This window comes from Thunnus thynnus, chromosome 3 (genome assembly GCF_963924715.1).
Source record: "Thunnus thynnus chromosome 3, fThuThy2.1, whole genome shotgun sequence".
In the NCBI taxonomy this organism is placed as follows: domain Eukaryota; kingdom Metazoa; phylum Chordata; class Actinopteri; order Scombriformes; family Scombridae; genus Thunnus; species Thunnus thynnus.
In genome coordinates this window covers 10,713,888-10,785,976 of record NC_089519.1, presented here as the reverse complement: position 1 = coordinate 10,785,976, position 72,089 = coordinate 10,713,888, and the positions used below count along the sequence as shown (strand labels likewise).

At 40.4% G+C, this 72,089-nt stretch overlaps 1 protein-coding gene across 2 annotated transcripts; it reads right to left on the bottom strand.

Moving 5' to 3' along the window:
• Positions 1–30,809: 30,809 nt before the first annotated feature.
• Positions 30,810–52,362, bottom strand: LOC137179474 (protocadherin-10-like). 2 transcript variants are annotated; one of them, XM_067584152.1, is made up of 5 exons: positions 48,234–52,360; positions 46,847–46,905; positions 46,093–46,199; positions 34,517–34,900; positions 30,810–32,552 (listed from the first exon to the last, which is right to left on the bottom strand). In XM_067584152.1, the coding sequence occupies exons 1-5, from the start codon at positions 50,778–50,780 to the stop codon at positions 32,533–32,535; spliced, it is 3,117 nt and encodes a 1,038-aa protein (XP_067440253.1). In that variant the 5' UTR covers positions 50,781–52,360; the 3' UTR covers positions 30,810–32,532. The 2 variants fall into 2 exon arrangements, with proteins under 2 accessions (XP_067440253.1, XP_067440252.1); XM_067584151.1 differs by lacking the exon at positions 30,810–32,552 and having other exon boundaries at positions 32,565–34,900; positions 48,234–52,362.
• Between the last annotated feature and the right edge of the window lie 19,727 nt (positions 52,363–72,089).

Sequence of the window (72,089 nt, the reverse complement as noted above, 5' to 3'; positions counted from 1 at the left end):
TTAAGGACAAATCCACTGTGAATAATTTAGGGAGAAAAACTGCTGCAGCAATACTCCCTATAGGCTTAACATATGAAACCTTCAGCAATCCCCCAACCAGTGATGCCAGCAAGTGTTTTGCATCATATGTCAAAGGTAAAATACCTGCTGTGACATCACCAGTTGGGGTATCGACTGCAAATCTGCACCCAGAGAGAGCAGTGCAGCAGCTGGTATGATTCATTGTGGATTAAGGGAAACAAATACTGAATGTGAAAGTTGGGGAGGTTGGACACAAGCAGCACAGTGATATATTTACTGTAATTACATTCATTATATTATATTATGATACCAGCGCTATGTCCGAAATTACTCCCTCATTCACGAGTCTGTATATAATAAACACTACAAAATGTAAAATGTGCTTTATGGTGAGCATTATGAATCAGGAACTTATGAATCACTTACCTTGCATCATAACTGACAGGTGTGTCATGCAACTGTAAATATAGCATACAGTATATCAAATGCAACAAAAGTAGTGTAAATATCATGGACAATACTTTATTTATTGCATGCATTTCACACTGACATTTTAGATACTCAAATAAAATGTAAATACAATGCACAATTCAACAATAAGGTGACATTTTGGACACATCAAGATATTTTATCGCATTGAGTTTTACTCAAAAGTCATTTTTTAAATAAAAAGTAGTACTGAGCCCTAAAACCTTAAGAGAAATCAAAGTACAAATTTCACAAGATGGTTTTCATTTCCCCTAAAAATTAAAATGAGGTGTTTTAGACCAGTTTCACCATTTTCATAGCCATCTATAATGTAGTGTACAGAAAATTAGCAAGATAAACTGCACAAATGGTCTAAACATTATTCCTCTTATGGACTCCAAAATCAATTCCAATTTTCAACTTGGAACTTGGAACTTGGAACATGGTGTGCCAGTCTATGTCGTGCTAGTGTCCAAATTAGCCTAACCTTTTCAATATATATATACAGCACCAGTCAAAAGTTCGAAAAGACCCTCTCATTCATTTGAATGAGAAAGTGTGTCCAAATTTTTGACTGGTACTGTATGAATACATTTCATTACATTAATTAATTACATTACATTTTAGTTTCCTGTCAATTTTCTTGCTGTAGAATATTAGCACGAATGCTTTAAGCTTTTTATTTATGAGCCTCTCTTTAGAGGAAAAAATGCAAGTAAACAGAATTGAGAAAAGCCAAAGAAACTCAAGCAAAGCGAGGACAATATGTGTTTGCTTGTGTATGTGTGTGTGTGTGTGTGTGTGTGTGTGTGAGAGAGAGAGAGAGAGGGAGAGAGGGAAAGAGAGAGTGAGTGAGAACAATTTAAAGGTCATTGTCACAATGAGGCGTACTAAGGAGTGTGTATCGCACATGGCCTGACCCAGCATAAAACCAAGGCAATTAAAGCCCAGCCACGGACAAGGGAATCGACGCGGCACAGCAGTGGAGCGACCCAACATGGCCTCAGTCGCAAAGAGTAAACAGAGACTAAGGGAGAGGCTGAGGCGACTGGCAGTGAGAGAGGGGAATAGGTTATGCAAATGACCCTGGCCTCCGACAGAAGGGAGTCAATGGAGTTCCTCGACGCTGACGGGAGCAGAAAGTTAACTACACAAACGAGTCACTGGAGCTCTGAACCCATTCTCTCCTTCACTCCGCCTGTCTCTTTCTCCAGTCTGACTTGTTTAACTGAGCTCACTCTCTGCATCTCTCTGCTGATTGTAGAGGTTTGACCTGAATAAAAAGATATTTGGAAATCTTATAACTGCATCTTTGAATTTGAATCTAAACATACCAAACATAAATTCACCCTAATGCCTTTTCAAGTATAATTTCACCCTCATATACCACATCTTGTGTCTCCACTCACCCATCAAATTCCCCTGTATTTCATTCAACCCACCAACCCTGTTATCTTTGCTTGTAGTCTGCGGCTGACTTGAGAGAGAGCGACAGGACGGCTGGGTATATGTGGGTATATTTTCATGCCATTCTGGTGGGAGAGACTTGGCCTGGTTTTCAAAGCCTGGTGCCAGATGGTGGGAGCAACTTGCGAGGCAAAGGAGGAGAAAAAAAGAAAACAAGCTTGACTCCATAATGCCAAGACCAGATGAGAAGACGTAACCCAAATCACACACACACAGACATCCAATCTTGCATCCTGATCACTACTTCAAAAGACCATTTTAAGAGATGTTCTTTCGCAGGAGCCTAAGATACGCTACAGCATGCTATTGTTGGAATATAAACAAAACCGTCTGTTCATCCCACTTAAAGGATCACACATTTACATGAACAATATATTCGCATTACTAGCTACAACACATATACATTTTTTCTTTACATGTACAGGAAATAGCATCTGCTTCCTAAGTACCTTATGCGTTCCATGCTTCTTTTATTATACTACTATAAGTCATTTTACATTTCAGCACTAGGTTATGTAAGTATTTCACCATGAGAGCAAAAACATACAGTGTGCTGCAGTTTTCTAGTAACACATTCGTTTAGCCTCTTGTGCTTCTCCCTGAGCCTTCTTTATTAGTGGAGCATATTTCATCCACACTGGCGCTACAGAAGTTGTAGATGCTTCAATAATCTGTTGAATTTATTTAATGGGGGATTGGCCTGCAGCTTTTGTATTTGGTATAGAGAAGTTATCACAGCAACTGTTTGGCCCAGGCAGAAAGTAGCAGCATGTACTATACATTAGCTAATCTGGTAATCACATTCTTTAACTGTTTCCTCCTTAAACTGCTTCTACAGGCTGCACATAGACGAGGGCGTTGCTCAGAGATTATACTTGTATGTAGCACATTTGCCTTTGTTTTTGTCTCTGTTTCAGTTTCAATTGAGTCCAACAATCAACTTGCTTGATGCACAAATCCGCACTATGCATTGTTGATATTTGGAAGGTGTGCACATTAGCTCCTCTACGAGCCCCTGCAACTGACAGTTACCCAAAACACCCTTCTTTGCATAGGTTTAAAGAGATGTTTACATGTATCTTTGGAGAAGCCTAATTCCAGTTTCACATGACGAGGACCAGGGGTTGGGTTCTGGAAGGCTTTCAGTTGCATAATCCCAAATGTGGTTTTTTTTGGAAGTCTTAAGAATAATCAGAAAAGCATCTGTTGATCTACAACCTAGTTATGACAGTATATAAAACAAGTACAGCCAGTTGACAAATTAAAGGAAAAAAACCTGAATAGATTAGCAGAGAAACATAAAAATGCAGTTGCTTCCATAAAGGCACAGGTGGATTACTGAATGAGTATGGCAATGATTTGCATCACTGCCGTGCTCATCATGCCATTGACATACACATTACGTGTTGGGGTGGGTATTGAAACCTCAATACATTTATGTCCATAGCACCTAATTTCAAAAACTGTTGGGCACTGAAAGTTGGTTTGGAAAGTCTGGTCAGATTAGTGATCTTCACTTTTTTACTATTTAATTAACTAACTATTTTATTTAGACAAAGTTCTTGTACGGCTGCTCATGTCTGGATAACATTTAAAATGTATGACCTTAGACTTATTTTATTAAGATTTTAAAAAATAAGGTATTGGGAAAAAAATACAACTGATAACAGAACATTATTATCAGTTCTGAAACTTATACAATATGTACATATACTTCTATGCCAAGAGCCACTAAATTGCCATGATGCATTGGCCCAACACCTTACAAAGACACTTTATACTTGTTTGTCTTTTACTTTGTTGCCATGTATATGACTCAGTATGTTGCCTGGTGATGAGGTGTAATGGTTAGAGAAATGTTTGTGCTACTAAAAGATCACATACCAGATATTAGCTAATTTATGGAGTCAGAACCCTTTTTGTGCAAGGCACTTAAACTCTGTGACTCAATTCTATAAAAAGAAGAAAAAAAAGAAATATGAAATATGTTAATGCATACTGCGAGCAGATATGGTATACTGAATTTCAAAATTATAACTATGCCGAATGCAGGTCTGGATTCTGAGGCAGGGGTGAACAGGTCTTTGGTGGCAGAGGTGTTGTGTTAGCCAGCATATGGTGAGGCCAGACAGCTTAGACCCTATTTGGACCAGCAAAGCGGTACAAGTCAGGTCAGGCTGCCCAAACACGAAGATTGTGCTGACATGACCTCATGAACAGATGATCTCGACTTGTGTGTACCCCTCACACCTCAGTGCACACCCTCCTCCACACACACACACACACAAACACTGCATAAGATGATCTGTTGTATTCAACACACAGCACTGAATGTCTGTCTGTGTGTGTGCTTGGAACCTTCACCAAACACAGATACTGTAAGATTTCAAGGCCTGACATGAACTTTTGTTTCCACAGATGACTGGGATCAGACAAATCGGATGAGGCGGGCATTTTGATTTAAAGCTGTTTTAATACTGCTTTTGGATAAAACACAGTTGACATGTATGTATGTCTACCATTGTGTGCTTTTAAAGAGGTAATTGTGTTAAGTAATTGCATTACTTAATTGCAATCTACTGCAAATGTACTTAGGTTGCAACAGGATAAATTAAAGTCATTTTAATCTGCCTCTCTGTATCACAAATGAAGTAGAAAAGCAATGCAACCTGAGGCTTGCTGTACGTATTATGTGCATGTTTTAATAAGGAATACATCATGTACCATACTGCAAGAATTGCTATAATACCTCCTTGTTTACATTTACTTTAATATTCAGAATGGTAAATGTAAATTTTAGTCATTATTGCTCTCCAGTACAGAGAAATAAGAGAACACTTTTAATCACAGCAGCTCATTGACACTGGATTTTCTCTATTTATTCAGTAATTGGATTAGAACAAACAAAGATGATCACTAAACCCAGTCAATGAACTATATGCCAGATAAAGTAGCAATATGCACACTGCACGAGGCACAATAAATGACCAGCTAACATCTGAACTAAACAGAACTAATGGATTGCAGGAGATGTCACATAGTTGTCAATCATCTCAAGGCTGTGTCTGACACATTAAGACTTTAAGGACTTTTTGAGAGGAAGTGAGGCCACGAGTGTAAAGCGATCAGGGACAGAGGATAACAGTGTAACGGTATATTATATGATGACACACCAGGTGGAGGTTGTGGCTGGCCAAAGTTTAACTGACCTACATGGTTGAACCTTAAACAGAAAATGTGATGACAAACGGTTGTGATCAGTTTCATGAGATGAAATCTATACTTCAGGAATTTGATTTGAATATCCTGGTGCTGGTGAATGATAGGACCATCAATAATTAGCTGTACAAATGTGCAAATTCCTCTCAGGTCTGTCACTGTTTGGTTTGGCTGGATGAAGGTTTTTGGGGCCACTTTTAGACTGGACAATTGAAGGACCATACCAGTGTTGCTACAAATCGTCCACAATTAATTTAACAACTAACCATTTTTCAAAGCTGTTGTGAAAATTTGATACATTTCATCAGTTGCATTTATTGTCTCATCAATTGTTTTATCTGTACAATATGACAATCTACTTGCATTGATTCTTAAAATCTCATCATAATGAGCATAAATCACTATTGAAGGAATAGTTTTTTTGAGAAATATGCTTATTCACTTTATTGCAGAGTTGGATGACAAAATTGATACCAGTTTAACAAGTTGTTGTTTCACAGGGGGGTATAAGCTGAAGTCCAGCATAAACTCCAGTAAAACCGCACTTTGGTTTCTGTAAGGACTAAACTAACCAGATATAATGTTTAACAGTAATTAGTGACCTTTAGATTTGCTGGTAGGCCGATTTTATTACCTTTGGACAGATCAAGGCTTGCTGTTTTCCCCCTGGTTCCAGTCGTCATGCTAAGCTAAGCTAATTAGCAGCTGGTTGCAGCTTCATATTTACCGAACAAATACGAGAGTGGCATCAATCTTTTCATCCAGCTTTTGGAAAGAAAGAAAATAAGTATCATTTCTAAAATGTCAATCTTTTACGTAAACATTTGCTAAAGACATACTATGCAAGATTTTCCTATAAAACAATGTATAGACTCATACAAAAGTAATCCCTCTCAATTATCACTTATGACCCACTAGAAGTGTGTGGTGGTGTATTTATCTGCAGAGACTCTGCCTGTATTTTCTTATTTTTTTCTTATTTTGCTGTGTTCGGGACACTTTTGGGTGTCAACCTTTGGGAAGTGGGTGTGAAACCCCAAGCCAATAACAGTGCGCAGGGTGTGAGGTTGGGACTAGTGTAGCGACCAGGTTACATCACTGTCTCTGTCTCTCTCCTTTGCTCCACTCTGCTCTCTGTCTCTGTGTCATGGATGTATAAAGAGTGGCAGGTCTGTGTGTCTGCTTGACACACCCAACCCACAAATCCTGCATGGTATACCTTTAAAGTTTCTTATTGTTGTGTAGGGATGCAGTTGAAGCACAGGTTGATTCAAATAGTCTTCACGGTGCTACCTCACAACAGTAATATAACTTTGGCAAATATTAATGCTGACTTGATTGTTCACTGTGATAGATTACATCACTCAGGGAAGAGTCTGCTAATTTCAGTACTGTACACAAATGGAAGGCAATATAAGCCTGGCACTGTGAGACAAATACATTAAAAAAAATTAAAACTGTGTACCATGAACTTGAAAATGGTCAGCAAAAATGTTATTAAAAAAACATTATACATGATTTCTAGTGAAGGAACTGAAACTTACAGACACACTGGGGCCCTTTAAATAAGCTCTCAAATATTTGAGTGATGGGTTAAGCTGAGGTATTGGCAGACGTAATGTTAAATATGTTCATGTGTATGTCTTACAGTAATCCCATGCGGGCCGGGAACCTTTTGGTGCATGACACTTTGAAATAAATTCCCAATATGCTACAGTATACAGCAGGATCTGCTACTTAGCCTGTTTAAATATTTTCATTAGAATAAAATTGGATAAAAAGGTCTACAGCTAAGATGTTGAAGCATCTGAGACTTCAAAATTAATGTAACAAGTATCAAACTCTGCCGTGCTTGACTTGAGAAAGGTCATTACTACGTCTTACAGCGATGAATGTTGTCAAAGCGTTCACATAATTTATTATCAGTTTATAACTTTGCTATGTGAGGGTTTTGTCTTAATTTCTATTCAAAGTGCGCTTCTATGTTCAGCAGGGCAAATACAGCGGAGCTGAGAGACTCTCTCCAGCCTCTCCTCATTTAGCTCTATACGACAAAGGGAGATGAGTTGCATTTTCGGATGCATTCATTATTCCTCCTCTGTCTCTCTTTCTCCCTCTCTCACACACTCTCTGTCCTTGCTATTAAAATCTGTGGGTATTTTTGTTCCCATTAAATGAATTATACCCATTACTCTCTCTGACAACTCTGCATTGAGTGTGCGCACCCCGATTTAACATTGTTCTAATTCCTCTCACTATTATTGCAATAAAACATTCATCATAATAATTAACCATTTTGACATCTAATTTAAGCTAATTAATTTGAGAGAAAGAATGCTTGTGTTATACGGAGCTCCGTGAATTGCCATGAAACTTCTGCTAATCATGAGAACAGCAATGAGCCTTGATGAGTTTCAACATGCTTTGAGACTGCACAGAAACACACACACACACACACACACATACACACACATTCATGCACACACATGTTACATGGGTCACCTGTCCATTAAAAGTCAATGACAGTGATCCATCTTGATAATGGCCGTAATGGCCGATGCCGGAGAGGATAGCTGAGGGTGGCCATTCCTGTGTGTGCCAGCGTAATGATAGACACTTCACTAAAATGCTCTATTCTTAGATTGTTAGCACTGTAAACTATCTGGATAGAGGCAATCTAGCTTTCCAAAATCAGGCTATCGGTTTTCTCCTTATTGCTTTTCTGTTATGGATCCCTCCAGGCAGCACATTGATATACTATAATTTGCGTGTCTTTGTTCTCTGCATTTGGCCCAAAGCATCTTTCTTTTTTGTTCGAAAAGATATGCAAGCGCAAACAACAGTAGGCAGATATTGTTATTGGCATATTGTTTTCTTTATGATGAGGCAAACTCTCGCATAGAGCGCTTTTTGAATTCACATATTGATTGTGTCTTTGAAACTCCAGCCCAGAAAATATATTGTCTATTTTGCCAGCTTGTTTGTTTGCTTTTGCAACACTTGGCATTGAAACAGGTACCTAGTGCAGTAATAAAACACATCTGATGAAGACATTTTTAGATATTTATTCCTGTACCTTACCAAATGCTGTCTATCTATCTGCCTGCTTATCTATATATCTATGAGTATATTGCTCAGTAAGGAAGGACTGTACAAAGAAATTATGTACAAAGACTTACAAAGAAATTTATGTTAGCACATTGGCCTCTGATGTGTTAATAAGTGTCGAATAAATTTACTGCCACGCTGCAACAGATTTGTGAGCATTTCAAGCCAGTGAACACACCGATATGCCGCCTCCCATTGCTGTAACATTGGGAAGGATCATAGGCTGGATGCACATCTTCCACCACTGTGACACCATTAGATGATATTTAATATGAAATGTAATCAGCAGTACTCAGACAGGTATATTTATCATAGATGCTAATAGAGTGTGGAAACAGTCATTTTGTCTCACGTACTACAAGTCATTAATTAAACTCGCCTCCAAAGTGATTTGTTAGAATGCTCTACGGAAGCACACCAGTGATTAATACTTGTGTCTAAAGCAGAACAGATTATCAGACTACAAATATAAATTCCTATTAAAGGTGTATGAGAGTGAGAGCTTGGATAACTTTTTTGTCACACAGGCATATAGATTTAGATTCCATAGGTGAGAAAAGATATATAAATATTTTTTATCCAAGGGGCAGGGATTCCCCAAAGTTACACTGAGGCCTTCAGGGAGAAGTTTCTACTGTTTCTCTTCAGGGATTGGAGAGATAGTGAAGCAAGTTTTGGTGACTGAAATCCAATTATGTGGAGCTTGTCTGAATTTGAATGCTTTTCCCCCATATATCAGTCCTTCCAACTGGCCTTGTAACCAAGTTGCTTTTACACTGTACCCTTTGACTCTCACAAGTACTTCAAAAAAATGATGCTATAGCGGAAGTTTGGGGGCGCGCGAGTGGAGGTACACATTTTTAAAGTCAAAGATTTTGCGCTAATGATATGCTGGCGCAAACACACCTATAAAGTTTTGCAGCTGAGTGCAATTAACCCTTGTTTTGTGTCTGTTTGAGTGAGCGGAGCAGTTTCCAGTGTTTAAGGCTTTCCTCCACATTTCAGCACGCAGATTGGTCTATAATGAAAACTGCACAGAGCACAAAAGCCTCAAATTGCATTTCTTTAATTAGCAGAGGTGTGCACACACACAGTCCTCCACAATCACAAACCAACTTTGATGTATTTTTCTTCTTTTACTTCTCTCATATTTCACATCTATAACATAATCTACTGAAATGTCAAATGTCAAAATACAGCTATTAATGTGACTCAGGCAGGTCTGAAACGTGTTAGAATAATGTTGGTCAAGTGTCACTGAATGTATCTGGGATTTCACAGAAACATCAGTACTGATGTTCTGTTTGTTGCCCACAGCTGGCTGTGTGTCACAGCTGGCTGCAGCATCACAGAGCAGCTGAAACGATAAGTGTGTCTCCAAATTGAGAAAGAGGCTGTGCATTTACACACGCAGCACAGCAGCCGTAACTTCATTAACTCCAGATCGGTCAAGATCTGACAGTAATTAATGTTCTGTGTTCTGCTACACAGATCTGCTGTTACACACAGATTCAGGTTTATACAGTGGAATTGTTTGTAATAAAGCAGCTCTTATGGATGAATCCTGAGCTCCATCAGAGCTGTCAGGACATTTTTATTTTTAAGAAGCTGAAAGTCCGAGTTAAGCCTAAAACCCCAAAGCCACTAGATCCCCCCCAATGTCTGACTGAAGATTTCACCCTTGATATCATTCAATATCAATTCAATATCATTCAAGCCTCACAAGCCTGAAGATTTGAAAAGAGACAGAGAGAGAGAGAGAGAGAGTGATTGAGTGAGTGAGGAGTGAGTTGGTGTAGTTAATACCAACTATCTAAAGATGCTAATAACTCCACCTTAACTGCATGTGGCTATTAGCGCTGATCCTTGCGAATTACACTGTTTTTGTAACAAGGTTTATTTGCATAGAAAAGGGCCAATTTTGCATCAAATGTATGAATATTACCTAATTTACATACATGCAAATTGAACAGGCGCACCCAGATGCTATTTGCTTTGCAGTGCGGTTTGCGGTGCATTTCACCCTTTGCAGGTGCTTGATGAATTAGACGCTATCTTTTTGTTTCATTTGCACAGATCTAGTGGCTGCAAAAGCCACACAATACTTTTGTGGATTTGGCCCAAAGTATTTTGAAAATTATTCACAAAATGAAATACATTTATAAGAATATGAGAACATATTTGAGTTTAGAACTGATTGGATTACATATCTAGATTGACAGGAAATTGCAAGTTTTCTGAAAATAGTCTCCCATTCATTATCAGTACTGTATTGTATTTTTTTTTCTTCTTTTAGGTTTGTTTTTCGTTGTCCAAGTCACATGAAGCTGTGTCCTTTGTGCTTTTATTTCCTTTCCTGCTTTCTTTTTCTCTCACTTTTGGAGAACTGAGGCCTGTACTATGAAGCAGGACATGGGGTTATGACGATGGTTCACTGCATCACCATGGTAACATATGCTGAACAGCTAACCTGTTCTAGAGCAGGTTAACTTCAGAGCATCAGATCACAACCAACACCCCGACCACTGACCAATCTGATCACTGGAAAAAAAAGAGCCATCATTATTTAATCATTTGTCTTTTATCAGAAAAATAATCCACACTGTGAATTGGCTCTCGTGATTATAAATGCAACATTTGGGTCAGATAGACCTCATCAGCATTAACTACTTTCCATTTGCTTCGGTAGCAGAAACAGTCTGACATTACCTTTCAGAATGGTTTCTTCGTCCAACTAAATAGCAAAAAATACTATTTATACTTAAGTCACATATAGTAATTCCTACATGTATTTTAAGCCTTAGCCTACTTTTAATATTTGGAAATTATTTCTAGTGTTTCTACATCTTATTCTGTTGTATGATTACAGGCTGTCATTTACATTTCACTTTACATTTCACACAGGTACTTATCACTGTTTCATCTCATATCATATGGAGTACTTCAGTCATGGTTCTGATGATGTCGCTTGTAATAATCAACCCATGAATGCATTTGTAGCTAGATAGGAAAACCCAGAGTTGACTGAGCTAGTTGATAACCAGTTAGTACTGGTTATCTGGACGGCCAATGTTGGGCTCAGTGAAGCCAGCTAATGAAAGATATCCTGGGTATGTTGAACTTGCTTCATAGTACAGGCGCGCTGTCCTTCATTATCTAGATTTACTCTTGGGTTGTTTTGACACCCTCCTCCTTCCCAGATCAATTATTGGTTTTATCTCCTCTTGAGCTTTTAAATATTTGTAGAAATGTTCCTCTTGTGCTTTTAATGATGAATGATGAGGGTGTCCTTGGACCAAAACATTGGGTTTTGAATATGGTTAACAACTAAAGCTTGGCTGTTTTTTCTCTGAGATTTTGTTGTTTGTCATCTTTTCTCCATATTCCACCATTTCAAGGTGCACTCCACCAATTTTTGCATGCAAAGGTCAGCTTATTCACAATGTGAAGTGTTACTCAGCCTGTGAAAACAACTGTGTATAGACCTTTTTCAAAGCAGACATTTTGACATGTCAAAGCAGGATGCCATTAATACCATTAAATATGGCTGAATAACATTTAGTTTTTCCAAATTCATGATCCTAGTATAGTCCATGATGATTCACCAGTATGGCTTCCTTGGATGCTTGAATGTCACGGAGAGTTATTGCTTTCCCTGCTATGACATGTTCTGTTCTGCTGTCGCCTGTGGCTGTGGAAGAGCTGTCTACAGTAGGATTGAATAACCCCAATGGTGTCATAGTCAGTGTTGGGCAGTAACACGTTACTTTGCAACACGTTACAGTAATGTAATTTTTTTTTTTTCAGAAACAAAGAGTATAAGGGATCACAATTTGAAATTCAGTAATTACATTACAGTTATTAATCCCAGTAACGCTCCGTTACTTTTACACTTATCAGCGTGCTCGCTGTCTTACCAGGATTAATGGAGGGTTGATATCAATGTGGTCTCTGCGCTCAACGGACAGACTGCTCCAGAGGAGGACAAATGCAACTCGCAGTAATTCCAAAGTTGTCTTATTCATATGTTGTGTCCTCTTAGCTGGCTTGTTAGCCACAGGTACACCTACATGAATTGAAGGGGTTGTGAATCGTTCAGCTGAGGTCAGGACTCCTGGAGTGCTGTGTGCAGTCACTGAGGCTATGCTAACACTAGCTGTTGAATTAGTAAATCCTTCCAAACTGTATCCTGCCTGCTTGTTAAACCACAAATGTCTCATTTTCTATTTTTGCATATGTTAAATAGAAAGGATGCTACATGTGGGTGTGGAGGATTTTGAAGTGTTTAAAGGAAACATTGACGGAGCTGACGGCTGAGTAACAACAGTAAAGTAATGAGTAATGTAACACATTACTCTTGCTGCTAAGTAACAAGTTTAACATTTAATCACAAAATTTTATCCTTGTTTTAATTTCTTTATTTCAATTTTACCAGTCCGGTGGGCAGACTGGAGAGCATGCACTGTGTATGAATATTTTTCTCACTGTTGATTTTAATATCTTTAACATTTTTCAACACAAAACATGAAAATGTCCTTAATAACTCAAAAATATGAAAGGTTATGGCCGTCCGTTTTAATTATTTCAACATCGTTTCTGAGAAATCAAGTTTTTTGTCAGGTTTGGACGATAGCAGAAGCCATTAGTTGTGCTGACTGTCACAAAAAAAAATGGAAAAATCGCGTCCAAGTATACAAATCGATAGATTAAATTTCGTAACTATTTCACAAATTGCCATGACGCTGGGTTGTACAAAGCGTGATGAGGGGTCTATCAAAGAGATCCTATGAAGTTGCATTATGGGAAATAAAGGATTCAAGGTTTTTGAAAATTTGAGTCATACTATGGGTTAGAAGACAGGACAGTGTATATTGGCCTCTGTTGTGTTTATTTTGTCCATTCTTTTTTTCGAACTGTCTCCTCTGAGTCCCCCAAATTTATAAAATTGCAACACTAAATCACTGAAGTACCCAATAAAGGAAGTGCCTCTAATTGTTTGAGCATGATTGTGTGTGCACAAGGGATGGATGATCGCTGCCTTTTTCTCTAAGTGCCAAATTACTTTTCTAAAAATTTTCATTCACTGGGCAAATGTGTTCTCATGGGACATTTCCATGCTTCATTTGTTCCTTAAAATCACACCATAAGAGCACCTGATGTGGTTTGGTTAAGTACCCAGGAATGCTCTTCTTGTTGGCCCTCTCGTTAGTTCAAGTGCTGTTCTGGCGTGACCTTAGGGCAAAAAAAGGCACCCTAACTGTAATCCTGCACAGATAAGAGGTGCCCTTTTTTACTTTTTCCCCCTAGAGAGTCACTGGCTCCAGGCTATGAGCTGATTTCATGCATTTCCATGAATAAGTTTGAAAAATCAGACAAAATATCCCAGCTGAATTCTTGCAGTCGTGACTAAACTAAAATTCACCACACATATCTCAGGAAAAATCTCTCATCATGTCCTTTTCAATGCAGTGTCCTGTTGCCATTTCCAGACATGCTTAGCCATTAGTGCCAAGGAAATTGATAGGATGCACGCAGAGGGGGGGGGTGGGGGGCACACACAGGTACGGAACAACACAACGTTTATGGCTCCGTCTGCCAGACTTCCGTGGCTAACTGTATTAGTTCTGCCTCAGTCACAGTTGGAGACCCCACAGAGGAAGAGACGTAGCCGCAATGATCCACCCAGGAGAGAACAGGCGATCAACAGTGTTTACTTCTAAACAAAGTCTGTGTGTGTGTGTTTGGAGAAGAATCTGTGTGTACCTGTGTTCTGAATCTGTGAATACACTTACTTTTACATTATCATCGTCAATGTCTGTGTGTGTGTGTGTGTGTGTGTGTGTGTGTGTGTGTGTGTGTGTGTGTCTGTGCAGGTGTTTTCTTGGGAGGCAGGTTGGAGGTGGGGAGAGGAGTATTTCTGGAGTGGGTATGTAGGAAACAGTTTGGCACAAACATGTGCATTTGAGTGTCTCACTGTGAAAGTTTTTCAGGGAGATGATTAAGGTTTATTAGTATGGGACTGTACAGTTCTTCTACCTGATAGTCAGATGTCGCAGCGGCTGTTGCATGAAATTCATTGACTTTATAAGGAGGGCATGCTGGGTTTTGGCTAGCAGGGGGGCACCAACAGCTTTGTAAATGTTTGGGAGATAAAAGGTTGTGTGTCTGTCTGTGTGAAGAAATCCGTGCGTCTGGCTGGGGTGTAAACAATGGCTAAAGGAGTCTCAATAAAATGTCACCATGGCATTTGACCTTGTTTGACAAATTAAGGAGCAAATAAATAAATCGGTTTGGATTGCATCACCACGGGGGAGTAATGTGTAAGCACACACACAGAGCCAAAAAATAAATACAAAATGCAGAGATCTAAATTTTTAGGATGTTGTATAAGGTTGGATTCAGACAGGATTCGATTTTTGAAAGCTACAAGATTAAAGGATCTCGTATCAGATCTTATATCTGCGTTTGGTCTTTTTTATCAGCAAAGAGCAAAGTATAAAACATTCAAGCGCAGCAGACTTCTCGTTTCTAGCTGGCACTAACAGTCGCTTTAGCAGGCTGAAATGATCGAAGTTGCCAGTAGCAGAACATGTTATAGTGTAATTCAACTGCAGTGAACCTTTTGCTTGTTGTCTAATGTGCTCCTTGCAAGCTGCAAGTCTTACAAGTCTGTAGTCAGCCAAAGATAGTTTGTTAGAGAAAGAGTTCAAGTCTTCAGGAGTGAAATAATCAGTTGATTATGTCACATCAATTTCAATTATAAAAATCTTTCTTCTCAACCGCTATGCAAATCATCAACTTTGTGGTTTTGAAGTAACACTTGCATTTTTTGGACAATATAATTTTTGAAAAGTAGAGTTCGTTTTTTCAATGTGTCACATACATATTTAAGTAACACATCATGCTGCACATTTTATTTTATCACGTTGTCAACAAAAATTAAGCCACCACTCAAAACTGAAGTGTTTCTGTTTTCTCAGGCACCAAAATGCAGATCTCAGTTAGATATTTGAGTCAAGAGGTTTGGTTTGGAGTTATCGGGTGGTATTCCACAGATTTAGTATAGCACTGCCATAAAATTGGAAGGCAAGGTCAGTCAAAATCGAAGCAGCAGAGCACAAGATATTCTGACTTTTGGTTCCCAAGAATGGATCAAGTGCAAAAATGTTGGATCCTAAAATTGCCACAGTGCAACTTGATAGTATCTTTTTTTAGACCCTCTCTGCTGATGACAGCATCTGGGTTATTTTTTTTCGAACTTGGGACACTCCCTGCAGATGCACAGACGTTTTTTGAGGCTGAATGCTTTTCATCATGACAAATTGACCTAACGTGGTGTGTAAAATCAGTTCCCCTTTAAGTTATTTTCAACTTTAGTTTCTTACAAATGTTAAAAGATGAACCGAACTGGATCCGATAAGGGATTATCTGATACTGGATTCAGATTTGATAAAATGCCTCAATTTAAACCACATCCATTCAAACAGCTCAGGTACATTCTTGCTCGTAGTGTTGTTGTTCATGGTACTTACTTCCTTATAAAGCTCATGTTTGTCCAAAATCAGTAATTTGAATCACCCGACTTACAGTACCAGCTTCATCTCCTTCCTTTCTTTGCACCAAGGACAGTGGCTGTGTCTCAATTACACAGCATACTAACTGATATGCTATGAACTAATCCTAGTATGCTGTTTTTTAGCAGTTAGTACACAAGAAATCAACATACTACATTGTTTAATATAGCAGGAAATGATGCAAAAAAAGACAGCAAAACTTTTTTTATTATGTTTCTAAAAGTTCAAAATTATTTGTTGTTTTCTGGGTTGTTCCTGGAGCTGTTTCACCACCATGCACTCTTAGTTTTAATTTTGTTCAGCTGAGAGTAGCTCCTTCATTTCCTTTGTTCATTGCTTTGTGGTAGAATAGTGTCCATCAACAACACACTCAAAAATCAAGGGCTTTTGTATGCATACCAAATGTTGTGAGTACACTTAATTTTGTCACTTTTCCAGTGTGAAAACACTAAATACTCAAAACCTGTTTAGAATTAGTGTGTTTCATGGATTTGGTCCTGATTTGCCCCCCCCCCCCCCCCCCCAACCACCGTGGTCTCCACTTAAAAGTTATATTTCTTTCTTCTTGTTTTCTCCTCCAAACATTATTTTAACTTAACCTTGACTTCAACACACAGAAGACTTTCTCAATAAATGGCTTAACTTTCTCTAAGTGGAGTATTAATAAATTTCCATGCTGCGTGTAGAATATTAACATCAATACATCATTCTGAAATTAATTTTGATAGCACAGTTTAATGGCTGTGGAAAAAGTCATTACTCTGAAAACTGCTTTCTTCTTTAAGTTGTTTTCCGTCTGTTTTTTTTCCCCCATTTGTCCACATTGGAATAGAAGAGGTGTGTAGGACTAATTTAGTTTTAGTCAAAATGGCAAGAGTGCTGTCTGATTTTACTTTTAGCCTTTTAAATACACAGACAGTCCAGATGCTGTTCATTCCCACAGTGCCCAGCTTGATATGCAGCATTAATCTGTTACTGAAAAAAGAGATCCACTCTGCTATCCAGACACACTTCAGTGGGTAAACTGTCTTTGCCTGTTAGCTAAAACATTTCTTCAGCTTCAGCTGCATAGTTACCGCATAGATAAGCTGTCTGTGTAACACTTATCAGTTCAATTTTCCATATAAAAAGTCTAAAATAGACAATTGGAAAATGTAATTGAATTTTTTTTTTTTTTTTTGTTCATCAGATCAATGTATAAAGATTTTGGAATGGTTCTTTTTCTAATGCTCTATTTGTGGACTGTTCGATTTAAAAATGGGAAAATGAAAATTAGAAAATTGGACTACTTTTATTTCTATTCATGCCTTAGGTTGCCTGAGAGGGCGGGACCCACTCAACTTGCATCTGATTGGCTGGCACTGGCTCCCTCCTAAATGCACTTTGGGCAAAGGTGCCTTCTCATGAGAAAGACTGTGTGCTCATGTAAATATACAGACATATAGCATATAGCTTGATAGATAAATAGCACTCTCTGGAAATTGATTGTATTGAACTCAATTTTCAAATTTTCTATTGTTGATTTTTTTTTTATGGAAAACTAAAATGTTAAAAAACTAAATGTTACACAGACCATCAGCAGCCACAGTCTAAATCACTACTGCTGTAAGGTTCTCTGTGAGCTGTACATTCCAAGCTTTACCATCCTAAATAAAAACAACGTACATTTGTGAAATGCCAGCTTTTAGTAGGCTAAGCTTTGTAGCAATGCATTTTTCAGATAATCCAATTTTTTATTTTTTTTTTCTGGAAGTACAGTACTGTACAAAACTGAATGTTGTATAAAGTTACAATGTAATGTGTGCAGGACCTTGTTCAAATTCTACACTATACAGTAAAACAATATAATGTATCATCTATGTAATAATTTGCAACATTTTTGCAATCAGCAGCCTATACAAAAGGTTCATGTATTTATGTAAGTGTATCGATGTGTGTTGATTGATATCAAGTGCAACTTTGCAAGTGCAAGTACCAACTTAACAAATAAGTGCTAAAACAATATGATAATAATATATTTAATTTGAACAGCATTTTTCAAAATACTCACACACTTTACATGATAAATATAAAATAAAAATAATAACAATAATAATAATAATTTTTAAAAGTCATGTAAGCAAGCAACATTGCAAAACATTGAAGACATCACCTTGGGTTTTGGGAAATTTTGGTGGCCATTTGTTAGCGTGTAAAAAATAAGCCTGAATTACTTTATTTGTTTGTTTTTTGAGCTACTGCCAGATCCGTCACACCTCCATGCACACTTTTGTTCCCTTTTTTCAGCTGTCGGTAGCTGGGAGGAGACATTGTCCATCAACAAATAAGAAGGCTGCTGAATTCCAAACATTAATTTCAACTCAGCGCACGACAGTGTACCACATTCTTGCAGTGTACAATCATAATAGCATGAAGAAAGACATTTTTACAGCAAAATAACAAATGCAACTGAACTGTGCTGTCGTTGCGGTGAAGGCCAGCATCTTGATCACAAATCACACACACACTAGGGATGTGCAGAGATCCCAGTATTTGTATTTGTATCTGTATTTGTTGAGGCAGCAAAATTATTTGTATCTGTATTTGTATTCAAATAAAAGTGGAAAGAGGCTTAAAAATCCTGTTTTTGTTTTTATTACACTTTTAATTTTAGAAAATTATTATGATTACTGAGCTAAAACTTTACTCATCACCTCATTGCAGCCAGACCTATCTATTTGTACACCCATAACACAGAGACAGCACACCATGTAACATGTAGGGAGGATCTTCAAAAGCAATTATTGCTTTGCACTTTTCATTTATTGCCTATTTTTTACAACCTAACTTTGTGGAAAGGAGAAGGGGAACAACAGATTAAAGACAGTCTTTAAGAGCACTTTGCTTGTGTCAGTAGCAACTTTATCTCTGGGGAACACCCCCAACAAATAATTTTTAAAATATCTGTATGAAACAAATATTCGTATAAAACCCACTATTTGTGCTTTGCCAAATAATGTATTTGTATTCAGGCACACCCCTAATACACACACACAGATATAGCATTATAAAGAAATTATCAGCATGTACAGTTTGAGCTGATGACACTTTCAGAGTCATTCGGTAGGTGTAATTCACAGAATGTTTTTTTTTTTGTGTAATTTGTGTAATTCACAGAATGTGAATTACACAAATTTGAATGTTATACAAAAATGCTACATTTAGCTGTAAAATTGTTGTTGAAGTCATCATTGACTGCATGGGTGTAAATACTAGGCTCACTTGCAAGATGAACTAACTCACAAATAATGTACAGACAGCTAACTGCCAAACCTAAAATTAGTTTAAAATTGATTGGATGCTATAATTACTTCAGGTTCAGTACTTTAGAGAGACTTAAGATGCTTGAGTAAAACTGAGTGAAGGAGCACAGCTACCATAATTTGTACCATCTGTGGAATAGCGGCCTCTTTGAAAACTACAGTGTAAATTATGCACAATCCTCTACTCATCTTTCAAGTTCATGGAGAAATATAGACACATACACACACATACAAACCCCTTCCTCTTTCCCAGAGCTTCTCTTCCTTTATCTAATCTGTGTTTTATTGAATATGGTAATTATAATGAAAGGCCTATCTTGCACTTGGTTTAATTTGTTTTTGTGCCTTTTTTCTGCTCTCTGGCTCTCTCCCTCTGGTGTGTGTGTGTGTGTGTGAGAGAGAGAGAGAAAGAGAGAGAGACACAGCATGTGTGCTAATGAGTGTGTGTGTGTTTGTGTATGAGACAGTAGTCCCTGCTCTGACACACTGCGTTACAGTGGGACCTTTGTAATAGGGAAATAAGACATGGCCGCTGATGTCACTGGGGTTTAACTGTGGCTCGGGGGGAAGAAGATACACACACACACACACACATACACACAGACAACCCAAGACATCAACAAAATTCTTCCAGCATCAGGCCTGTGGGGGGTTCAGGGGATTAAATACAACATGTAACCTTGGAGACCTGCCTCTGGTTGGCTGCAACATTTTCGCTCTTGGTGCTCCTGTGGGGTTGTTTGTTGTTTATGCTCTTGTGTTTTGTCGATAAAACCCAGAATGCTTGATTATGCTTAAAAGGGTGAACCATGCAGTTCCAATTCTGCCACCCAGGTAAGGACACATTTGACTTACCTTGTTTTTTTATTCTCTGTCATTTGTTATTCACTCATCAGGACCGCCAGAGTGGAGTGAAATTAAATACAAAGAGGAAAAAGGGAAAAGGTTGCCGGTTTCTTTTCAACTCCGTGACAAAACAGATTCTGTGCTGACAAAAAAAAAAAAAAAAAAAAACAAAGTCACCAGAAGAAAAAAAAACAGCTCCTCAAGCCCATTTTCTCTCACTTTAACAGGAATACCAAGAGAATCAATTCCTCTTTTCTGGCCCTTATTTTTATACCAGCCCATGATTGTGATAAAACAACCTCCCTTCAAAGAGCTTCTTCGAAATCCAGACACTGCCAAGAAGGCAGCCTTCTCACCCTATTCCTGGTTGCTATATATTTTAAGTGGCAATACAGTAAGAGGACACAGCGGGAGATGTATAGTTACTGTAATGGGGAGTCTTTTGATATAATGACTCCATTTGACTGGGGTCTGGGGAGCCTTGTTTGAAAGCATTACCTTTAATGTCAAGCTGCTTCCACTCACTCCATCACCTCTGATGCTAGTCAGTGTTAATAAGTAGGAGAAAGTCTTATCATTTTTCACAGCATTTACTGTTAGTGAAAGGCACACCAAATAGCGGTGAATATGAAACCAATAAATTGTGTACTTCTGTGCGTGGGTGTGAGCACATATGTGTGTGTATGACACAGAGAGGAAGAGAGGGTGTGGGCAAAATAATATAGCAGTAGATGGCTGTAGCCTTCAGTGTGAAATTACTGGTTCTGTACCGTAGATGAAATACTGCACAATGCACTCTCTGAAGTAAACCAAGTAGCAATACACACACACACACACACACACACACACACACACACACATACACACATACACGCAGACATTCATATAGTGTCTACCTGAATAAATACTCAATTTGAGACTTCTTACAAGATGAGACCTTCGAGATGGGATTTAATCATCGTGCTTGTGCTCCAGTTTCTTTGTGCGAATGTGTGCTGCTGTGTGAATAAAAGAGCTCGCATGCTTTTGCTTTTTCTTTACATTTCTCTCATGCAGGTCATAGTGGCAGGCCTTGTGTGCATGCCTGTGTATATGAGGTAGAAAGAGTATTTAACCTTTGAACCTGCCCATCACTGCTGTCAGCAGCAGCGTTCAACTTTTACTTTGTAGATGCATTACAGATTATACACAATGATGCAACGGCATGCAACAGGTGAGCAGAACAATTGGGTTGTGAACTTTCTTTACAAGTTACACATGTGTATTTTGAGCTGTCATGTGTTGTTTGTTTCTTCTGTGTCATTTTCAGCTCACAAATGCAGCATCACTTCAGCAGCACCTGCCAACTGAGGACCGGCGCTACCTTTTCTCTCTCAGGGCAGACGTGGCTTGTTGTCTCTTGTCTCCACATGTTATGTGGGATGAAGGTGCCACAGGGGTGTCACACAAGGGATTTCCCATTGTGACTGACAGTGTTAGATTCCATTTTCTCCCTCCACTGCTACTGTCTCACTCTCTGCTTTCCTGCATATGTTTTCAGTCGATGTACCTTGCCTGAGTATACTAACATTCCACTTTTCTTCCAGAGATGGTTGTCAAAGACAAATTTATTTCCTCCCCAGCATAATCGCTAGCTAAACAAGACTTGAAATGTTTTGCTGAACAAAGACCTAGCTTTGATCTCCCACTGGCATTTGTTAACTACAATACTTGTCAGATATTTTAAAAAAAAAAAAAAAAAACATGCTCATTTGCTCCTTCCAATTTTACCCCTCTGCAAACATTCTTCCATCACAGGCCTGCTGACGACACCTCAGGAAGGAAAGAAAGAGCCCTGAACCAAAAGCCTAGGGGCCCATGAGGACTTGTACATTACTATTGAACTCTCTTGGGTGTACTGTATTTCAAGGGTTGGATGCTATTCACAGAATAGAATGACTGCAACAACCAGTAAGAAAGAAGCTAATCCCACAGATATCTTTCATTTTACTGTGTGTAAGATTTTACAGAAACCACTTGAAAAAAAATCTAATGGCATAACAAGAAAGGATTGTTGGATGAGAAAAAGATTAAGTTGTGACATACAGTATTTCTTGAAATAACATAGTGAGCTTCTGAACATTTGCAGTTCAGTCACTTATTTGCTTTCTTGCCAGTGGTTAGATAAAGACAGGGATACAGCTAGTGTAGGAATGCCCAAAGTTAAAAATACACATAGCAACACCTCTAATGCTCACTAATTGTATCTTGTCTGTTTAATCTGTGCAGAAACGGAAAAGTAAAAACAACAAATTGTGGTTTTAGTTTTGGTTTCCACTGGTTGCCTGGCATCCTCACAACAAAGTCACAGGAAGTCACTTCACTCACCTATTGTTCGCCAAAAAACTGTTATAGCACATAACATCCTGTGAAAACCACAGTTTATTGTTTTTTTGTGAACAAAACAACATGATAAAATATGTTAATTAGACAGATTTAGAGGTGCTAGTTAGTTGTTTTTTTTTTTCTTTGGACAGAAATAGGCTAGGTGGTTCCCTCTAAGCTAATCACCTCCTTGCTCAAGTTAGAATAAGTTAGAAGTTTGAAATACTAATACAAATTTGAAATACAAATTTGGGAAATATGTACATTCACCAAGAGTTAGATGAGAGGATTGATACCACTCTCATATCTGCACTCTAAATTTGAAGCTACAGCCAGCAGCTGATTAGCTTAGCTTAGCATAAAGACTGGAAACGGGGAATAGCTAGCACTGGCTTTGTCTAAAATTGAAAAAAAAAAATCCACATTCCAGCACAAAGCTCAACAATTAACATTTTTAGGAAGGATTTTAAATTGTATGTCAGCATATCTTGTTTTTTAAATCTATACAAAAGCTGAAGTGTAAAAACTATTTTGTTTTGGTTGTACAGGGGTTATGTGCAAGATGATTTCATGATCTTTACTACTGGTTGCCTGGCAATCTCACAATAAGACAAAGGCAAAACAAGGGGCTTCAATAAGCAGTATGACAGCATTTATAAGAGCAATCTCTCTGCTCTATGCCTTTCTGAAATAAACTTTAAGTCAGTTTGGACTGTGTGGGCAGCACCTTGTCTTCCTTCATCTACTTAATATATTGCTGCCATGCGGTGGCCTCACTGTATGTATGATGTTCAAAATGTGACATGATTGACAAATAACAAAACAACATGACAGTCAAATTAATAGCTAATAGAAGTGAACATAAATAACTTGGCTTATACTTTTTTAAATTGTAATGTTCCCTGTTAAGCAGCTTCAGTGATACATTACATTGTGTTAGGCGCGCACAATGACTTTGATCAGCTGCAAGGCATATATTTTGGGCTTTGGGTTACATCAGTTCTGACAGGGCCATATCATCAAATAGCGCAGGTCTGCTGATGATTGAGTAACAAGTAAGTAGTCTGGCTAATGCACAGTGACTGAACTTTCAACGCACGCAGTCTGAAAAAAAATTGCAGAACAAAGTTCACAAAGTTTTCTTTGATCTTGTCAGCATATCACACCGATAATGAAGGGGCTGTGAGCTCACTGGTTGGATATTTCTGTTTGATCTAATGAATCCCAATCTATCACTTATCAGAAAAACAGCAGTGTCATACATAGTTCATATACAGTTTACAAGCACTACACATGGCATATGTGCATTTTTGTTAGAAATTAAACTGAAAGTTATAAAGTAATAAAGCTGCATTTTATATAGCTTACTATTTAACATAAACAGTGTTTAATGCATATTTTAACTGAAATGAAACATGATATTTCATCACTTTTTTTTATTCCATCATACTGAGAAGGTGCTTGTCATTGCATCCCAATTAAGAAACTCAGGTAGCAAACTTCCCCTTATATCTGTAGGAAATTTGTTTCTCTATAATGTTTCCATAAATATGAGGTACAGTCGAGGAAGAGGGTTCACGCATACACAAAAATCAGGAGTCCTGATTGGCTGTGAAAATGACAAATGTCACTCATCTCAGCTCTTATCTTGTTATTATTCTCAGACCTTTCTGGCTTGTTAAGGTATAAACGCATGCCGTCATGCTTAATGTCAAAATATGGAGCTGTACACAGCATGTGCACCGGTTGGCAGGTGTGGACTGGTACACACAGTACATTTTTGTGTGTGAGTGTGTGTGTGTGTGTGTGTGTGTGTATGTGTGTGTGTGTGTGTGTGGTGTCTGCATATCAGCACATGTGTGTCTGGAGGCCTCCGTCCTCTCTTGCCCATCTCCCCAGGCAGAAGACCCCTGTCTCGCCTGCCATTTCTCAGTCTGACAGCTGAGAGCTAGACAGCGGAACGGGAGAGGAAAGGAGGGAGGGAAGGGGAGAGGCAGGGCTTGAATTTGAGGAAGGTGGAAAGAAATGAGAGAGATGGGCAAAGAGGTAGACATACAAGGGGGTGGCCATCACTGTATCATTCCTTCCCCTCCCCTCCTCTCCTCCTTTCCCTCTTTGGGGACCAGGTGTTCTCCTTCTGAGGGGGCATGACTGAAGACAAGAAATAAAGCCTACCCTCATGTTTCACTTGGCATCTCTGCACCTGCATCTCCAGGGTTGGGAGGTGAAGGGTAGTGGGGGTTTGGGGGTTTGGGGGGCAGAGACAGGGCGTCAGATAAGGCTGGTCTCTAGAGGCTTCTGGCTTTGTTGTTACACCAGCCTACAGCAGACCTCTCTGCCCTCACCAACACCCTCTCCTTCTGCCTGACACATCTCCTTGAAATGAATGCCAGGCTTTGAGTCAGCAACTCTTTCCTCTAACTGAACTCTCTCTATTTTTTTCCAGCTGGTCATGTATTCTCTGCTCAGCTTTTACTGTTACTGTTTTTAGCTGGATTTTTTTTTTTTTTTTTTTTTTTTACATCTGAGTGTGAGGCAGGCATTCTCTGTTGTTTTTCTATGGCCTGTATTTACCTACACTCACCGCTGTAGCTACCGCTGAAGTCCCTGAGGTAAATTTTACTAAAAGCAGCTCTCCTTTTGGTTGTTTTTGTAAATAAAATTGATTTCTGAAGCCTAAGTGACGTCATTTTAAGTGCCCCTGTGGATAGTCTGATACCAAAGATTGGGATGGTTGAAATGAAACAGGCAACTAAAACTGAGTGAATCAAGTTAAGTGTCAGATCTATCTAGATCATTCAGTAAAGATCCATCAGTATGAGTGAGGCATTCATGTAATGTCTTAGATGTGATAAATAAGGTGTTTCTGTTTCTAAGAGGATTTTCCCAGGTGTTACTTCGGCTGAAACATATTGATGTACAAAACTTTGGGAAATGAATCTGACTCACATCTCTTGCAGTATAGACTGTTAGCCAGTGTTATTTCATAAATTTAAAGAAACTGGTGTTTACTGATAAAGTCAATCTGAAAACTTTTCTGTGTAGTTTAGCTGAAGATTGGGGCAGGTATGAAGTGACTCAATGAGTAGTCGTTTTCCATAGCAACCAGCACGCCAGAGTCTGTGAACTGAGCCCCCTGTGAATGCCACAGTTTGAGACTATTTTCCAAAGATCAGACTGCGTTTGTTTGTTGATTGGGGTTTTTGAAGTCTGCCTCTGGCCAGGCAGTCAGTCAGCTCTGATTGTATCATTTGGCTGTTAGTTTCTTGCTAGTTATCCAATAATAATAAAGCAATAACTTTCATTATTTATATAGTCATCTAGTATTTGGTTTTATTATATATTTTTGAAGCAGCTGAGGGAGTGCAGCCAAAGAAAAATCATGTTATATCTGCCCAAGTGTTTAGGAATCATCTTGGACAAAGAGTATGAAGTATAGATGGAAGTGACTCCTGTGGACTGGAAGAAAGTGTAGCAATTTCTGGTGTGTTCAGTAGTCAAGTTGCAAACCTCACTGTTTCATGTTTAACCATCTTTATTTTTTCCATGAAGGCTGTTGTTTTGTTTTGTTTTGCTAGCATACCAGCATTAAACCAGCCCTCTTTTTTTGCTTTGCACACAGGCATCTATTGCTCTCAGTGATGTTTGTTCTTTTTAAAGTATAGTCATCCTGGCTCTGTGGTTATCCTGTTTGTCTCTGTCAGCCATGTTGTGTTAGCTTAGCGCTGGAGGCTGAGGTCTGTCCTCCACTGGGTTGTTCCCCCCTTGAGGTCAGGGCGTGAGTCAGAGGCCTGATTCCGTCACCCCAGGTTACCAACTCACATACTTCCTGAATATAGAATGAGTGGGGATGGTGGCTGAGGGCAAAACGTTTCAGGCCCTGTGAGTGTGTGAGCATGAGCATGTTTGTGTGTGTGTGTGTGTGGCTTTAGTGATAAAGCAGAGTAATTGTGATCCAAAAATCCTTTGTGTTTTGCTCTGGTATGACAGAGCCCAGAGGAGTGACATATCCTGTCTTTGTATTCAGAATTGTCATTTTACATATAGTATGTGAATGCACTGTCCACTGACATTTGACTTCACATCAAAATGAAACTTAGTTTTTATTGTGGCAGCATATTATTTTCAGTTACAAAGAAGAACATGTAGTGGCCTTGGACAGCCAAATCAGGAATTTCTCTTAAAACAGCAATATTTGATTGACTTGACATATCACCGTATAAAGTTAGGTTAGCAAAAAGTTGTGTATTTACACATCCAGCAGGCATGGAGCAACATTAGCATTCATTTGGAGTCGTGTCTCTGAGTCCCTGATGAATGTAGGACCAATATTGAATCTCCCTTTATCTATCTTTTTCATCTCCACCAACTCCTAAGGGAAATATATGTCTCTTAAGCTGCTAAATGCTCAACCATGTTCACCAACTAGTTGCTAACTTTGCCTGCTGTCTGCCATTTTGTGCTACATGAGCAGGTAGCATACAATAGAGATGTTGAGCTATTTTGCTGAATTTGAGAGATTGGTCAACAGCATTTAGGTGTGTTTAACATCCTCTTGTATGGGGCCATAAAACATAAAAAATTATTTATATTTGTATTAATAAATTGTATTAATATGAATAAAAGTGGAAATAGGGGTAAAAACCCACTTTTATTTTTATTACACTTTTAGTTTTAGGATATTAAAGTGTTAAAATACTGTTCATGAATAAACTATCTTATGATGGAGGTCCCCACACCGGGTCTTTAGCTCAAGTCTTTCAGATCATAGACAACTGCGCTGACTACTGAGCTAAAACCAAGTGCATCACAAATATACAGCGAGACCTCTACTTATTTGTACACCCATAACACAGAGACAGCACAGTGTGTTACAGGTAGAGAAAAACTTCAAAGGCAATTCTTACTTTGCACTTTTCATTTATTGGCTATTTTTTTACAACCTGACTTTGTGGAAAGGAGAAGTGGAACGAAAGGTTATGGAGAGTCCCTTGTGAGCACTTCACTTGTATCAGTAGCTCAGCTTTATCTCTTAGGAGTAATGTCCAAATAAGGAAATGTGTGTCATGCAGCAGGTGGATGTGACTCCCCTTGTTGAGACCTGCTGATAGACATAACAGCGGAGCAGAGGAGAGAGACTGAGATAGCGATGTAACCAACCTGTGCGCTTTGACATGGATTTTTTTTTCTTCCCAAAAACAAATAATTTTAAAAATATTTGTACAAAATAAATTTTAATTAAAAAAAACACTAACACTAAAAATACAAACTCATACTCAGATACACCCCTAATAAGGTTAGCCTTAAGGTAATGAATGCTTAACACTACAGTATACAAACACTATGTCTTAAGAGTGTCAGACGGATTTGCAACAAATATTTGAAGATACAATAAATTGTGGCCTCAGTGTGTCAAGAAGGTCATCTTAAGAAACTGAAAAGTGCCAGACTCCTATTCAGTCCAGGGAGTAGATAAGAAATGTGCAGATTAAGGTAATTTTGGCCTGGGTGGCTGTCTGGTTGTCTGTCCACATTGTTGTGGCGTTATCAGACTGTAAAAGATGGCATCTCAAAGGACAGCATCTTTAATAAGACCTGAGAAACACTGTGTACAATGTGAATGAAAGTAGAGAGCGTCTGCTTTTGACACTCTTCACTTTCCGTCAGACCAAACCACAGATTAATTAACTGTGTTTTGTTTGATCAAAAATGTAATTAAAAATGTTTTGTCCTGACTTTGAAAGCGTTCGCATTCAGCGGGGTCATTTCTGGAAGTGACTCAACTAAAAAATAATCTTTGGACTGATGATGCCTCATTATGGATTTGTATACTAATTCTTATTTTAAAGGTTATATCTTTAAAACTGTGACTTAAAGATGGCTTCTTTGCTGCTTGGAGTGTAATGATTTCAGTAAAGTGAAGTGAAACCAATTCACACTGTTATAACATCTTGACATTGTGACATCATCCCGACAACCATTTGGCCCAGGTGGCAAACACAATGTCAAACCTGCCTTACCTGAGGTGAAAGAATAAAATGAGCAGTTGTTGGATGGAGTTTGGCGGGTGGAAAGATAGCAGGTATTCCGCTAAATGCACACAGAGTATGTCCAGGTCAACAGGGCAGCGAAGTCACATCTCAGGTCAATAGGTTGTTGCAGACCTAGCAGGCCAGCAGATCAGGAAAGAGATGGGAGGAGAAATGGGCACCAGAGTGCACACTGTAATAGCTGTCTGCTCTGGCCTGATGAGGTGGCCGGGGAATAAAGACCAAGGATGCCTCTGTGTTTCTGTGTGTGTGTGTGTGTTTGTGTGTGTGAAAGAGAAAGAAAGAGAGAGAGCGTATGTGTGCATGTTGACTGATGGGGTGTTGAGGGATAACAAAGGCAAGCGAGCAGGGAGAGATGAATGTGCGTCCTGTTTCTACATGTGTGTCTGCATGGGTGAGCTGTGTAGTGCCTGTGCGTATGTGCAGGGTGCGTATGTCTGATGAGGTGGCCGTGGTGAAAGGTGATAGGGCCGGGCTGTGTAAATGATGGCTGATGGGGTCTCTTGAAAGTCTATTTAGCCAGAGTAATGAAGTGCGTCTGCCGGGGAAGAATATGAGGGACAGGCGCGGAGGCTCAGACAGACAGCTAGGTCACCTCACTCAACCTTGTATGGAGAGGAGAGGAGAGATGGACAAGATGATTCAGTTGTAATGACTTATTCTCTCTGTCTGCCATGGAGGCGCCTTGAAGGACAACCAGATCAGGTCAACTCACAGCCACTGATAGAAAGTCAGTCAAGATGTTATACGTTCTCACTTTCTTGGTAGCTCTAGAGCTGAGTATCAAACCTCAAAAGTTTTTGAGTGTATCGACTGTACCTCATTAAAAAAAAAAAAAAAACAAGTGAACTTTGAGCTTAGAGTATTTTATCCTGACCAGATATTTCCTCATATAAATACTAACTAAAAAAGAAAATCTGACTTATCATTTCAGCAAAGATGCTATATGTAGTTTGGCATTTTGTAAATTTATTTTATATTGCATTCCACAAACTATGATTTTTTTAAAATGAGGATTGGGTATTGGTATCAAAATTTAGGTAATGTATTGGCATCCATATCAAACATTTGGAAACAAAACCCAACCCTAAGTAATATTTTACATTACAGCTCATAATAACAAGAATAAAAGGGATGCAATGTCTTGCTAACAGGGTTATACTGGAGATAATATAATGTAATTACATATGTTATAACCTTGTACCTAATATTTTGGTAATAGAATGCAGAAATCTCTGTAATATTGGGGTTTATATTTTTGTAATTTGGTAATCATTGGACAGATTTATGAATGTAATATTGGGGAAAACATTTCAGGTTAATAATATATCAATAATAATATTGTAATAACAAGGTAACACATGGCTAATCTGCTCACAGTAATCAGGATATCAGGGTAAATGTCTTTCAATAATAGTGGAAAAATACTATTAGAGAGTGGTAATTGGGATAATACTAACATAGGAAAGGAAATATCTGAATGAAAAAGAGGGTGATAAAAAAAATACCTCAATTTACACTATTATTATCACCCTTTATCAATATTGTTATTGCTAAGTTGTAAAGTGTTACCTCCTGTTTTTTTTCTGATCCTCATTTTTCAGCCTCATACATAAACATTCCCTGGATTGTTTCTGGGTGAGATTTCAATCAGAACCCCAAAGGCCATTTATTCACGCAGGCAAACACCACATCAGTCACATGCAGCGGTCACATGTTTCCCCGCTCGAAAAGAAGGCGATCTTGTGATAGACACAAACAGATCGTCTCTGTTTTTAGCCTGTCAAGTGAGGGACTGCCGTGTCTCCCCCATGACCTCAAACTCCAGCGCTCTTCTTCTTCTTCTTCTTCTTCTTCTTCTTCTTCTTCTTCTTCTTCTTCTTCTTTTTGTGTCTGTGAACTTGTGCCAGGCCATGTGAGAATCACGCTGGAGTGAAGGGATGAGATTGGGGCGTGCAGTAGGGGGATGGCACCAGTGATTTTTTTTTTGGAAGAAATAGACAGAAGGCTTGACTGACAAGCACCAGAAAAGTTTTTTTTTTTTTTTTTTCACGAGTTATTGAGGTCAGGGAATGAGGAAAGTAGAGCAAAACCGTAGTGATTACATCTTGAAAGTCAATGGGATTCATCAGGGATAGCCGAATGTCTTTTCATGAAAACTCATGTGCTAAAAACAACAGGGAAAGCAGCAAGCAGAGGTGCTCTGTGAAGATTTTAAGTAATAAGCAGGTTCTTTGCTTTGATTGGACATATGGTTCAGCTGTTGAGCGGCTGCTTTTTGCTGTGAACATTTGTACAGCATGTTTCCTCTGACTATAACAAAGGAATCCAAGTGTACAGCATGATTTGTTTTCTGAGAATATTCTCAGATGAACATGACAAAACACACATTAGAGAACTTCAATGACACAGTTTATTTATCACCACTTGACCTGTGTGTGTGTGTGTGTGTGTGCGCGCGCATGTGTGTGTGTGTGCGTGAGCGTGTGTGTGCGTGCGTGCGTGTGTATGCCTCTCTTGTATGATTGTAAAACCTTTGATATCTAGCTCGATTGTGATAGTCCCCCTTCCTGTACATGAACACATATTCTGCTATTAAAAATACACAACAGGCCATAACAACTCAATTGGTGTCTTCGCTACACACAACAAGGCCTGGCATCTGTAAACGGTGAAAAGTAACAATCAAATAAGAACATCAACTTAATCCTTGGTAGGTGTGAAGGGGTTTGCTCTTTTAGGTTGAAGCGCTCCTCCTTGTTTTAGTCAATACAAGTCTTGATTTTGTAGCACTTGGTATTATTAGATTGAATGACATTATGAGGTGTAGAAAATAATCAATGGTTACACAGTTTTCAGAAAAAAGTATACTGTATATATATATAGTTATATATATAGATTTATATTCATTTATAAGCTTTTTAAAATAGCACAGTAAACACTTTGCACACATGATAAAAACCACTGAATGTGTCTGATTGTTTATGTATAGGCCAATGGCGTTAAGGGAACCACATCCTGGTAAAGGGTCATTTCACTTTCTCTGCAGTCAGCTCAGGAAGGAGCTTGAAATATCTGTTAGTCATTCGTTTAGAAATGAAAACATTCATTTGTGATATTTTACTGTCAAACTGAACTCGACGATTGTTTTAGCTAATTTCTCTTGCGCAGTGTATTTATTAAAATCCCCTTCCTGAAATGGCTAAACTTGAAAGAGGGCTGGACCCCGACTCCAGACCGCATGTTCCTGCTTGTAACTGTATGTTGGAATACATTAGAGTCTGCACACTTGAACTACACAGAAAGAACAACAGAAACAAAAAAGAGAAGTTATATAAAGACAGTCAAGTCAGAAAAAACCGGAGATACAGAATTTATAGTACTGCACATCATCTCTGCTTGTTCCATTGTCTTCTTTTTTTCTGTCATTTTATACCTGTACAACACCTGCTCTCTCTCTCTCTCTCTCTCTCTCTCTCTCTCTCTCTCTCTAAAATTGTCGTCTCTTGCTCAGTCTTTCGCTTTCACTCCTGGCTGTCCATCTCCTTTTTTTCCCCCACACACAGTCTCTGTACAGTTGGCTTAGTGGTGACCATAGAAATAGCTAAAGGGTTCCGTGTGATGTTGGTTGAAGTTTGTACAGAAACATAGTTTTTTTTTTTTTCTTCATGTAAACAGGCACACACAGATCTCTAGAGGCTAACTCCTCAGTCAAAAAAAAACACCTCTGTGAGTTAATCACTCCCTCTTCGTCTTGTTTTGTATTCCTCTCTTCGTTTCAGTTCTTCTCTCCTTTCTGCTGATGACTTTATAATCTTCACATCGTCGAGTGTTTTCGGCCCCGGTCTCAGTCCTGCTGAGAGGAATAAGGCTTTGGATTGCTCCTCAGATATCTAGAGGTTTACAGCTACTCAGTATTTATTTCTCCTTTCCTCCCTCGGCGAACACTGCCAAGGCTTCGTTACAGTTCGCCACCCGAGATAATGAAGTTTAACCAAGGTTGCTGTTGTCCAGGTTGCTGTTTGTTTAGTTTTATTTTGCTGTCTCTAGCATCAGTGTTGGTGGTCTAGTACAGAAATTCACGCTGTCTCCGACAGGTCCACATGGAACGAGCTAGCAAATCCTTTTGCGGGCTGAAAAGACAGAGAACACACTCGTTAAGACAAATGACACCCTTTCCCTGGAGACTTTTTAGTGACACAATCGGCCCGAAATACCATCTCTTGAAGGATACATGCCACAAAGGACTCTCTGTGAAGTTATTTATATACCCTAAAGGCTGGTCCTCGCAGTATAATGGTAAAACTAATTTGGGAATTGGGTAAAAACATGTCCATCAGCAAAGATAAATGTTCAAAATTTGGTGGCTACATAATGCATGCATAAAAAATACACAGAGCGCTAATTGCTTCATTAATTATCTATAAATGGATCATTAAACATTTATAAACCCTTTATCAAGGCAACCCTAGTGATCAGAGCATCGCTATAGCCACTCGTAGCAAATGATGCTATTTTTAAAAGAAGAAGATGATGCCTATTGGTTAATATAGCTTCAGCCTCTGGGAATAGTCTCATTTTTTTACAGACTGATGAACAACAAAACCACAGGGTCCATTTATTTCAAGAGACAAGGCAAACGGGAGGAGAAGTCATAAATCAAGAAAAATAAAATGAAATAGAATTTGTGTTGTGAAAAGAAGTTGTGAGTTTTGGACTTGGTGAATATGGAGTGCATTTATCCTAACCCTGCGGGGTAGACGAGACAAGCAGACATGCAGGCAGCTATATTTGGAGCAAAGCGGGCTCTAGCACCTAAAGGCTAAATACCAATTATTTTTCACATGGACCTGATGTGCAAGGAGAAGATTGCTTAGTTCTGTTTGCGAAAGTAGAAAACAATACAGACAACAAAAAAAAAGCAGGTTATGGTGCTCATCGTTTACCTGAGAGACAGGCCACAGTCAGCATGCAGTATCATGGAGGATGGTGGTTAACATGGTGGTGACTTGACTGGAAATGACTTCTCTACTGAACGTGTATATCGAATCCATTCTCTACTCTTAGAGCTAATAGAATATTCATGTAATGTGGGAGCAAGCAATTGAAAGCGGCAAATATCCTGCCATCCTCTTCTAAATAATACCATCCAGCTTCTTTAGAGATGCAAGCTGGAAACTCCATTTTTATTCCAAAAGGATATCAATATGTTTCACTTGCCAAATTAAACCTTCATCCTTTCTCACACAAAACTTGTGTGCGTGACTTTCCCAACTGAAGAATCTTGACCTCATAGTTGTCAGCGCACCTCACCCACCCTTCTTTGTGTCACGTATTGATCCACAAGCAAGTATAGATACTCCAGACATCCTTTTTAGAACAAAATGGACTTCAGTCCTTCTGAAAGAGAAGAAGCGTGGGTTGTATGCTTCACCTTTCGAGCTATTCAGTAGGGAAGTCATCGTGCCCGAGCGAAACTCAGTTGAGCAAATAGAAAAAGATGTCCTTTACAGCATGAGATGATCTATCTCTTATTTCCTCTCTGTGCATGTTTTCAACTGAACAGTATTTGCTTGCATGTGTGTGAAGATGGTGAGAAGAGGAATATGATGTGTGCTTGTGTTGGTGACCTTTACTTATATGAGCATCAGATAAAAAGACTGATTGGAGAGGATCTCGAGGGGGGGAATTTAGAGAAATGGAAAAAGAAAGAAAAAGGGGCCACAGCAAACTAATGAGTCCAATTCAAATTTTGTTTATTTTATAATAAGACACATGATTACAGACAGTATTTAGGATTAGGGTGGGGTTAGATCTATTTTTTTAAAGCGGGTTTTGGAGAAGGGGAGTTAGCAATAATAGATTACATTTTACATTTGTCAAAAGAAATGATAATTTACAAAAAAAAAAAAAAATACAACAAAACATAAAGCCATATTTTTAAACTCCTTAAAAATAGAAGAAACAAACGTTGATAAACAACATAAAAAGTCCCGATCAGAATCAAGAGGCAGATTCAGCGTCCCCTCCTTTTAGTATCTGTACTGGACCAGACCAAAGTCATAGGGTCCCAGGGAACTTTCATACTGATACTCACAGAGAAAGGTGGGTTTGTACGGTAGGGTCCCCCTATCATACTCTTTCCTCTCTAGCGTGCTGGAGCTGTACTGCTGCTGTTGCGGATGGAGGTGATGGTGAAGGCTGTGGTGTGACTGTGACCTTTGACCGTCCTTGCCAAAGGTGGAGAATGACCTATCGCTGGACGAGGCGGTGGACGAGGTCATGGTGAGTTGGTCGGAGAGGTTGACGGAGGAGGGTACCTCAGTGTCGGGCAGCGTGGCGTCCATGCCGGGGACGTGCAGGTTGCTGCGGTAGTCCGGCCCCTGGCGCCCATCTGACGGCACGAAGGACGGCATCCAGCAGCGGTCGGAGTGTCCCAGGGCCTTGCACTCCTCCGTGCAGTTGGAGAACAGGTCCGCACCTGCAGAGAGAATACAGATGGACGGATGGAAAGTTGAAGCAGGATGAGGAGGGTGGAAATGTGGATGAAAAATTACAGAGATGTAAGGGATGATAAGTAAAAGGGAAAAAAAATAAATAAAAGGAGTCGAGGGAGCATGAGAGGAGAAGCAGCAAGGATATTTGGAGTGGAAAGGCGAGATGGGAGGAAGAGATGGGAGAAAGAGACCAGAAGAGAGAATACAAGTTAGCAATCATTTGCCAATGTCGCGAGCAGAAAAAGTGCAGCAAAAGCTATTCATCAAAGAGACAAGGCCAACATTGATGAAGCGAATTGTTTGCTTTCCTCCTCACCTCATTCATTCTGAATGAAATGTGCAATCAAAGTGATGTGGTGTTGCAAAAACATTTCGCCCCCCTCTCCCCATCAACATCCTCAGACTCACAATTGATTCCCAAACACCAAGAGACAAAATGTGAATCCATATTCCATCATCTTTACACAAAAACAACAATTATCTTAAGAAATGCACCACAAAAAGCAACAAAATATTCACTAGCTGATTAATCACAATCTAATGTCAATCATCCCTATACAAACCGACAAACTGTGTAATTGACACAGAGCTACTGCCAAAAGCAAAACATCAACATAAAAAAGATTAAATTAACATCTGAAATGACATAATAGAATAACACACACACACTCACACACGCACACAACTATCATGAAAGAGGTACCAGTTATGTTAATTACACTCTCTTAGAGAGAATAAAGAGAGGAGGATGGGGGTGGGTAGGGAGGGGGGAGTATGAGCGAGATTATAAAAGGGAAGAGAGAGGAACAAGAGATGTGAACAGAGTCATCATAATAATGAGACCCTGCAGCCATTCTTCTCCTGTGCAGATTGGATTCGTAGTTTTCCCGGTTTCCACTGAAGCTGGGACAATGTGGGAAAGCACTGGAAAGACGTGATCAAAGCTGGAGACGGGCAGATTAAGGTGAGAGAGAGATGCGTTACATGGAAGAGAGGCGGAAGGGGAGAGAGAGAGAGAGAGAGAGAGAGAGACAAAGAAAGCGGACAATCTGTAATCTGTAATTCCCTTGAGGCTGAGAGGGCTTCAGATCAAAGGGTGTACTTACACAAATCTATTCTACTGATCTATTCGACTGATAATGCCACTGTTCCTCTATTACTAAAAGAATGCACGCACACACACAAACAATGTAATGTAAGCACCTACATATCAATAGCTATTAGGCTACAGAGAAACATAAGCCTACGTGGAGTATGTATATACACAGAAACAAGGTAAGAATATCACATTTAATTATCAGAACAGATCGATGCAACCATGCCAATGAAGAAATATGATCATTTAAAATGATCTGCCATAATATAAGAGGGTAAAGATGCCATTTTATTCACTGCTATTGCAGTTTTACTCTTCTGATTTGTAAGGGAAGAAACAAGTATCCCCTCATTATTATGGATTATCTTTACCTTCAGTGACAGTGAGAACAGAGAAAGTGTCACTAGTTAGAAATACAATGATGCACATTACCAAACTTTGCATTTCAGTTTGGTTTGTTCTGTCAGATTGGATGCTACTGCTCTACTAGTCTGTGCATCATGTGTGCACAATGTTCCAACAATATAATGCCAATTTAACAAGTCTGCACATTTTTTTTTTTAATAAATAAAAACCTGTGTGTGGGAAACACTACATTACTGACGCAACATCATATTGGTGTCCTATAGGCCAGACTCCTACCGGCAGCCCTGAGGGGATTGAGGGATTCATTATAATATTTTATGACAATTATGATAATTTTATACTATCTTATTTTTTTAAATCACAATATCTGTAAATTGGCGTCTCTATATACACACTAGTTCTTATTATGTCTTATTCTGGTTATAATCATGTTTGGGATTTAATATAGCTGATTATAAATTTTCCTTCATTATACAACACAGTGCACATTTTAGGCCTGCATTAAAATTTGTGAAGATGATGCAATGTAGATGTTTTATAGCTGCGTTAAAGGAGAGTTTCACAATTAAGTCTGTCTTAAAACACTGGACCTTGACATGTTTTTATTGCTGTATTCATTCCTCCTGTTCATACTGGTCATTAGAAGATCCCTTCATATTGCACTCTGAAGGTAAGTGATGTGAGACAAAATCTACAGTCCTCCTGTGCAAAAATGTATTTCAAATGTTTTTGTAATGTTTTTTTATGCTAATATGAAGCTTCATCTGTCCAAATTAGTCAATATTTTTCAAAATTACAGTCTTTTTGCTACAGTTCTTCCACTGCAGTTGAACAGGAAAACACTGTCCATTAAGACACAAAGAGGGAATTTTTTTACTAAACAGGCTTTAACTGCAGAAGAGATCCACTTTATTTGATTAATTCAGTCTCAAATTATCTTCAGAAAAAAAAAAAAACATTTTAAATAAATTCTTTCTCAAAATGAGGACTGTGGATTTTGTCTCCCATCACTTACAATGTAAACACACTTGGGATCCTTTAATGGTCAGAATGAACCGGAGGAATGATCACAGTGGACAAAACCTGTTTCGATGTTCATATATGCACCTGACTATTATTTTACCAAAGACTTGAAATATTGTTAGCCTATTTTTAGAAAAAAAAAACACAATGATAACCTACTCTATAGTATTTTCTATAATATCCATAGAGCGAGGATGTCATTGTGTCATCTGTCATGGCAGAAAGAACAGGATTTAGAACACTTCAACATTATCGTGAAGTTTTCAGCAGCAGCTCTTTAGAAGTGTGGGTCAGCTGTAAAATGTCTGAAATAGACGGCGGCAACCGCTCCGCTCGCATCATCTACTCCTACTAGCTGTCATACAATTGAATGAAACTACTCTTTTTATACATATGTTTTGTGGTGGCCCGGCGGGTCACTTACTCACAATGTTTGTGTGGAATATAAGTATGCTGGTTACATGTTTCACACAGTGGTATGATATATATATATATATATATATATATATATATATATATACATATAAATAAGCCAGGATTGCAAAATAAGTGGCAGCCAGCAGTTTCCATTAATGATTGAGTGTCACCCCCCCAGTGTCCACACACAGAGTGAGCCACAAGTCTCTTCTCAGTGAGCAGTGTGTTTTTTAAGAAAGTAATGCACACACTGGATATCAGTAACAGAGATTCTTGGGTGCCTGAAATTAATTACAAAAGCCCTTTTCCTTCTCTGTTATATCCATCAAGTGGTGGCGCCCTAGACAACCACTTCACTCACTTATACCTAAAAACAGCCCTGTCAACTAGTCTCCTTATGACATCAAGGCATTGAAGACAGAAGGGAAAGAAAATAGTCAGAACAACCACAGGGGAGTGCTTTTTATTATTATTACAGATCGGATTATACTTAACCCATCTTATCAAAGATCAAAAAACTTCACAGATGTCTTAATTTTATTAGAGCAGCTACAATATGTGCAATCAAACATATCAGACTGACTTAATTTACTTAGTATTACAACTTATTCTAACTGCAAATGTCATTCAGTGCACATGTAAATAGCATCTATTATTAACTGCCTGAGAACTACGATAGTGGCTGATTCTATCCTTTTTTGTTTATTTGTGCATTGTGTGGATGTAATCACGTCACAAATTCAGGCCTCGCAGGGAGCGAGACAGGCCACAAGACTGCAGTGACCAGAAAGCCCGAGGAGACACAAGGTCTTACAGACAAGAGACAGCAGGGGCCAAACAGACGGGAGAGTCACAGATTTCACAGACAGAGACAGCAGGCAGGAGAAGCAGCAAGACTGCAGGAGCCATAAGGAAGGAGAGGGAAGACCCAGGCAATCGCAGATGGAAAGAGCAATGGCCAAAAAAGACAGGGGGAGACCTGGGCCTCGCAGATGGAGACTGTATGGATGGAGGGGTTAGACAGAGGTGGGCAGTGAAGGGGGGGGGTTTTCTAACACAATGAAAATGAAAAATTTCCAGTTCAACATTGCTTTTTATTTATTTTAACTCTACTATATTTAATATTACATATAGAAATATTTTGAACATCCAGCCAGCCACTTTCAATGCCCTGTTATCTAACTGTTCAGGGTCATGTGGGGCTGGAATCCCGGCACGCTTTATGTGAGAGGCTGAATAAAAGAAAAGAAAATGTAGAAAATGTAAGAAAAAATGTCAATGTAAAATTATGCTTAAACTTTAATAGAGTTCATTATATCAACTGGGGATTAACAGCATGATTTCATTTTCCCTTGGGATATAGGGAGTTCACTACAAGCCTACAACATGCTGTTTCACTATGCTCAGTTATTTACTTTGAGTAAAGCACAGGATTTGAGGAGAAAAAATAGCTGCACATAAGAGCTGACAGCTACTTTCTTTTGTGTTTTATTCAACAGATTATGTTTGATTCAGCAAGTTTTAAAGACATCAATGTCTGTTTACCAGACAGTGCGTTTGCTGCCAAGAGGTTCATTTGTTTTTTATCACCACCTTGCACTTGTGGGTTGTGGTTCAGTGGCAGCTCTGTACTCAAGAAGAGAAACCGTGATTCGGTGGAGAACAAAACGAGTGATCTCTAAATTTACAACGTGAACAGTGCTGGAGTGCTACTCCGGGAGAACTGTGTAAATAAATGCAAATTTCAATTTTGAGTGGCGTTTACTTGCATTTATCCTCCGATTCACCCTTGAAATGAATGTATGTTTATGCTGTCTTCTAAGGTTGGGGGCATATTAATCATGGTATTTCTGTTAATTCCCATTTTACATTTAGCCTTTAGCCTTTTAATGGACTTTTTCACAAATTAATTTCCTCTTCTGACACACGAGGGTGTTGGCCTCAGGCCCTCCAATCATCTCTGTGCTGCTGTGCAGATAAAGTGGTTTGTAGTCACAATGCATATGCTTCTAAATGTGCAAACAAAATCAGCAGAAAGGGTAAAAGCACAGGTGCAAAACGAACACACGTGCAACTGTTCAGAAAGGACATGGACACACACACACACACTCCTACACACGCATGCGAATACACAGTTAATGTCAAAGGATTAAGAGAAAGCTCAGTTTGTTCCATATTTTTTATATCTCAGTATATTACCGAGGAGGCACAAGGGCGTATTGTACTTGATGTGTAAATATAGTCTGCAGCAGTCACTGTTTACTATGTATCAGGCTTGCAGAAACTCTTGTCATAAGGTTCCAAAGTATTCCGTGATTTTTGCCTGCCGGCTCACTGTTAAAAACAGTGACATCAACATGTATGTTTGCAAACACGCAGGCTTAAAAATACACTCTTACGCCGAGATATGGAAATGTACACAAGTAAACAGACAGACAGACCACACGCACATGACACCCAGTGGCTGTTGATCCCCGCAAAGCACCTTTTCTTCCTCGGGCAGGAAGCAAAACAACAACCATCCAGTGACTGGCAATGACAGGCCCTGCCAGCAGCCCTATCTCTCATCATGACCTCATCAGGCAGGAGGAACACACACACACACACACACAGGCTTGCACGCACACATACACTCACACACACACACACACACACACACGGAAGTAAACGATGCTACACAATGCAAACACAATCTACTTGCTAATAAGCAATCAGTACTTCTGTTCTTTTTTTTCCATTACATCTCTGCATGTTTCTGAAATCCCACGTCGGTATGATTTGACTAATTGCGCTGCCTGACATACATCCAGCAACTGGGAGTGAGGAAATGAAGGAAAACAAATCCTGAGAAAACACAAGCCCCATGTTCGAATTCACTTTGTGGGTATATCTGCTGCACTCAGATTTGCAGTCCCTCCCTGCACTCATTCCTCTGTCTGTTTCTCTTTCTTCTCTATTAGTCCCTTTGTGTCTCTTTCCCTCTTTCTGTGTCTCTGTCTCTTGTTATTTCTTCTCACATTTAATCCTCTTTGCCCGTTTCTTCCTCTTTCTTTATTTCTTTTTTACCTCTCTCAAAAGAAAAAAAAAACACTCCTTCTCCCCCAGGTAGAGGGTGTCTTCTATCCGTACCTGTGTTTTTCATCTTGTCCTCCACTGTTCCAGAGAGAATACAGACACAAAACGTCAATATTTGGACAGCAGCTCGGGTCGGCAGGGGAGCAGCATAGCTTCCTTACAAGAGTTGGCCAGTGAGGCTGTGATGAGTAAAGCAGAGACCTCCCAGGGCCAAAACAGAGCAAGATGGCTCCTACCATATCCAGTAATGACAGACAGAGAAATTGTTCTGAGTCTCTGAGAGGCAGCTAACCATTTTCGATGTTTGCTACACGGCAACTGGGGCTGGGAAGAAGAGCCAAGATGGCCGCTTGCCCTAACAGTGTCTGTTTGATTAATCTCCTCCCTTATATATTGTTGGAGAGGTCCTGGATGACCACTGATTATCTGTCTCTGGTTTGTATATTTTTCATCACTTGGTCTACTCTTCAAAAGCAGCGAGCTACATTATATATAGTCTTGACCAGACAAAGTCTTGGACATGAGACTGTATACACTGAGACCTCCTGATTTACTTATGTGCACCAAAGGTGGACAATAAAGTGATTTTAATTGTTTTGATTGTGATTTTGATTCCAGTTCATTACAACTTAGGCCTTACTTTCAAAGTTTTGGCTATAATTTCGCTTAGTTATGATAACATTCCTTATTACTCTGGTGAGCGGGGGTACATAACATATGCATCAAGTAGTGGGTTATGATAAACTGTTGACTTGCCCGCTGATGACTTCCTTTGGTAAAGAAATCATGGTAAGTTCTAGGTATTTACAGCACACATACTAATACCAAATTTACCATGGCCCAACACCGGTCCACAGCCCAGTGGTTAGGATCCAGTGATCAAAACCACTTCATTTTGGGTAAAACTGGAAACTTAGTTCACCTGAAATGTTGTTAATTACACGGAAAAAGAGTGCAATGATGTGCCTTCGTTTCCTCTTCCATGCAAGTTCGACTAACATGGGGTTTTGGTTCAAAGCAGTAAGATTTCTTTAGTGTTTTTACTTGTGTTTCTTGTCTGATTGTAGTACTTTTCAGCCATGTCACTGCATTCCCAGATCCCATCAATGAACTTGAAAGTACAGAGTTGTTAGTATCGTTAAGAATGATGGCCAAGACTATTAGACCCAAGCTGTAATAAGTCAAAATGATCCTTTCACCAAGTTGCCTTGTTGAGATTCATGACCATGTACTTCCAGGCCACAAATGTGAACAAAAGTAATTTAGTAGTTATGCTGTGCATACATTAGAGAAGAATGTAACTGAAGCTACTGATTACAAATCAGAATACCCAACACCTGTGCTTACTTTGAGCAACGTATCTTGACATCGTACTTTATCATTTGAAGTTTGGCATGGCAGCCTGGCTGAAGCAGATGTTCAGTCTCTGGGCAGAAAGGATCACATGTGTGTCATTCACATGGCCAAAGCATGTTTATGACTCCCAGGACATTGTTTATTCCTCATGTTCCACTTCAGTTACCATAGATAAAAATAAAAAGAATATAGATAGAATATAGATATCCAAGGCCACTTTCTGAACACATCTTTTTCACTTTTTGATCTTATGTTTTCAGCATATTCAAGGCATATTTATTTGTACTGGCCTGTGGTACTTTTTCATCCATTTCAGGGTAGGAACACTTAATCTGCTCTTCAGTTCGTTCAGAAAGCACATCTTATTATTTGAGTTGGACCAAGGCAGCTAAATTTGCATGCACAAGGCCTTTTTTCGTCTTCTTTACCTTCAAGTGAGCAAGGTCTCCTTGTTGTTTTCTATATGCTTTTGAACTTGTACACCTGAGAGGTTCTTTTGGTCTCAGGGATCACATACATCTTCATATATCACATTATTGTGACATATATCTATGTTTGCAACAAATGGTCATTCTACTGTACAGCAATCACCAGTTTTGTTGCGTCTACGGCCTGAGAAAGGGCTGTTTCAAAACCTTGTTTGCTAAATTCCTTTGACAGCTCACTGACATGGGAAACTGCAACACGGTGCCCACCACTAATTCATAATCAGCCATCTAATAAACCATTGCCACAGTGATTTAATTGTCCCATTTGTCATGACTGTTGTTCTCACCAAAACAAACGTCATGATAATAATCATTTCCAGTCTCCCGCCCGTCACGCAGACTTCCACAGCTGATCGAACGTTTCTAAGGTGCCAGTTTTTTTTTTTTTTCACTGATGAATATTTCATCCTGTCTCTTCTTTTATCTGTCACCTTTTTTTGGTTTGATTTCTCACTCTACACCGCAGTCTCCTATTAGGAAGATGGAGGAAATAATGAGAAAAAACAGTGTCTAATTTGAATCAAACAACCTAAAGGGTGTGGGGTAAAAAAAAAGTGTGGTAGTGCCTCACTCCAGTCATGCTTCTTTCAAAAAAGCCATTTACCCACTTTTTAAAGGTATCCGGTGATATTTCAGCCTCACAGGCAGTGTCCCTTTGATTTAAAACCACGTCAGGAGACTTATTTTCTAAAGTGTCAGACAGGCGGCCGAGCGGGAAGCTACGGCAGGTGTAGTTGATGATATGCCAACTGGAAATGGTTTTCCCTTGATTTGAAATATTCCTAGGTGCACCAAAAAGGGAGAGTGTGCTGCGTGGTCCCGTGAGGAAACCTTGCCTCTAACCCTCCTTTGATAATTGCTATGCAAAGGTTCTAGAAATGAATTACTGATCAGCCGAGTGTTGCAGAGAGCTAACGTGTGGGGGAGACAGAATGAAGGATGAGACCCTGCCACAAACTCTGGAAGAGAATACGTGTGTGTCAGACAAACACAACCGCATACACAATGCAAGCATATAAGGACGCATGCTAAATATATGTGTGTGTATGTACGGATTTGTTTGTGCACACAAATGCTGCAGAAATACATACAAATGCACATGGTCTATACATAGTCTTGGCTGAAGCTTATTCAGTTTGGCTCTCTACCGAAAAACATGCACTCAGCACAAAACTCTTACAGGCAAAGTGCACACAATAGTGTACACAAACATAGTGTAGCATACAACCCACATGAGACAACCAGCAGTATTCTGATTCCCATATTTACCCGGTAAAAAAAGTCATACAGAGACACAAGTCAGCAATGGGTTTGCCTATATAGAGACAATATACACCTGGCAGAGGGCCAAGCATCAGCTACCACTCTCGCCTCTTAAACTGGATCTCATTTAAGCTTCCCAGCTCACCGTCTCCAAGGAGAACTCCTTTTCAATACAGACATCATCACCTAGCCTTGTTTTCTCCTACACAAAACACACAGCATACACAAGCGGATTACATACAGGTATCATGTAGACGCCTACATATTAAATCAGACAATGGTGTACCTTTACACACACACACACACATATACACACACACTCCGTCTGGTTTTGTTTACAGAAGTCTGTGAAACTCAAGTGTCCCTCTTTCCAAAATACCAGTCATGTGATATTACCTCCCATGGAGTGTTAAAGCTGTTCCCTTCTAAATCCAACATGAGGAACAAATGTTGGTTCCTAATATGAAATACAGAGTACAGCACCAACTGCGTACACTCCCAGGCCAGTGCCAAATGAACACGCTCTGAGCCAAATAAAGCTGAGGACACTTGTTATTGGTTCTTAAATGCAGGCCTGTAACCCTGCTAGAAAAACCATCACTTTGAAAAACCAAGATATGAAGGAATTCAATGCAATATTTCACATTAGTGTTAAAACCCTCTGGCCAGTCCTGGAACATCATATCAGGTCTAAAATGCGTATCACATAATTATAGCCGTAGCACGTTCCATGTCATCCTTTCTCTTTGCTGTGTGTTTCAGTCTCTGGTCTGTTTTGTAGAATAGCAGGAATGTTTTAAAAAAAAAAAAAGAATAGTCCAGCTCTGTATGACTGTGCTGCTCCTGACATTCACACATCACATTCTGATGGAGGGCTTTCAACTCTGAATGTATTTTTCATCATCCATGTTAATATTTATTCCACAAAGCAAATCCTTCTTGATAAAGAAAGAAAGGAGCCTTTGGATGCATTCCACCTCTGCATTTCAGTCTCGTACAGTTTGACCCTCCAAACCTGTTTCATCAGCAAGGGCAGGGAGTGACGCTACCACTACTGCATATTGGCTCTCTATTTTGGTTTGGTTCATTAATAATGTCAAACAGCGTAGAGTCTGATGAGGACCATTCACTATTCTACAACACCTATCTAATCTGCTCTATTTGTATTCCCAGCACTGATATGATATTTGGCAGGCTCCGGTCTAGACAGGGATCTTACGCGAGCCATGTGGAACAATCCCTCAGAAGGAAAGGGCAATTCAATATGAAATGAGTTTTCGTATTGCTCCACTTTTTGTCTGACTCCACTTTGATCAATAAACAGGTACTAACCTAATAGAAATTTAGAGAGAACAAGGGGAGTCTTATGATAAGACTTAAAGCCTTGTCTAAAAAAATCCACTGCACTGTTAAGTGTAGAGGAGAAATCAGTCAGTAAATAAACCTGAAACTGAAGGGAAATGTTCCTTTGCTTTAACTTATGCCAAAGCTACAAAGATTTGGATAAACAAAAAGAAAGAACAAAAAAGCTGCTTATGTGTTTGATCAGCTAAATCTATAACCAACAAAAGCAGTACAATTCACCAAATGTGAGGCAGTTCATACAGCTGATTGAAATGCATCTCATTATATCAATTTAGCTTCCATGCGTCTTCCTTTCACTTGAGTGAACCTATTGATTTGTGCCACTAAAGCACTATAGGCCTCACACTGCCTCACCGCAAGTCGCTGTCCTTTTACCACCATTCCGTGAAACAGCAGCGGAGTCAGAAAGAAAGAAGGGGGGAAAGCTAGAGAGAGAGAGAGAGAGAGACAAAGAAAGGAAAGAGATTTCCCCAAATATTTCTCCCTTTCACCCGGGTGTGAAATACAATCAACACCTCTGGGGCTGTTCATGCCAGCCAGGAACCCGGAGCCCGGGCCTTTGCACACTCTCAAATTAAGGAAATTAAAAGTCACCAGTCCGCACCAACAATTCAGCATTATCCCATTCACAATCGCAAACACACACACACTGTTGAGACGAAGAAGGGAAGTGGGGTATTTGAGCAGTGAAATGACAGTGTAATTACACAATGTGAGGGAAACTCACCGGCCGAATGACCCCGGTTGGTAGCATCGTGGTCACTGTCGCCTTGTTCGCTGTCGCCATGACCACTGTCTTTGGAACTGACGATGTCTGCTTCTTGGAATGCCGAACTGAAAAAGGCAGGGAGGCGAGAGTAGGAGAGCAGACAGTCATGTCAGAGAAGGAGGAGAAGGCGGTATGGTGGTATGATAATAATGAAGGGGGCAGACGCAGAGGTCGAGATACAGTATCGGGACGGGGAAGATGAAGAGAAAGGAGGGGGATTAAATGAGGGGGGCAGAGAGGGAACAGGAGACAGAGAGAAAGAGACAGAAAAGGGGAATCAGAAATCAACACCACATTAATACAGTCATGGGGGCGTCAAGAGTCTAAATTGGATGTTACACATGGCATGTAATGAAATCCAGCATTAGAGCTTTAATAGGCGCTGCACTGTCAGTTACGGGACTGATGCCAAATTGAAGAGCAACATTATGGATACTTTGTGAACCGTGTAGCCTCTCAAAGCAACAATTAACGATGCGGAATGTACAGGATTCATACTGATGGGTGTAATATTCAATTTTATAGATATGTGAATAGCCTGTGGATCCATGATGCCTATTGGATGCTACAAATCCTCTGATGGTGGATGGTATTTGGTTCAATAGACACTGTACATTGGTAATTATATGATGTGTGTGTGTGTGTGAGAGAGAGAGAGAGAGAGAGAGAGAGAGAGAGAGAGAGAGAGAGAATGATGTGTGCTTTTTCCTACCTGTTGACACGTCTGGGTCTGTCCACCAGATAGCTGAGTTCTGCTCGTTGATGTTTTGTCTAGAAACCCACAGAAACACACATTTGATCACCTTTAATACCAAATAGACACATTATTAAATATAAAAGAAGGAGGGTCATTGCTACATGAGAGAAACATAACTGACCACGAATGTATACATTGGTTATCAACATGCAACAGTGTTAGAAGAGTAGTTATACTGTGGCAGCGTGAGGCTGGGGTACCGACGTTGCGCGCATCCACTTGGTGAGTGAGTGGGCGAGAGGAGACGAGAGCAGGGGAGAGTGGGTTAGGGAGGCGATTGAATGCGTAAATGATTGAGCCGCCCGATGCTGAAACTGAACAACCTTTGTTCACGGTGCTGCCGTGCTGGGTCGTGCGCGGAATACTTAACGCACAGCAAAGGCAAGGCTGTGACTGGCTGTCTGGCTCCACTCCAGCCTCACCGCAATCAACAAAAAGCTTCAACTCCTCAGTTCCCCGAGCAGAACGCACAGGTTAAACACAAAACAGCTCCGTCAAGTCACTCGTCTCCTCCCTTCCTCTGATGATATTTGCCACCCCAAACTTCTTCTGACCTTCTGATATATCATCTAAATTTTCTGCGGTAAAGGAGCAATTAGGGAAAGCTACTGATGTCACCAAACCATCAGAAATGCGTTCTTGGTGAAATTTTTTACACAAAGTTTCTGATCATTCATGTTTCCACTTCATTGTAATTATCAAAAATCTACATTATTTGGACTCACTGTCATGATAAATGCCACACCTTGACAGACAGTTAACCCAAATATTCAAAATCAGCTGATTTTGATTTTTACCCCTAAACAAAAATTGTCTATCCATGTGTGCGCGCTCGTGTGATTAAGTTAATATATGGGTCAAATTGAACCATTATCACCAAATACAGCATAAAAAAGAAAAGTGTTTTACAATCTGGTAGTCTGGCTAAAAAATTATAAGCACTTGATGCCCAAAGAGACGAGCTCTGTCACACTCAGAAGATAACAGTCTATTGCGTGCGATATAAAGGTTGATCTGACAGCAGTCTATTGCGAATAAAACTAAAAGGCCACATGAGATTTAACAATTGACATGTCCAATCACCAGTACGCATGACAATGATTAAAGGCCACAGAGCAGAACAGCCAAGTCAATACCGTTTCCATCTTCTGCGAGACTTTCGTTACGCATGACCTGAATGGATAACACACTTTGACATGAAACACAGGCACAGATGTTGATTTCTGGAGGATCTTTTGAATCAGGTTAACCCTTTAAATCGTGGTTTTGTGAACTTTTAAGACATGTAACGGGGAGTTAAGTGGAGCCCTGGGTAATAAAAGGTGATTCAGGCTTCTCTTACCTCATTAGAGAGAATACTGCCATTGGATATGATGTCCGGTTGTTGGTCACTGTAACCCGTGACTATGGCGCCACAGGGGTTGGTGTGATCCGTGTCAGTGCTGCGGGAGGGGCTGCACGGTTTGAGGAACATCAGATCCGTTTTGGCGGACTCCGGTGTCAGACACACCTGGTAGCAGTAGGAGTTCTGGTTCTGGTGGTGGTGGGAGCCGAAGCCCCCTCCCACGCCGCCCACACCAGACTCCTCCACGGGCACCTGCCCCACGGGCCCGACCCCTGACGTCACGTTGGTGCTCTGAACTAACATGATGTCGGATTTACTCAGCTTCTTCTGTTTCCGGCCGCGAGCCTGTCTGCTGCAACAGGAGCCGCAGCACAGGCAGCAGTCACCGGCCAGCAGGCACGTGTACAGGTTGAGCTTCTTGTCCTTTTGGCAGCGCACGGCCAGTACGATCATGGCCAGGAGGAAGATGAAGGAAACAGAGCCCAGGGCTATGATGAGAATGAGGGTGAGGTCAAGGGAGGTCTCCTTTGCCTTGGAGGCCGAGCCACGATCCCCGCTGCGGCCCTCGACCACGCTGTCCACTAATATTACACTCACACTCGCCGAGGACGAGAGAGGGGGCTGCCCGTGGTCCCTCACTTCGATCAGCAGGTCATAGTAGCCCTGAGGGTCCCGCTTAGGAGAGATCCTGCGGGCTGTCCTCAGCTCCCCTGTCCTCCAGTCCATGCGGAACATCCCCATCTCGTTGCCCCGCAGGATGCTGTAGGACAGCCGTGCGTTCTCGCCGTCATCCGCATCCATGGCCACAATGCGCGTCACCAGGTAGCCGGGCTCCGCAGAGCGCGGCAGGTGCTCTCTGGCTGTGCCGTTTTTACCGATGGGGGCAATAACAGTGGGAGCGTTGTCATTTTGGTCAACTATAATCACATTTACAGTGGCATTAGAGAAGAGCTCAGCAGCACCCGAGTCCTTAGCCTGGACCATGAAGCTAAACTCCTTCAGCTGCTCATAATCAAAAGAGCGCAGCGCGTAAAGGTAACCGGTGTCCTGGTTTATGGACACATACGTGTCCACAGACATGCCCTGTATGTCACACTCCAATATGGAGTAAGTAATAAGAGCGTTTTGTCCTATATCAGGGTCCAAAGCGCTCACGGAGTGAATGAAAGCACCGGGCACATTATTCTCGGTCACATACACATCATAAACAGCTTGCGTAAAACAGGGCGCATTGTCATTCTCATCGGAGACGTGCACTTTAATGGACTTGCTGGTGGCGAGAGAAGGCTGACCCTTGTCTTTGGCCACCACGGTGATGGTGTATGAATCTGTGTTCTCTCTGTCCAGCGGCCCGTCTGTCACGATGGTGTAGTAGTTTTTAAACGACGATTTCAGCTTGAAAGGAACGCCTCCCAGTATTTCGCAGCTCATTTGCCCATTCTCACCAGAGTCCCGGTCTGAGACGCTAAAAAGTGCGATCACGGTGCCCGGGGCGTCCTGCTCGCTCACAGATTCAGTCACAGTGCTGAAACCGATCTCTGGTGTGTTGTCGTTCACGTCCACGAGTTTCACCAGCACTTTGCAGTGCGCGGGGACTGCGTTAGCGCCCATGTCTTTAGCCTGGACGTAAATCTGGTGCGTGTTGCTCTCTTCAAAGTCCACCTCGCCCGCCACCTCTATCCTACCTGTTCTGGCATCAATATTGAATAGGTCCTTTATCCGCGGGGTGTTGTGACTGCTGAAAGAATAAACTATTTCCCCGTTTTGTCCCTCGTCAACATCCGTGGCGTTGAGCTGAATGACCAAAGTGCCTACGGGCGAGTTTTCCCGCAGGTTAACAGTGTACACAGACTGGTCAAAGGTAGGCGCATTATCATTGGAGTCCAGAACTTTAACGACCAGGAGAGCCGTCCCGGTTCGCTGCGGGATGCCCCCATCCACAGCCGTCAGCACATAGCGGTGCACCGCCTGCTGCTCCCTGTCCAGCGGCTTCTCCAGCACCAGCTCTGCGAACTTGTTTCCGTCACTTTGTGTCTGCACGTCAAGGTAAAAATAGTTATTATTCGTTATGGCATATGTGCTGAGCGCGTTTGTGCCCACGTCAGGGTCGAAGGCATTCTCCACCGGGAAACGGGTCCCGGGGATGGCGCTCTCCGATATCTCCACGGAAATGTCTGTCTCGGGAAAGCTGGGTGCGTTGTCGTTGATATCCATCACCTCAATCTCCACGCGAAAGAGCTCAAGCGGGTTCTCCAGAAACACCTCCAGGTGCAATAGGCACGGGATGGTCTGCTTACAGATTTCTTCCCGGTCAATTTTCTCCTTCACCAGGAGCGCACCGTTCTCTAAGTTCACCTCCAGATAAGGTGTCCGTGAACTAGGCACAGTCTGGAAGCGGCGAGCGGAAAGTTTGGTAATGTCCAGCCCCAAATCCTCTGCAATATTCCCAACCACAGAGCCAGGTTCCTGCTCCTCTGGCACGGAGTAGTGTAGCTGGGAGACAGCTCCATCCAGGATGGAGAGCAGGATTACTAACCAAATCATCTCCTCTCCCTCTCTCAAAGTGCACTTCAAGACGAAAAAAAAGTGTTATTCCTTTTTCTTACAAGAAATGAGCATTTCTCATTTCCTCTGTCCGTAAAAAGGCAGTGAAATTAACAGCAACAAGGCTGTCCGATTCTGAAATTCCTCTCCTCTGCCTCGGGTCAGTGGAACATTGTGTCGTTTCAGCTGTGAGAAGCACAGCCATTTGATCCGAGCTTCTCTGTTTTAATCAATTCTGCACCGGTCTGTGAGTTTTGGCGTCAGCGCAAACATTGCAGGCTGGAGCCAGGACGCATAGCCAACACTCCCTGTGCACAGAACAGACTGCCCCTTCTTCACATGAAGTCACACAACAAAATAGGAAATTCCACACGAGCAGAAAAAAGAAAGCAAAAACTCCTATTTACGCAAAGCCGAAATCTAAAAACAAATGCAACTTCTAAATGAAGACTGGCGAATAACAGGACTTTCTCTCTATCTCTCTGTGTGAGGATGTAATCACTGCGCCTAAGCGCTCAAAGCGGATGATGCTCTCAGCTCGGCTTCTGTAAGGCGAGTGTGAGCAGCGGGGTTGGTTTTGCGCACAGCTCCTTTCCCCACCAGCCAATGGTATTCTCAAACACCGGGTGTAATGGCACCTGATTGGGGCTCTGCAACGCCAGCCAGAGCACACATCGGGCCCTCATAACAAAACCAGTTAAGTGCCGCTGCGCTGTTCTCCTTTCCTCTCCTCTTCTTTTTTCCCCTCTCCCCTCCAGACCCAGCCTCAGTTGTAACAGGGAAATTAAATGTTTTACACATCCAGTGAATTAAGAAAGTCGAATAATAGTGGGTGACAGTTGGAAACTGCGATGCTGTGTGCAGATAATATTGCAGCTGCTGAGGGAATGCTGGTCTTTGAGAACTGTTATATTATTTTTTTTTTTATAAAAGCAGGTATTTATTATGATTATTATTGTGTGCTTTGTTTCACCTTTTTTTTCCAATGTGACACATCGCTCTTAAGCTGCAAAATAAAAGCCCATCACCCTCACAAGGTTGTCATTGATGCAATTATGTCAACAGATAGCTATTAAAGCAATGTTCTGAAACCAACGCATGAGTCAGAATGTAGCAAGGATGCCCACAGCCAAAGACCACCATGTAAAGAGCCTGCGCAAGTAAAGATAGCTAGTGACGCAATACCCCACAGTGCCGTGGCTATCCTCTCTCCCTCTCTCTTTCTCTCTCTCTCTCTTTCTTTCTCTCTCTCTCTCCCTCTCTCTCCCTGAGATGTACACAAATCGAGGCACAATGAAAAAAAAAAACATTTTAAATAAAGTTATATCTCCACCGCTATTTGGCAGTGAGCATCAGTATGATATAAGGTTCCATCAGAGTAGAATCACACATGACTTACTTTAATTCAGTGTAATGAAGCATCATACTTTTGTCCTACCGTGTTGCTAATAGCCTGGAGCCTATTAGTTCCCATATCTTCCCATTCTTATCATTAACCCCCTCACATGCTGGCCTTAACTGTAATGCAGTTGCATCATTCGATAATTTAATTCATAAAGCATAAATTAAATATGCAAATTGAATAGTTGTGAGGGAGACACAAATTGTGGGGGTCTAACTACTTGCACACCATTTGGAGGATGATGACAAAAAGATGAAAAAGAGCGTAATTGAAGTTAATTAGCATAAGTCTCTAATTCCAAATGTAATAGATGGAGCGCAACAATATCGGCCGTAATGCAAAGCGACGTGCCCATTGTGGGGTGGATTAAACAGCGAGTGATACGCGATTCTGCATCTCGCCATACAAGTCAGAAGAAACAAAGAGGAGACGTTAGATGAATTTCCACCCATGTCTGAGCCGGAGCTGTGTGACTGAATCGAGCTGACACTGGAGTCGGATCTCAGAGCAGAGCGCACAGCAGCTCTCTCTCTCTCTCTCTCTCTCTCTCTCTCTCTCTCTCTCTCTCTCTCTCTCGCTCTCTCTCTCTCTCTCTCTCCTGTCAGGGTGTTACAGAGACCAACGTCGCCCCCTCGTGTCTGCCCGCTTTCTTTGTAATATTTCTGGAGATGAAGGGGGGACGACTGGAATTTGGACACTGGTTTCTACTCGACAATACAGTGGTGTACTCTGTTCCCTCTATATTCTCTGTGACCAGGCCTCAGTCATGCAGGACTGTAGAAATACCAAGGTCATGAATCAGATTTCCCCTGTGCCAGCCCACCTACCCAAGAAATGTTTAACTAAACACAAAAAACTCTTCTGTTGAACTGCTCAGTTATTTAAGTTACATCTTTATGTAATGGATTAAATGTTACTTCAAAGAATTCTCCACAGTGCCAAGTGTATAGTTTCAGGAGAGAAATTCTAATTCCCTTTGTTTTATTTGAATTTAACTTGATTGTTTTGCTTAAAAACATTCGTATAAGATGTCACCCCTGAAGAATATCAGAATCAGCCTTAAAAGCCCACCATGTGTAATTTTCCTGTGCCTCTAGAATGTAATCATCTTCTGAAGAATGTTAATGTTGCCAAATTCTCAGAAACAATACAGATGATATGAACTTGGTGTTCTCAATGGCATCTATGGCCCTACCTATGAAAGTGTCTGTGTGCACATTTGACATGTAACATTTTATCTTTGATGTGTTAAACTCTAAGTATGGACGCACCCCGGTAGCCTACTGGCCAAGATGCATGCCACATAACCGTAACATCCACAGCTCAATTCCAGCAGCGGACCCTTATTGCATGTCACCCCCCATCTCCCTCTCCCCTACATTTCCTGTCAACTCTCTCCACTGTTGCTATAATAAATGCACAAAAATGCCTTAAAAATATATAAATATATTAAAGAAATAAAAACCCACTAAGTGTGAAGCAAATGTCAACTTCAAAAGATCACTTTGAACTTTGAGTGTGAACCAGTTTACCTCTTGTTGTAATTGTTTTAGGGAAATCTTTTTAAAACTTTACACAAGAACAAATGACCTGGACATGTTTGTAGTCTATGTACAAACTCTTTGCACTAATTGGCCTTTTTCACAGCAGACGTTTTGACTTGACACATTAGGAAAAGCACAGGTGTAACTAATGACATTAGTGATGGCTCCATGACAGTGTGACAATACCTGGACCCTGAAAACCAAAGCAGCTAAATGGAATTCAGCATTGTAAGGCAAAATATCTTCCACAAAAAGGGCCTATGAGAATAATGAAGGTGTAATATTTCCCAGGCAGAAGTTTATCAAAGCTAACAGGAGAGTGAGGGACCAATAGTCTGTACATGCCCACACTTTCAGGTGTTAGGTCTTAGTTATGTAAAAGACACAAACAGATCATCACTAAAACACTAATATGTGCATATCACCAACTGCAGTCTTATCATATCATTATCCCATGCTTAAATCGCCCTTAAAGGGCTCTTAAATTAGATAATTAATAATAATAATAATAACTTTAATTTATATAGCACCTTTCAAGGGACCCAAGGATGCTTTACACACAGTGAGGCAGACAAAACAAACAATACAAGAACAGAAAATAATTGTCGGGGATGACATGATTAACTAGAGACCATAGGCCTTGGTGAACAAGGAAGTTTTCAGGAGTTTTTAAAAGTGTCCAAAGATGCAATATTGCGGATCTCTGTCAGGAGAGAGTTCCAAAGGGTGGGGGCTGCCACACTGAAGGCCCTGTCCCCAAAAGACCACAGGCTGGTGTGAGGGGTGGAGAGCAGACCTGTGAAGGAGGTCTGTTCTGGGGGGCAAGGGCATGGATGGATTTGTAGGTGAGGAGGATGATTTTGTAGGAGATGCAGGACTTGACTGGGAACCAGTGAAGGTGGATGAGGTTGGGGGTGATGTGCTGCCAGGGCTTGGTGCAGGTGAGAACCCTGGCAGCTGAGTTCTGCACATACTGAAGCCTGTCCAGGGCTATGCTAGGTACCCCAGACAGGACTCCATTGCAATAATCCAGACTGCTTACCATGCTGAATTTACACTATGAAAATATTTTATAAAGACTTTAGTTAACTGCATTTGGCTTCACCCTCTACATCCCTGGTTGTTTCCTCATGAGCAAGAACAACATCGGTGGTCTCTCCCCTTTCACTGTTGGCACATTTATAATTTAGTGGCTCCAAAATGACAAATGGGACATAATTTTTGACAAATGATATCATAACCGGCCATGATGTGAGGGGCTAACAGACTAAGGCCGGTCTGTAGGTAAAAGCTCAGTAGGCCATTAAAATTTCATAATATGAACAAAAAGGCAATTAAGATATCATTAAGGGGGTTAGCACCCAAAGGATATACCACAAGACTATTACAGTGCCCTTTGATAGGCCTATACCCAACTGCTGTTCAAAACTGCACTTCAGAGACCGCAATAGAACTGAATTGTGGCCCAGTGACAAGCTAGTAAAGGGGAGGTATCGTCCCTTTCAATATGTCAACAGGAGTCTGTGTTGTTTGAATTTAAGCACACAATCACTGCTCAGGAATATTACTCCACGATGGTTTAAATGTACTCTTGGTGATCAGTACAGAAGCAGAAAAGAACCTTGTTAATTTCTGTGATGTTAGCTCATTGGCTTCCCGAAGCCCCAGGGTCATAAATGCTGGAGAAACTGTAAAAGGGAGCAGAGCAGATCTATAAACAAACAGTGTAAATGTGGACACCAGAGTCAGCCCCTCTCATTGTTGCAATAATCAAGGCTGAGAAGAAAATTGATCAATAGCACAGCAAATACAATTTGCTGTTGATAACTTTCCCACTCCTACTTGATAGCTTCCAATAGTCAGTCAGTTCATAGGCAAATAAAACAAAATAAACAGCACAGTTGTCTATAAAGAGCACAATAATATTCTTTACCCTTTCACCCAGAATGAATGCGATCAGATTCATCTGTACCATTTGGGCTCCTGTAATTGCTTTAGCCTAGAAAGTGCAGTGTGCTGTGAGCAGGACGAGACCATGTACAAAATGAATGGTTGTGCCCTCAGCCCAAAGTGACTGTGTGTGTGATCAGTGTCTGTCCCAGACAGCTGCAGGGTGACTCCCTGCCCTGATGGCCATTACTCAGCCTGATGGATGGAGGGATAGCAGAGGGAGTGGTGGGGAGAAAAAGCAAGGGGTGGTAGGAAGGAAGTAGGGAGAAATGGGGCTCAAAAGAGGCCCTGGACAGTAGATTAGGGCAGGATGAGTGAGAGAACGGCGGTATGGATGGAGGAGCAGGGGCCTCGGGAGGTTGAGGTGTTAAAGTGAGATGGGGAGAGGTGAAGGAAAAAGGGGGTGGAGAGATTTTGATCGGGGATCTGGGAATGACAGCAGTGAATGGTGCCGGTAAGAAATGGAAGAGGAGGAAGAAGGAGAAGAGAAGAAGATGAAGCTGATACTACTTTAGGTAATTGGTTTATTTTCACAGAGAGAATCCATCACCATTTTTGTAAATACATCAGTAACTGTCAGCTAGATCATTTTCAACTCTTGCATCTTGGCATGATGCTAAAATACATTAAAAAATCAGACCATAAACAATGCTGGTGTCATTTAGAGCAAAGAGGAACACGAACTTTATACAATAGACAAACATAAAATGCAATATAATGTGGGTAGAGAGGCAAGAAAGTACAGATAACATACAAGACTACAGGCCACAAGGATGTGAGTGATTACGCAAAACATGATTTGTAGGGTGACCCATTAACATATTATTTAAAAAACATACTACTGAATAAAACAATAAACAATAACTCAAAGGTGAAAATTTTGCTTAGTTGAAATGACACATTTTTTGGTCTTCTGTCTGTAATGGTATTCAGCCAATCGACAAGGGATGTGAGAGCTAAGCATTGTAATGTAAAAACAATGATGGATCACCCCATTGTTTATGTCTCACAGCTGCCAGTGCTCTTTGATAAAACCCAGAAATACAAGAAATTGGCACTTCTGATTCAGTTAGCAATGTCAGATTGCATGGCTAACACCTCCATGATGTATTCAAACGGATTCCCCATCATCTTGTCCTCTCATGGTGATAAACATTGTTGAAAACACTATGGGGAAGTCTTAAAGGACCAGTGTGTGAGATTTAGGGAGATCTATTGGCAGAAATGAAATATATTATTCATAGGTATGTTTTAATCAATGTATAATCACTTGAAAATAAGAATCGTTGTGTTTTTGTTAGAGCGAGCCCTTTATATCTACATAGGGAGCGTGTCCTATTGCACCGCCATGTTTCTACAGTAGCCCAGAACAGACAAACCAAACACTGGCTCTAGAGAGGACCTTTCATGTTTTTTTTGTGTTTTTCATGAGTTTCGCGCCCACCTTAGGTTCTCCTACATACTTGAAAGGGAGGGGTAGAGGGTTGAGAAAGTTGCAATCTGCAACCTCACCAGTAGATGCCTCTAAATCCATGATACTGGTCCTTTAAAGCAGGAATAATTGATTATTCTGTCCACAAGGGGGCAACAGAACAAGTTGAAAACACAACATTGACATATTATCATCTTATGAAGCTAAAATGAAAAGTGCCTTAGCAAACAGTTGCTTATTTACACATCCAGCAGACATGGAGCAACATTAGCATTCATTTGGAGTCTTATTTCTAGCCTGCTGGTGAATGTAAATCGAATATTCATTCTCCTTTTACCTCTGTTTCGGTCTCCACCGACTCCACATGTTCCACTCTGTTCAACAGCTAGTTTCTTTGTCATTTGGTGTTGGGCAGGTAGAATACAGTTGGTTTTTCAGAGTTTTTTTTTTTTTAATTGAAAATAGCTGCCTGCTTCAGCTGAAAACAGGGTTGAAGCAAGCAGTGAGAATGAAACCAAACAGTAAGGTTGTGGGCTGTACAACCAAAACAATGAGCTAAAATACATTAAAAAGGTCAAAAGAACTGAGGGGAATTGCAGAGTTGAGTGATAATTATCCGTTTGTTTGTCATCACAAGCGCCATTTTTCACATTATAATTATAAGTAATTTTATCCAGTGTTAATATAAAAATATTGATTAGTGCAGCTTTAAATTTGCGTAGCAATAGACACACTCAAATGTAAAAAAAGTCTTGTCTTCGATATAAATAGAGCAGCTGATGTAAAACTGATTATGATGGTTATGCTTATGATGATGGTAATAATTAGTCATTGGTGACACTGGTGAATGAATGTAACACTTTATATGCCACAATTATAATGATGACAACTGAGAAGATGGAGGAGGAAAGTCAAGAACGTCACGAAGACAATCAACAAGAAATATGTAATTGTATAATTGCCATTATATAACTGCAGGCAAATTAGTATACAATCACCATCTCCCAACGGCATACCCTCCACAAATTCCATAGACTGTCAAAGCCACAGAGCGCAAGCTATTCTGAGAAACACTCCTTTTCAGCCATATGCTGTTAATACCGTCACTCTAAAAACAGCTCAATAAGCAATCTGTATCTGTCTCAGCTTGGCCCTTGGCTCTGATGTGCTCTGCTCAGGGTCTGTTTGGTTATGCAGTGATTGCCTCCTTCCCTGCCCTCCTCACTCGCTGCCTCCGAGCCTCGCAGCTTCAGCGTACACAAAACTGCATTCCTGAGTCTCCCCAGACAGTAGACCAATCTATGTGCTCATATTCATCTTAGCTGGAACTGATCTGTTCTCTGTCTAATGCACTGGCCTCTCCCTGGAGGTTAGGTGAGGCCCCCATCATATTCCTCCCACTCCCTTGTTCTCTCTGTCTCTCTGTTGCTTGCTCTCTAAGAAAATGAAGAATTTAATCCAGTCAAGACAGCATGAACACTTAAACAAATATAACAGTAAATATTCGTGCAGGTATATTGTTCATGCGCATGCTACAGCTGCAGGCTCAAAGTGACACGTGTGCTGCTTGGGACTGATTGAGAGTAGGACAGGGAGGTTCCCCTCATCGTCAGAGTCAGGGGAAAATGCTTGAAAGATTCAGACTGGTTTCCATCAAATCCCTTTTAAAAATGGATGAATCGTCTAAATGACTCAAGAGGCCATCTGCCCCACCCGAATCCCCCATCAGAAAATAGATGTTTATGTTCAATATCCTTGCTTTTCTCCCACTCCAACCTCATCCAATTCTGAAATTGTTTTGTTATGTGGTTGGCATAATAAGTTATGATCAATCTCTAGTGAGTGTCTGTGCATGTGTGTGTGTGTGTGTGTGTGTGAGGCTCACATCTCAGGGCAGTCCATATAATATCTGCTAAGCACTGCGTCTTAGCTGGAAGACAAGGAAATAGAACAATAAATATAACCTGATACTCCTGCCACTGTGATAATTGAAAGATTCATGGTCTAATGGATGTGCAAAGTTTCAACAACGATAGAACATTTAAGTTAGCAGAGCGGTTTTTGTGTGTGTTTTTGGTATTCAGAGCATCAGCCAAAATACAAATGCCTTTAGCTTCAAACCACTATGGTGAATGTTTTCTCTTTCCTTTGTGCTTTTTTGAATGTTTGAGTGCATCTTTGTTTATTCAAACAGTGTTGCATTCGAAGTTCGTGACATTGGATTGGTTCTGCAAGAGTGTGCTGTATGTAATGCAGTATATCCCCAAACCTCATAATCACCAAGGTACAGCTTGCTTCTTCACCGTATTAAAGCCCTAAAACTCCTGGCAGTCAATTAGGCAACGTTGTGTGTGTCAACGAAGCGAGGAGAGTTTGCTTGCTGATATTATGGCTAATTAGCTCAACTCAGCTCCCCCAAGACGGAGAGGGAGACACCAAGGTATTGTTGTGGTTTCACTGACGTTCCAGGCGGAATCTCTTAAATCTTCGCTGCATAATCCTCTCCTCAACATTTCTTCAGCTGAAAACAGTGGAGATCGTTTGTACAGTTGAGACTTTGATGTCTTTTGGAGAGAGAGGCAAGCTGAGATGATTGGAATTCAATAGTTTATCCGAGTACTTCATCTGTTCCAGGATTTGTGAATACAGAAGACCAGAATTCAGCATTGGGTTTCCTGGGGCTGTCATGGATTTATTGAAAGCTGTCAGTTGCCAAGCCTACTTCATAAACCCAGTCAGTGGGTTTACATGCACTTGCAAATATCTTGATTATTGTCTGGTATCTGCAGGAAACTGATTTCTTAAATGTATTATCAATGTGAAACCATTGTAGTACAGCTCAATGCTGAGAAAAAAAAAAAAAAAAAAAAAGATTTTTTTTTGGTCATGCATTCACTTGACCAGTTTTCTAGTGGGTGATGTGAAATGTGTGTATGTGCAGCCAAGACAAAGAAAGTGTTACTGTTGCAGCTCTGCCGTGGGATAAAAGGAAAGATCTTTGGTTGTAGCACTGAGTTCTGCTTGCATGCAAAAAATAATTTTATCCTATGTCAGCTGAACCAAAAATACATATATCTAATATGTTCTCCAGCTGAGCAGTAGGTTATCTGTAAAGCAGATACATGTTTACAGCAAAGACAAAGTGTGTGCTTTCTAATGACAAAACTTGTCATCTCTGTTGCATTACATGTAAATATATTCTCAGTTTCCCTGCCTTAACCGGAGTTCTCCCACTGGGTTTCTTGCGTGCATTGAAAAAATGCTCAGCCCAGTCCACCTCTGATGTAAATGAAATATGTTTGATGTCAACATTCAGTGCCACCAGGAAGCAGACCCAGGTTCACATTCCTTATCACAGTATGATCAGTACTGGCTCTAAGTATGTTTCACCAAATTAATGTTTTTCTCCCACAACAATCATGAAACAATATTTTTCTTTCAACAATTTTTCCCTTACCTGCAATTAAAGCTACATGTCATTTTTCACCATTCAAAACTGACATTGTTCATTCCTAGCGGTAGTGCCCCACCCAACAGATCTGACCTGCGGACACATGAATAAGTATGTAGTACCCTGCATTAATTCTGTGTACATAGTGTTTTACTGACATGTATTTCAGTGAGGGCTAAATGATTTTGAAAAAATATCTAATTGCGATTATTTTGACTGATATTGCAATTGCAATATAAATTACAATATTAGAGGCAATGATAATATTTACATGATTATTCACTTTTTCATTGAAAAAACATTAAAATGGATTAAAATTAAAATGATTGTGGCGTGACTTTTTGCGGGGATGTGTGGTTCAGTACATTTCTGCAGCATATCGATATTTAATTCAAAATGGTATTTTGACACATTTTGCCTTTGATAAATATTGTGCCTCCTTGAAATTTGCAGTTGGCCATATTGTGATTTTGATAAATTTTGATTTAATTTTTCGGTTAACAAATGTATATGGACTGGCTGTGTAATCTCGGGCGCATAATAATTTTTGCATTCATATGGTTGAATTAACAGTCAATCCTCTGTTTGGAGCAGTATTTGAATCTGTCATGTCCTATTTTTCTGTTGTTTATCGGAAAGCCAGGTGTCAGTTTGTTATTAGCCAATCAGACATGAGTATTGTAACGAGTTCCTAGAGGGGGAGGGACTAAAGAGAGAGAGAGAGAGAGAGAGCAAAACAAGTAAAAATCAAGAAAGAATAAACACTGATTTTAAGTTCGGTAAAAACTGTTGTGGCCTGTTGCTAGTTAGCTGTCGGTCTTGCTAGCTGGGATGTGGAGAGACTGTGTGGGACACACATTCAGCACCGAGTTTCAGAGCGAGTATGGTCACTGTCTGTGAACTGTAATGAAATAGACATTTATAGCGTAAAAGATAAGAAGTTTATTAGTGTTTGTGCATGTTTGGATAGTGTGCTTCGGATGCTGCCACATCCTGCTATGATAAGAAGTACTCGGGACCTCCCCATGGACTTCCCGCTACATGCTGGAGAAACTTGCCTTTTTCACACCCAGGACGACAGGACAGCTCCGGACGTGTTTCTCTATGGCACAGCTCACAGTTTGAAAACCCGGTTGCCAACAGCTTTCTGAGTTTCCAAGGAACAGTGAGTACAGACACAATACTTTTTTTTTTTTTTTATCAGTATTCAAATGAGCTCCAACAAGCACGCCAAATATATGGTACCATAAATTGAGTGACAACCCCCACCTCACCCCTTGTTCATGAGGGAATTTTAAAGGCATGAGCCACCAGGTCCTGTAATGAATGTGTTATTCTGCACACAATTACATTTAAATCTTGTGGTTTGATAGTTGCTTGTGTTTGCTCATGTTTTGTTCTGCATTTGACTGAGTGGGGGTATAGTTGTTAAGCATAATGCAAGGAGTTTTGGCTCACAGTAACAATATAGCTATTCTATAAGCTAACCAGGCCTCTCTGCACCCTAGTTATAGTCATATGCTCAAATATGCAGTTACTGTAGACAAATCCTAATTCTAAACTTTAGTAGACCCTCAGCAATCCACCTCCCATGCAAAGGTGTTAATTCATAAGAGAGGTATGCCAACTCATAATGTAAAACAAATGACAATTGTGTGGATGGGCTACAAGTATATGTAAAGTGGTCAACTGAAAGTGGCAATGAACATCAGTGTTCATAGTTGCCCCATTTTCTGAATCATGACACATTGTAATGTAAATCACGGAGTAGCGTAGATAGTTCTGTGTTTACAGGACTGCCTCTTGCTGTGTGATTTGCTGTGAGGTTTGTTCAGCCTGGTCATTTGCTGTTACCACAACTGGACCCACGAAAGAGAGAGGCAACTTGTAAAGTGAGATTAGCTATTTCCTGTGACCCTTGTTCTGGGAGTAAAAGCCCCAGTCATTTTTGGAATAGACAATGTCACATGACTTACAGTTGGAGCAATTTTGCGGCTTGGATAGGCATGAAGCTCTCCTGGTTGGATCATCAGTCCAAATGATGAACAACTGCATTAGAAAACTGAAGGGTACAAGACTGTGTATATAGAAACTTTGGGGTAGAAGTACAACTCAAAAATATGAATTTCATAAAGAATCATGTAATCAGTGAGCTTAAAAACTTTTTACTTTTTCTGTGGCTTCTTTTTCATAGCAAGGGCGGCCAGTGCTTAGTACTGTAGAGCTGTGTGCCATGCTGAATGATGTAAAAAGCATGATTTTGCATAAACAAAGTTGAAATAATTTAAACTGGTCCATAACGTTACATTATCTGTTAGAGCCACTTTTCTACATTGAGTAACATTGAGGATATTGCTTAAAGAAAAATGCAAAATGGTACACACAATGGGGGAAAACACTTCAAACTCTGTTGGCCAGATCGGAATACATCTTGTTCATTGGTAGACTTTTTAGATTGGTGGTGGGTCAGAAATGGCTCGCTACAACAGTCCCCTGTGTAGTCTCCCAGTTGGTGCCTAATATAGACTAGAGACGTGTGGAAATTTCTTGATTCTAAGATGCATCACAATGCAGACATGGACAATTCTGAATTGATTCACAATTTTCAAAAATTGATTTTCTAAATGTTAGTTAAAATAACGTGATGTTGATGGGACAACAAAGGCGGAGCTCAACTGCGAGGGTAGTGCAGAACCTGCACAGACTACAGTGCGCATGAGCTGGAGTTATCTTGCAGTTCATCTTCAAAAAAGTCAGCATTTGCAAGCAATTTTTGATTAAATGACTAATTAATTACATTTGAGAGAGTTTCTACGCCGTCACTCAGAGACTAATGTTAGAAGAGCGGAGCAGCAGAAACAAACAAGATTGGCTGACCAACACAAACTGCAGCATTAATCAACTGAAACCAACTCTGGGGTGAAGAAAATAACTAGGTGTGCACTCTACAGCAGGTAATGAAGTAAATGAGTAAAGCTAGTTGAGTAGCCATTACATGTGTGTGTTTTTGTAATGTTTATGTACTGAGGTGGGTCACAGATACTGGTATTGAAAAGATGCAGCTGTTTATATTATAGACTGTTGTAGTCTGATTTTTGAAAGCACTTTCTAAATAAAAAGGGAGTTCAGATTTATCTGACTGCTTATATTAATGGAGGAAAAAGTAGCCATGCGCAGTAATATAGAAAATTGAGGATGCGATACATTGAGATGCATCGAGATGCATCATGCAATCAAATCGTTGACAGGTGAATTGTTATCGAATCGTGAGGCCAGTGAAGATTCAAATCTCTATAATAGACTCAGTGCATTTGTAAAGATTGGCAACAGTCTTGTTGACAATCTCTCTGTTCACATCTATATTAGAGACAGTCGGTTAGTATGGATTGATGGCAGTGAATAAACTTTGATTAAGAATAAAGCCAAGACACAGCTGTTGGATTCCAAGTCATTCTGTTTACTGCCAGACACTTTACTTTTCACTTCTCTCTCCTTATCAAAACAACACTGCAGGAAAAAGTATGATTGAAGGAAGCTTCAGTCTTCTCTCTTGGTACATCTGATAAAGAGAAGAAAGAAAAAAATACAGAGGGATTCATGAATTGACATATAATTATTTTGTAAGGTGCTTATGTGTTAAATGTGTCATCTGTAATATTAATCCAAAGGCTCAATTTTTCTGTAGGCTGATATCAAATCAGTGCCTGTGCAAATGGTCTCAGTGTGGCTAAGAGAAGCAAGCGGGGGGAAGGGAACTTACTTTGAAAGAGTGAACAGAAAATGATGAAACGGGGTTGACACACTGTAGTTTTGGTTGGCTGAGTGGGATGAAGGGAGGGAAAGGGATAGAGTACAAAGACACAGGTAGACAGAGGGCTGTTATGTGTGGGAAGTACGAGGAAGTGAACACAAAAACACTCTCTCTCAAACACACACACATTCTGTGACTATAGTTAATAACACTTCTGTGATAGGGATGGCATTAAGGCAGCAAGAACGCATATTTTTCAATTAAACACTCAATTGCACCACACACACTTGCACCTAATGCACACCATTCTGCACTGCTGGCGTCACCATTAACAGACCGCAGCAATCACTTTTTTCTTCCTTCAGTGCTCCCTAGTCCTTCTCAACATGGTGTGAATGGACACACCTCAGCGTACCTGCACTTATGTGTGTGTGTGTGTGTGTGTGTGTGTGTGTGATTACCACAACAGTAACAATCAACAAGAGGGCGATCCATCAGCTGTCAGCCCTGCTGTGAAGTTTTAATTAATTACATGGAGGGAGACAAGGTCAACGCTGCACGCCACAGTGGACTGCTAGCCTTGCCTCTCTACAGGGGATCAATAGGGCTTTACACGCGCCTGTAGACTTCTATACAGAGAGTTATTAAGGAAGTGGGACCAGGCCTATTGTGTCTCCAGAAGCCTTGTCAGAGTGAACGGGCGTAAAGGATGTCAGCTTGGTTTAAGTTCACAGTAGGGGAGATAGTGAATGGGACTTAATGGAGCTAATGGATCTGGGAAGGTAGGAGTGTTGAAGAGGAGACAGACAAGAGAAGGAGAGGTACAAGAGGTGGGTTAATGTAGTGTGGCACACGCATTGAGGCAGTTTGTTTGGTGTGAGAAGCTTGGATTTCACTTCAGTGTCAGCATATATGGGTGCGCGGATGCACACGGGCTTGCTCCTTTTTTGTTCTGATTTTTTTTTTTTTTTTATCCAAGAGACATTTTAGAGAGTGTAAAAAAATAAATAGTTGTTTAGCATCTGTTTCCAGGCTGCGTATCATTTGAAAGGGCATATCATTACATAACCAAAGGTCTGGTTGACATCTCTGTTGTGCGCCCCTGCCGTCCTCATCAGTCAACCTGGGAGGATTGTTACGCGAAAATGAAGTAGCACTCGCGGAGAGGGATCAAGACCTTCACTCTATTATGAAGTGCAAAGGTATGAAAACACTTGAGACATTGTTTGACGGGGCGCATCGCAAACACTGAGCAAGAGGGGAGAGTGGGAAAGGACAGGAGTGAGGGAGGACTGAGGCAGGTTTGAAGGGGCAATGCATTATTCATTGCAGTAAAGCACACAGCTCATTGATTTAATGGAAATACGATTTTTATCTTTAGATCTCTAAAGACAAAGGCCTTATTTCTCACCATATGTCAATGTCTGATTGGATAATGCGCTGACTGACAGGCAGAGACAGTAAATGTCATCCCGCTGTGCTGGTCTGTAACGGGATAGCTACCTTTTTGTTTAAGTCAACTTCAAGAGCACTTATTCTAGAGAAATCTCATGTAGGCTAACTTAATTTCTTTTTCAAGGCTGTGCTGTTATGAAATATAATATTATACTGAGCACATACTGATACCTGTTATTGGTATAATGCATACCACCTGTTAATCTGCATTTGAGTTCTTTTCTGAAATGCTGTATCTATTACTCAGAGAATTGGGGAGTTAGTCACAACTATTTTTCCAGGCAAGGGATTCAATTTCCTTTTATTCTTTTAAAAAAGTCTCCTGATTTGTTTAAATTTCAGCTATCAGTCACTCTGTAAGTGTAGGTGCTACAAAATCACACAAAATCACACATACTGTGCACTGACAAATTGATCCGATTGAAATCAATAGCCTACTGAATCTGTCTGTTTTGTGTGTGTGCAGTTGTGGAGCCACCTGGGCTGTTTTGACGGGTTTTCAATCTGACATTTTTTCATGAGTGAGTACCATATTTCCTCAAACAGTGGCCGGGGCCTTTATTTACCTCAACTGCAGAGGGTACCAGGCCTTTATTGGAAGCAGGTATATTAGAGAGAGGTCTTTATTTCTAATTCATGCAAAACTATAATTCCAGCACTTGAATTCCACCCGGAACATTTTAGCAGTGCACCACTTAGCTGTAACATGTCAGTAGCATGCTCATGGATGTATACTAGCTGGCTTAGCCAAATTACCCTGGTATTCTGCTGTCATTATTATGAAAATATACGCCGTTATCCCTGTATTGATATTGCATCTCCTCCATCCACTTCCCTCTCTGTGACGGTCAGATAGAGGGCTACACATAGACTCATAGAACTGGAGTTACATCCAGGTAACTACTATTTATGCTGAACTGGCATGCACATTATATAACAGGCACCAGGAGTTTATCTCTATCTAGTTATTTTTTCCCCGGCCTGTTTTTGGGGCCTTTACTTGTTCGTGTCGACCACGCCCCTGGCCATCAACTCTTATGAAGAATGTTTGAGATGAATAGAAAGCCAATGTGTCACAGGTTTGTGGCAGAAGTGAATATTGTGCTTCTACATCCTTCCACTGTAAGAGAGAACACCTTGGAGAGTTTTAGTTTGGCCAAGGATTTTGTCTGTATTGGGAAATAAGAATGCATGTCGGTTTAAGCGGTTTATTCCAACATGAAGTTTTTGAACATGAAGGATTATATTCTAGTTACGGCGGGTATGGAGAAAGTGTGTTTCGTCTGTGTCAATATTGACAGATCCAGTTAGATGTTTGGCTCCGGGGGGCTTAGCTAGTCTGAGATGCACTAAAGCGAGAAGAGCCAGGGGGCAATGCTCAAGTGTCTGTCTATTTATTGCAGACAGAATAACAGCACATACACACACACACACACACACACATACACACACACACACGGACAGATACACTTCATCTCTCTCTTACAAAAACACACACATGAAGCGGCCGCGCACATACATCACCAGTCATACACTCACACCAGCTCACTGAGGCGAATCAAACCTGCATCTCAACCTCAGTGGAGTGAATTTTTTTAACCCCTTAAGGCCTGCAGTGGAGAAATACCTCAATCCTTCTCCTCTTCCCTTTACATCGCCCCTAGGCTTTCTCAAAACGGGGCTTAACCCTACCACAATGAAACACACTTAACTCTGATTCCAATATCACTTTTTCCTGTGGTTACCCAACATGCCCTGAGGCGGTCGATGCAAAAGCAATGGGCTTCTTTTGATTCTTCCGTGGGTTCATCCCCAGGTGGGTGTAATTCTCTGGGTGGCAATGACTTCTGAAAGTGGCGTAAAAGGTGAAGCTGTAGGTGGAGAGTAAATGACACAGGGGGAATGAGTGATGGGCTTAGGATACATCAAGCTGGTGGTTAGATTTGGAGGCACAGGACTTGTGATTTGTGCTCTGAATAGATGGAGCTGAAAATCAAAAGATTTGAGTGAAGCGGGATGGAAAAGATGGGAGGCTTTAGATTTGGTGAGTGCAAAGCTGCAGTCCAGCTCAGCCACAGCTTGAATTACAGGTAGGGAGACTTTGATATTTTTAAAACAAGCTGCTTATATAAAATGCAGGCTCCATCAGATAAGCAATCAACCTTAAGAACATGATTAACAACTGCAGCAGCTTCTTCTTCAGTTTAAATCGAACCAGTTTCAGTAGAATGTAGCAGTTGGCAACAATCTGGTCGGAGAGATTGAAATTGGTGAAATGAGAGGTCTGTTACATTGTCGTGCAATCATCTGCTACCCCAAAGGTTAGATGAGTATGTACGCAGGTCAGTGCTACATGACAGAACGCGGTGTTATCAGGTATTATACAAAGGTAATTTCAGCCTAGTAATCTCACTGGTTAAAGACACACTTCAATGGTTTTGATAACTTCTGATCTTTTTTCCTCACTGTGCAAACTGTGAGACTGTTAACAGGATTTTGTACTTTCTCTTGTTCTCAGGAGCTTTGAAGACAATGAGGCACTGCTGTAGACAAAATGTCAAACCAAACTACGTGAGAGGGCTTGAAAAAGGTTGCGCAAGAGTATCCCTACAAAAAAAGGTCAACATTTGTCATTTGCTCAAATGCCTAATATGACCTGTGTTAAAGATCCCCTCCAGACATGTTGAAAGGTATATAAAAGTACTCTGCTTGGAATAATATGTATTTGATATGTTTTTATTCCATGAAAAGAAGTCTAATTACCTAATTTAAATCCTTAAAATTACATCTCCTCCTTTTTCTTCATGAAAAATCCAGAGTCTATGAATATGCAAAAGTTTATCTGTCCATTCCCAGTGTATGTAGACTGTAGAGGCTTTAAGTTTCGGCATCACATTCGTGTAAGTTGCGTACTGCACCACAGTTAGCTTCCAAACTAGTTGTGATGTTACAAATCATGCTCATAGGCCTACCCATTTTAAATCAGATTTAAGGTGAGTGCAAAGAAATGTTCCCCTTCAGCAGATGAATGTGAAAACAACCTTCTGTCGTCAAACTCTGCACAGACATCATTCTGCACAGTGAAGCTCAAACATCCAACTGAAGGAATGATAAGCAAAACACATTTTTGAGTGGAGGGGGACTTTAAAATTAGTGGCTGTTTAAATTACGATGTCTGCCAGGAGCAAAGGCCGAAGTCGTGTGATGCTGTTCTAAAACTTTGTAGCAAGAAAGTCAAGGTGGAAGAATGAATCCACAAAGAGTGAGACTTGGACACAGGAGACCCCTATTTGTTTCCCATTTCTTATCAACAGTCAACATTGGTTTCTTTTAATTAGTAATTCTTCTTTTAAACATGGCCAAGGCTATAGTGGAGGTAAACTCCATTTACCCACCTACCTCTCAGATTCTGAATTTGTATTTATGCATTTTCATTGTGTACTCAGTGTTTACACACACTGTCCATCTTAATTTGCTCAAACAGGGTTTCCCATAGCAGCCTCTTCAGCACGCCCTTGGACAGTTTGTTTTGTTCTCTGCTGGAACATCCTCATGTCAGCACCAGTGTATCCTGTTCACACTGAACGACCATCAACTCACCACCTACATGTGCTACGCAGGAGTTAAAACAAATGAACCCTGAAAGCTGGCTGGAGCTGATTTTATGAGCAGAGGAATGAGTCAAAGGTCACACGATGGACATGCTGCATCACTCAGTGATCTGTAAAATAAAAGACTAAAAAGTGAGTAGCTCATTGGAAGACCTTCAGTGAAGCTTTTTTTTTTCTAATAGTGTTGTTTTAACCGCCTTGTTTCATCTATCTTGTAACTGCTTTAATGTAGCTTGATAGGATGAGTTAATTTTAATGTAAACTCCATATATTATAGTGTGTTCCCACGACTCATCGTTTCATTTATTAACTGACACACTGTAGTCTGTACTGTACATTTACCACCAGACTGACAACTTACTGCTAACCTTTTCCTTTGCTCCGCTCGCATTCACCGTTATTTTTCTGCCGCTCGCTCTCTTGCTCGCTTAACCACTCACTCGCTTACGCTCTGCCCTGCTCCTTAAAGGGAGTTACGCTACCTGTAGTTTCCCAGACTACGACACAGATGTTAACTCACGTTTTGAGACAGCGCTGCTCAGCAGCTCCCAAACACTATTGATTCGCGAATGAATGGATATTTGGCGTTATTTTTGACATTTAAATAATTATGTTTTGGCCTGGCGGGGGTTCTCGTTGGCCTGGCAGCCTGCCAGGCCTGTACTATTATAGGGGGAGCACTGGTCTAACTCATAATTATTTCTCCAAGTCCTCCAAATTAGACAACGAAATACATCGTTTGACCATACACTCCAGAATTGGTAGAACATTGTTTGTCTGCTTTCCAAAAATGTTTCAAATCACTGTTAAAAAATAATTATGTTTTATGACATGACAATGCTGTGGTTAAGGTCTGGTTATGTTTACACACTAAAACCACTTGGTTAGAGTTGGGGAAAGATCATAGTTTGGTCATGGCTACTGTAATAACCACAGGGTTAAGGTCAGGACTTTGACTCGGCCATTTCAAAACATTATCTTTCTTCTGCTCTAACCATTCTTTGGTAGAGCGATGTGTGTGTATAGTGTCGTTGTCTTACTGCATGACCCACTTTCTGTTGAGCTTCAGTTCACAGATGGATACCTTGACATTTTCCTATAGAATGTGCTGGTACAACTCAGAACTGATAGCTCCTTCAGTGATTGCAAGTGGTTCTGGTACAGAGGCAGCAAAGCACGCCCAAACCATGATGCTACCACCACCATGTTTCACAGATGTGTTAAGGTTCTTATGCTGGAATGCAGTGTTTGCTCATCACTGAACAAGCCAAAAAATTTGATTTTGGTCTCATCTATCCACAGAATATTCTTCCAATCACCTTATGGCTTATCCACGTGGTCTTGAGGGGACCATAGACGGCAGCAATGTTCTTTTTGGAGAGAAGTGGCTTCTCCTTGCAACTCTGTCCTGCACACCATTGATGTTCAATGTTCTCCTGATGGTGGTCTCATGAACACTGACTGTAGCCACTGCACAAGAGGCCTTTAGTTTCCTAGACATTACCCTGGGGTCCCTTGTGGCCTCCCGGACTATGACATGCCTGCTCTTGGTGTGATCTTTGTTCGACCACTCTGGGAGGGGTAACAATGGTGTTGGATGTCTTCAGTTTCTACATGATCTCCCTGACAGTCGACTGGTAGAGTCCAAACTCTTAAGTAATGGTTTCGTAACCCTTTCCAGCCTGGTGAGCATTAACAACTCTTCTTCTAAGGTCCTCAGAAATTCACTTCCACAAACCTGTGTTATGAAGCTCAGATTTTGAAAGTGAAGACCCAGGTTTCTCTTCTTTAAATAAGGCAGGGCCTCCCAGACTCATACTTGATCGTCATCCCATTGATTGAAACACCCAACTCTAATTTCCCCTTCAACTGAACTGATAATCCTAGAGGTTCACATACTTTTGCCACACACAAATATGTAACATTGGATCATTTTCCTCAATAAATAAATGAACAAGTGTAAGGTTTTTGTCTCATTTGTTTAACTGATGCCTCTTTATCTAGTTTGAGGACTTGAATGGAAATCTGATCACGTTTTAGGTAATATTTATGCAGAAATAGAGCAAATTCTAAGGGGTTCACAAACTTTCAAACAGCACTGTATGTGTCATTTTTGGGCGACTGACATCTTCTGTCGTTTTTCTTTGGAAGACAGTCAATTATTTTAAGTATCATTTAAATCTAACTAAATTCCAAAGAAAATATTGGAACTTGCCATAAAAGGATTGATATATCTTTTAGCAGTTAATATAAAGGCTACCATTACAAAACAATTGTATTTAAATTATTAGAAGCTGTGTTCAAATCATGTTGATTTAAAATGATGAATTCAGTAAGTATAAACAATGGCTACAGCAGACTAACTGAGAAGAAACAGTTAACACTCTGAAGCGATGGAGAACTGATTATCTCTTTTATGCCCGGCTCTCTGTTCCCTTTAACCTCAATTAATCTGCACTGCTTTGTATCCTCTTAACTAGGCACTGTTCAGCTTCTAGTGAAATATCAAAAGTATCAAAAGTTTCATGCTTTCCAAATAAATTAAAAAAGATAGAGATAAAGTACATCATATTAGAACCATGGCAAAGTGAATAAGCCTTTTTTTTCTCTTTGACACAGGGGATCAGACCACTCTGACTGATTGTATTTGATTGGTTTGTTAGTTAGTTGGCTGAGGAGTGTCTATTGCTGAGAAAAGAGGCACATCAGTCTA

What these genes read in the sequence shown, in the direction of transcription:
- LOC137179474 (XM_067584151.1), bottom strand. Translation starts at nt 50,780, where the DNA reads ATGATTTGGTTAGTAATCCTGCTCTCCATCCTGGATGGAGCTGTCTCC. An exon ending in GCAGTATTCTCTCTAATGAG is followed by an intron (nt 46,906 to 48,233) that starts GTAAGAGAAGCC and finishes GTGGGTTTCTAG; the next exon opens with ACAAAACATCAACGAGCAGA. An exon ending in CAACCGGGGTCATTCGGCCG is followed by an intron (nt 34,901 to 46,092) that starts GTGAGTTTCCCT and finishes TTCTCTCTGCAG; the next exon opens with GTGCGGACCTGTTCTCCAAC.